Genomic DNA, 72089 nt, shown 5'->3' with positions numbered 1-72089 from the left:
GTTGATAACGTCGAAATCAAGCTTTATGGAGATTGGGACATGCTCTTCTTTAGGTGATACTAGCAACACTCCAACGCCACATCCCTTTTGGTTTGAGGCTCCATCGAAGTATAAGGTCCAAGTATCATCTTCACTAACCATTAGGTCTTCGTTTGGAAATTCGTTGTCTTGTATTGGCGTTGAGTCTTCTATTGGAAAATCTGCTAGAAAGTCTGACACCACGGATCGTTTGATAGCTTTCTGTGGCATGAACCTTACATCAAACTTGGCTAGATTGACTATCCATCTTGATATGCGTCCGTTGAGTGTAGATTTCTCGAATAGATACTTGAGTGGATCTAATCGGGAGACTACGAAGACGGTATGCACTAGCATGTAATGTCTTAATTTGGTTGTGGCCCACACCAAGGCGAGGCACAACTTCTCGAGTGGTGTATAGCGTGCTTCGTACTCGAGCATCTTCTTGCTTAGGTAGTAGATTGCATTCTCTATGCCTTCTACTTCTTGTGCTAGCATAGCTCCCATTGTCTCTTTGGTAACCGTCGAATATAACCTAAGAGGTATCCCAGGAAGTGCTGGTGCTAATACGGGAGGATTTGCGAGATAGGCTTTGATCTTTTCAAAGGATTTTTGACACTCGTCATCCCATATTACTGGTACATTCTTCTTGAGCTTTTTGAAGATTGGTTCACATATTGTGGTCAATTTTGATATGAACCTACTTATGTATTGCAACCGGCCAATAAATCCTCGAATCTGTTTCTCAGTCTTGGGCAGTGGCATTGACATGATTGCTTTGATCTTGGTTGGGTCTACCTCTACTCCTCTAGAGCTTATGACGTAACCCAAAAGCTTGCCTGAGGTGACTCCAAAAGCGCACTTAGATGGATTCAACCTCATATTGTATTTCCTTAGCCTTTCGAAAAACTTCCTTAAGGCTACTTGATGACCTGGACGGTCTTTTGATTCTACAATCATATCGTCAACATATACCTCGACTTCTTTATGCATCATGTCATGGAGTAAGGCAGTCGCTGCACGTTGGTAAGTAGCACCCGCGTTTTTTAACCCAAATGGCATTACCGTGTAGCAGTAAGTGCCCCATGGTGTTATAAAAGATGTTTTATCCACGTCTTCTTCTGCCATGAGAATCTGGTTGTAACCTGCGTACCCATCCATGAACGAGAAGAGTGCGTGGTTTGCCGTGTTATCTACCAGAATATCGATGTGTGGCAAAGGGAAGTCGTCCTTTGGACTTGCCTTATTTAGATCTCGATAGCCGACACACATTCTTACCCTTCCGTCTTTCTTCGGAACTGGGACGACGTTGGTGACCCATTCGGGGTATTTGGATACCTTGATGAAACCTGCAGTTTTTTGTTTTTGAACTTCTTCTTTTATTTTAAGAGCTACGTCGGGTTTCATTCGACGTAACTTTTGTTTTACGGGTTTCATTCCTGGAATTAGTGGTATAGTGTGTTGAGCTATTTCTCTATTAATGCCTGGCATATCTTCGTATGACCAAGCAAATACATCGATGAATTCTTTAAGTAAGTTAATTAAATCGTTTCTTTCTTGTTTATTCAGTGTTAATCCGATTTTAACTTCTCTTTTATGGGTTGAATCATTTGAGATATCAACCGTTTCAGTTTCTTCGATTACCGGTGTTTTCTTTTCGAGTGTTTCCATTGCTTTATTAATTTCTTTGTCTTTTTCATTGTTAGTTAAGCAATGCTTGTCACCTTGGGTTAGAGAAGAACACGAGAAATAAGGAGAAGGAGAAATATTATTATACTCTGAGATCATTACATCAAAGAGTGATACGTCCTCAGGGACTTGATTACTAACTATTCTAGGAGAAGAAATAGGAGGGGGAGGTGCTACTAATAAAGACTTAGAAGACTCTAGGAGGAAAGACTCTGACTCTAACTCAGACGACTCTTCAAACATCGTCCTTGCCCTGTCATGATGTATATCTTCCTTCCACTTTGAGTAGTCACTTTGATAGTCTTGCGCCATCCCTATAGTGATCCTTCAGCTGGAGTGATTAGCTTCGAGGGATCGAAGCTTTCGCTTTGTAGGACTGTTTGAATGAGCGAGGAGTTATCCTCTTTATAAGTTGGCTCATTCTTTTCTCGCCCAAATAGAAATCCCATGACGTTAAAGTCAAAGCATGGGGGTGCTTTCTCCTTATGGACAGGAGTTAGGATTTCATCAATGAAGTAGCAATCCGAGAAGATCTCGAATCCCGGTTGTCTTATGCCATTTACAACAAATGGATCGGGAAATTCATGGCATAGATAGTCCTCTCCTTCTTTTATAAATTGATCATTAAGTGTAAGAGGGTACTGATCCATTGGGATTGCTTTCTTTTGAATACGAGCGTCCCTAAGTGCCTTTGACTTTTCCGTGGCTCGCTTGAGATCTTTCCGAGTCGGTTCAAAACCAAGTCCAAAAGTGTCTAACTTAGGGAGGCCAAGTGACTCTAGCGATTTCTCCATTCCTTTCTTCTTTCCTAGGGTCATCCCAGGAAAATGTCCTTGTTTCTTCAGCATGGCATTTACAATCATGTTGGAATGGGGGTCATGGCAAAGAGGGGTCCTTTCATCCTCCTAGATTAAGGAGACTTCTTCGTTAAAGCCCCATAAATCTTCATCATCCTCGTCGTGCTCCACATTAATGATTGGATTCTCTATAGATTTGATCCTCATAGGCGAAGCATCGATGGTGATAGGAATTCCGCCAACTACAGCTTTTACTTGTTGGTGGAGAGATGAAGGGACGGCCTTTAGGTCATGAAGCCAAGGGCGTCCCAACAACAAATTGAACGAAGCCTTAATGTCTACTACTTGGAAAGTAGTAGCATGTTCTATTGCTCCTGCCGTTACATTCAGGGTAATTTTGTCGAGAGCTTGACGACGAGTGTTGTCATAGGCCCTTATTCCTTGTGTAGACGGAGTTAAATCTTCGTCCCTTATGCCTAGCATCCTCGCAGTTCTAAGTGGACAGACGTTGATGGCCGATCCATTGTCTACAAGAGTCATAGGAACGTTCATCCTCTTGCAAACTACTGTGAGGTTTAATGCCTTGTAATGTTTGTCACCTTCTGGGGGTAAATCCTTGTCATAAAAGGTGATCAAATTAATTGGACTAGGAAGATCACTGGTGAGGAAGTTGGCTAATCCCTCGGGAGTAGTTTCAGAATCTATCCCAATTTGTCCAAGGCATTCATTACAGCCAACCTATGTTCTCGAGATGTTGCCAAGAGTTTCCATACATTCATCTCAACTTTTATCTTCTTAAACTGCTTAACAATATCATTGTCTTCAATGATAGGTATGGGAACTTGTTGTGTGGTTGGCATAGGTTGTGTTGAAATGGGAGGTTCCATTCTCCCGGATCTTGTGAGGACGTCTATCGATGAGTCTTTTTCAGCCCAAAAGTCATCTGTGGTGTATGACACAGAAGGTGGAGATCCTATTATGTCTTTTAAGTAGAAATCTTCTTCATCACTGTCCCAAACTCCATTGATGGTTGCATCGTCTTCTTGTTGCATTTGGACTAGTTTCTTTTCATCAATCATTTTCTGAACCAAATCCTTGAATTTGAAACAGTTTTCTATAGTGTGACCCCCTGATTGATGATACTGACAGTAATATCTACCCGTCCTTTTCAATGATTCGAATGGTCTTGGTTCGAGAGGTTTGATCTCGCCACTCTCGGAGAGCATTTTGAACATTTGTGCATATGGGATCCCAATTGGAGTGTAGATTCTATTACTCTTCTTGGGTTTTTCAGTGACTTGTAAGGGAAAACTCTTTGCCTCATAAGTCGTTCTCGCTGGTGTGAATTCTCTCTTGGGTTCATCTTTCATAAGTGGAACCTCGTCATGTTTCTTTAGGGGTTCCTTTATAGCTTTGAGAGCTTCACGTAGTAAATGCGATACCTCCATCATAGACAATGTGAGCAATTGTATATCTTCTTTACTAGTCGGTTCTGGAAGGTTATCCTTAACATCAAAGAAGGTTTCCTCTTCCTTTTCTGTGGCATAGATTTCTTTGACAGGTCTAATGAGAGACGAGGGGTCAACCTCGTTTTTCTCAACAATGATGGTCAGGGCAACGGCAGCTTGTTGTTGTCGATTAAGTCTTGGATAGCTTCCATAAGCTTCCAACAGTTTTCGGTGAGATGGCCCCTACCTTGGTGGTACTTACAGTGTGCATTGGGGTTCCAATTAGCCGACCTCTTTTCGACTGGTGGGTCCCCAAATGGTCCAATAGCAGTTATAAGACCTTTTGCATTTAATCGATCAAATGCGGTGTCATAACTCATGCCAATATGAGTAAATTTCCTCCTAAATGGTTTCTTTTGTCCTTGATTGTTCATAGCAAGGAATTCTCCTAAATTAAAAGTGCTAACATTGTTTAAGTGGGTGGTTTTGGAAGAATAAGGATCGTCGTTCTTCTTTCCTTTCCAGCCACTGTTGGAGTTATTGTTGGTAGCTTTTAACTTAGCCAGGTTGTCTTCAATATTGATCCCAATGTCATAGGCGGCCTTGAAGGTATGGAGATTATTTTGATACTTGAGATGCTTGGAATATTTTTCTTGAAGGTTCTTGATGAACAACCTCACAGACTCTTTTTCACTTGGCACCTCAATCATCTTGGCTGAGGTTTCTCTCCATTTGTTAAAGAAAGAGGTGAAGCCTTCGTTCTCTTTCTGTTTGAGGATTTCAAGTTCCCTATGGTCAGTCTCAACTTGAATGTTGCACTTGTACCTATCAACGAAAGCGTTTGCTATGGACTCCCAAGTAGAGGTCTTTTCTTTCTCGAGAGAAAAGAACCATTGTTGGCAAACGGTCTCGAGAGATAGTGAGAACAGAGAGGGGAAAACCTTCTTATCGATACCCTTGATACTCATTATTGTTTCAAATTCTCTTAAGTGAAAATAAGGGTTATCAGTTACTCTGAATTTTGGGATGTCGTTGGCATTGAACTTCTGCGGAAGAAGATATTTGTCCACCGAGACCCCTTGTGATGTAAGACCTTGAAACTTGTAGTTGCTAGATAGCTTGCTTAGACTCTCTTGCATGAGTTCCATCTGTTGTTGCTTCACGGGATCATCGATCTTGAGTGCTAGGAGCTTCAGTGTCTCAGTCACGGTAACCAGTTGGTTCCTAAGCTCGTTGACTTCTTCTTGTGTTGCCATTATAGTCTTAGCTTTCCTCTTACAAGCTATGGGTTTGTCAAAAAGTTGGACTTGTACGAAAAGGTTGTCATTGATTAACCGTCCTTCCTTTCTTGACCACGCGCTGTAATTTAAACCATTTTGCGTTTTAATTACTTGACTCGAATCAACTTGACTTACGGTTTATTTTAAAGAGGAAAGAATAAAAAATAAAAAAAATGGGTGCATATTTCAAAAATAATGTACATATTTTTATGGAACTAAGTATAGTTTTTTAAATTGGAGGATTAATATCCGACTTACCCCCCTAAAAAAATGACGAAAAAAACGCGCACACAAGACCCTCTTAGACATGGTCAAAGTATGTGTATTGGTGTGTGCGTTGAGTATAAGTGACATGCTTGGACTCTTGTGTAAGACCATGGGACTTAGTACTAAACTCGATTAACGACTCAACCAAGTACTATTGACAGTAAAAATTAACCGAATTAATTAGCAAACTGATTAATTATATACTAGGTGATGACTAGACCAATAATCCGAACTGTCGGCCAAATGACAGAACTGGCGTCACACTGTGCAGCTTGGCGCCAGACGACAAAGTTGTCGCCAGGAGCCACACTCCACAGTGTGGCGCTACAGCTCTGACTTTGGCGCCAATATTGGAGCTTCGGTCAGGGACTGTTTTCGGTGTTATTAATCAACTAGGGTATGCCTAAAGTCGTACTAGGTCAATTCCGATTAAAATATTAAACTTTATTGACTCTAATTAATTAATTAGGAAAAGTTATTTAAGTCATTAATTTATTTAATTTTAACACAAGTTAAACAAACGGTTAAGAGTTCATAAAATATATGCACAACAAATAATGCACAATTAGGCAAGTAGGCACAATATGATGCAATGAGTTTGCAACCTAACCATGGCTCTAGTTCTCCTAAAGTTCGGGATATGGTTTAGTCAAAGAGGGTCCATGGTTAATTGTCCGGATGCACCGCGCGGAAGCCTAACCGTGAAGGTTTGGCGCGAGTGGATGGGACACCGCGAGCTTTAGAAAAAACTCGCTTCCATGGTTTGGTGAATTCAACATCTCGGATGTACCCTTTGTTGCACGGAGCGTTCAATCGGGTAGATGGAGCATGAATTCCCAGAAGGTTATGTCCATATGTAGAACACATATGGGTTTCAGAAAAGTGAGAAAAGATTCAATCAGGAAGTAGGATCGAGCAAACAATACGAAAAACCGGTCGAAATTAGAACGCATATTTCTGGCTCGGTATTGGGGGAGGTTGGCGCCAGCAATCAGAGACTGGCGCCCGTTTTTAACTGTAGTGCCTGGTGCCAATGCTGGCATCTGGCGCTACGGATAAAAGTCTGGCGCCAAGCTCTGGCCTCTGGCGCTACTTCCCACATGCCTCAGCAGCTTTCTGTGCTCGATAAAATTTTCCAGTTTCGCGCGGTGTTATTTCGGTCCTAGTTGTGAAAGATATTTCTCAAATTTCCTACGTGTAAAATCCTATGTTTTTAACTTATTACGGATGGTCTTTTCAATGAGATCTTTTTTATGCATATGACAATAATGTTAATCAAAATTATGCACATGAAATACTTAGAACGTTTCGAGTCTCATCCACTCATTCTAAATCATTGCCGAAACAAATTCAGGAATTAAAATAGAAATCCTCCCTAGTGGAGTTGCCAAAAACTGTAGGGAATAAATTTCAAGTGTTAACCCCTAGCTTGCATATTCGAAGGGTGAAAGGTGATATGATGTGGATACAAGGGGTGCCTCAAATCATTGGTATACCTTGTGCTTAGTTCGACATGGATTTTTTTTTTATGCAATGCAATGCGATAATCATATGCGAGAAAATAAATGCTCATTTATTAAAAGGTAAAGAGGAAAAAACCTATAAATAAGATCTAATAAAAGTTTCCTATTCTAGACTTATTGGGGAAAGGGAAAAAAAGATAGCAAAAGAGGTCACGAAATCTTGTCGTTAAAGCTCGCCTCGTGTCTTTATTTTATCATCACCTAGTCTTCTAGCCATTTAGAGGTGTGGGAAGCTTTTTATTATCAATTAGATATTGGATGACCTCTTTTAGCTTCCAACAGCTCTCAGTAGTATGACCCTTACCTTGATGGTACTTGTAGTGTACGTTTGGGTCCCAACTAGGCAGTCTCTTCTCAGGTGGGGGATCTTGAATAGGTCCAATGGGAGTGATGAGTCCCTTGGCATGGAGTCGATCGAAAGCGGTATCATATCTAATCCCAATAGGAGCAAAATTCTTTTTTAGTTGCTTTTTAAGTCCTTGATTATCCATGGCTAAGACTTCATTAAGGTCAAAGGTAGCATCATTGTTACTAGAGCAGGTGTTTTCGGAAGAGGAAGGATGGTCATTCCTCTTTCCTTTCCAGTCACTTTTGTTATTGCTACTAATCTTGGCCTTCTTGTTGCTCGGAGGAACATGAAGGAGATTTGAATCAATGAGGTCTTGAACGCAATCCTTGAGGGATAAACATTCTTCGTTGGTGTGACCATGGCCTTTATGATATTGGCAATAGGATTTTGGGTCCCAATTGGAAGATCGTCTCTTAGGTACTGGATCTGAAATTGGACCAATAGGGTGAATGAGACCTTGGCCCTAGAGGTAGTTGAAAGCTTTGCTGTAAGTCAAACCTATTGGTGTGTGCTCATCAATGGAGCATTTTGCCCGCAACTTAGGAGCATTGAGTTTTTGACGGGAGGAAGAGGAAAAATAGTGATCCTCCTTTTTGTCCTTTCGGTCTTGACAATGAGAACCTTGTTCGATAACCATTATCCGGTTTGCTAGTCCTTCTATTACACCCATAAGCATGACAACAGTGTTGCGTAGTTCATGAACTTCCTCTCCCAAACTTGACGAGTTTTACTCGGTATTACTTAAGAAAACTTCTTCTTCACTGGCCATTATTACGACCCTTTTTCTTCTATCAAAGAGTGATACAAAAAAGTATTATCTTCGTTAAACACTCTTCTCTTCTCAATCAAGCACTGCGGAAAGGGAAGTTAGGGGTAAATTTTTTTATTTTTGACTCAAGCTTTATTCAACATGCAAATAGATGGGAAGAGATCATGGAAGAAAAGGGAGAATGATAGGTATGGAAAAAGTATGTAGAGAGTGAAAAAATGATATAGATGGGAATATATAGAAGAATTTAGGAATAAAGTGGACCCCCAACTCAAATAACGGAAAGGACGACTCATGCATGAACTTAAGACATGGTCATGGCGACATATACACAAAGTGTGTGCTAAGACTAGTGAGTGTAGGTGACATGTTTGACTCGTGTCATGACCATATGACTAGACGAAATTAAGGACTGAACATGATTACTTTCATTAATAATCGATTAAACTGTTTTAGCAAATCGATTAGTCAGACTCGTCATGAAGACTCGAGCAAAAATACAGGTTGTCGTCAGACGACAAGACTGTCGCCAAACGTTAAGGGTCGGCTAGGGGTGAAAGTAGTTTGGACAATAACCGAAAACCGATCCAAACCGAACCGAATTAGAAATTTGGTTCGGTTTTTTCGGTTTTCAGTTTGGATTCGGTTCCAAAAAACTGAAACCGAAATATTTCGGTTTGGATTCGGTTTGGGGTCCCAAAAAACCGAAAACCGAAATCCAAACCGAAATGTTTAAGCCCATAGATTTGTAGCCCAATTCCCCTACATATAAATAGCAAAACCCTAACATTCCTCCTTCATCTAATCTGACTTGCACCTTCCGCCCAACATCTCTACCTTCATTTCTTAGTTCCTCACCAAAACCCTTATTCTCCCTCATCACCTCACTCCAGCCACCGTACCTCGTATCTCACCACCACCTTCCTTTAGTTCCAACACTCCCTCGGATCCGGTGTTCGTACTCTCTCAAATCCGCGACGCGCCACCACCTGCTATCGCCACCACCTTTCTCAGTCACTCAAAGGTTGTCGTTGTTTCCTCCTGTTCTTCCCACGGGTATTCCGATGAAGATCTTGCCGCAGTTGCTGCCGAGACGATAGGCTCCAGTAAATGAAATCTCACTATTCAACTACTACATTTTAATTTCTTGATTTTTGAATCAATTACTATAAATTTCTAACAGATTAGATAAGCTTGCTACAGTAAATGAAATCTCACTATTCCACTAGTGCATGTTAATTTCTTGATTTTTGAATCAGTTACTATAAAGTTGTAACAGATTAAATTTTGCTCAATTCTCCAACTATTTCAATTGGGTTTTTGTTCTTTCGTAGATTTGTGTTCGTCAAATTACCAATAGTACTCAGAAACTTTTGATTTTGTGTACACCCTTTGTAATTTATGTGCTGAATTTAAGCCTAGAATTTAAGTGCCCAAAAAAATTCGGTTTGGATTGGATTCATTTCTCAAAACCGAATTATTTCTGTTTAGATTGGATTGAATTGAATCCAAATTCGGTTTGGATTCAGTTTCAAAAATCCGAAACCGAAATAATTCAGTTTGGATTCGGTTTGGGGTATAATCCAAACCGAATATCGAACTTTCACCCCTAGGGTCAGCGCCAGATTACAAGATCATCGCCTGGCACTAATCTCTAGCGCATGGCGCCACAGTCCAAATCTCTGCGCCATTACTGGAACATCGATATGGGACTGTTTCCAGTATTTTGCTCTAAAGAAACAAGCCTAAAAGTCGCACTAAGTCAAGTTCAATCAATTTATTTAGACTTTAATCCTTTATTAATTAATTAATTAAATTAGCAAAGTCCCTTTAGTTATTGTAGGGAATATTTCAAGCATTATCCCTAGATGAACCCCACTGTGATCATACACTTAAGTACGGTGGCGTCCAAAGGGAAAGAAGATAGAGTAAAAGAGTCGCCAACAAGTTTTAGGAACTTGTAAACCGTTCATGCAATCAATAGGTTAACCCTAAACCTGTTTAATCTATGTTGGTTGAATATTAATGCACAAATAACATGCAATCAATAGGTTAACCCTAAACCTGTTTAATCTATGTTGGTTGAATATTAATGCACAAATAAAACTATAATTGGCGATCACTTGAATTATAATAATATTAGCCTAAACAAGATCATTAATTATCTTATTAAGCGTGATTACAAGTACAAATTCCCTTTAAACATGCATAAAAGGCGTGATCAAGCAATAACAATAATAAACATCAAGCAACATATTAACAATCATCATAATAATAATGTTAACAATACAACATAATAATATTAACAAGACCCCAGGCATGATACTAACAAGATTAATAACAAATCCTAACATGTCACTAAACATTAAAGATCAAGTAGCCCTAACATGATACTAACATGTTATTAGGAAAGGAATAGGAAGCATCATAATAAACATACTTGATATTAGAAATTTTAGTTATTACCCTAAACATGATACTAGGAAGCAATATAACATCCTAACATGATACTAGGAATCAATAAAAAAATCTAAGCATGATTTCTATATCAAAAGAATAATAATAAAAGTACTTACTTCGATGTCTCGTACCTCTTTCTAATAACAAAATACACACGTTAGTAACTTCAAGGAAAATAACAAACAATTAAATTAAATAATTGAAATAGATATTTGGGACCAAACTCTCAGAAATATCAAACCTTTCACGTCTAGGGCGAAGGCAACTTCGAACTTGGCTAGGTGTGTCTAGGACTAATGAGTGAGGAATTTTGAGAGAGGTGAGGTTTAGAAAAAGAAAAGAGAGAAAGAAAGCTTCTAGCTTTTAGAGAGAGAGAGATGATGGTTGTGAATGATGAAAAACGGGGAAATACGGCCCCTATTTATAGGAAAAATAGCACAGGATCAAAGAAAATCATATCCGGAATAAAATACCTCATGTAGCCAACGACAGGAGTCAGCGCCAGACGACAAGCTCGTCGCCCGACGACAACTGTCAGCGCCAGGCGACGACTCTGTCGTCTCGCACTGATTCACAAGTACAACGCGCTTCCGTACGCGGAATCCTCTTATAAATGGGTTAACAGGTAATTCAAATCTGCATCTAAGCAGATTTAAAATCAGATTTGTGATAAATAATATATTTTATTCAAAATAAAACATCTTTAAAAATAATTATCAATCCTAACCTTATTAGAATTAAAAAGTAACCTTCTAGATATTCCTAGAAGATTAAAAACAATCCTAATTACTTTAGGAATAATAATTACTAGGCCCTCCTCTAGATCATTGGGCCACATTTAAAATCATTGGGCCTAATTTAATTTAATCCATAACTTCCTCATAATTCATCGAAATTGGGCTTATAATATATCGTTGGAAAGCTATTTTCAAGCCCAATCCAACTAAACTATTATTGGAGCCTTATTGTGGACCAAACCAAATTTGACTGGCTATTTTTTATAAATAGGGGAAGAAAAGAAATATTTGTAAAAACAGAAAAAGAAATATTTTGATAAAAATAAAAACATCATCATCACCAGACTTTTCACACTTTCATTTTGTTCGATAATCAAATGACATGAAAGGTATTTATCACTGGGTTGGTTTTGGGGAGACACATTTTTGGTCTAAAAAATCCCCTACTTTGACTGAGTTTGGAGAAACGCAAGTTTCGAAAACAAAAGTCAAAGTAGCGATAGGGACGGAGAATGATTCTGAACGTTCTGCGATCCTAAATTATTCTTGTAATGTCGATACCTGCAAACTAGCGTTAGTTAAAACAAATAAAAGAGTTAAGAAACGCGTACCTTGCACCGTTGAGCACACATCTCTAGAGTAACCGGTTTTTGTTTGACGATCTTCCTCAAGCTAGGGGATACCCCCTGAAGACTACCACGCTTGCAGCTACCTTCAATTTGCGTTGTTTTATGACCTTCTTCCACATCCTAGGGAACATGATCGGAGATAACTTCTCTTGAAACCATCCTCAGTTTTAACCTTCTACATCCTAGGGAACGCCGTCGAAGATAACTCCGCTTGAAACCATCCTTAGTTGTTGTGATAATATTCTGAAGAAAATTACCAAAGACAAACGCTTGTTGATCCTCAAAGCTCACTTGAACTTTGCTGCTGTGATATTTGCTAAAATTACCGCGGTGCCAGTACGTCAGCGCATTTTGCTGCTTGTGAACCATTACGTCGGTGCTTGCGATGAGCCAATGTTTAGGCGCTTTAAGCTAAGTGAGACGATCTTTTATCAGGCCGATCACCTACTGTGATTGTAATCGAGCCGATTACTTAATCATGTCAAATTGCTTATAAGGGCTAACTGCGCACCAAGGAACCCGAAATTGTTGTTTAAGGTCCGAATAGTCATCTATGGGGGCCACACATCCTGTCGCCGCACCAGCACACGCCGGAACACGCTGTCGCCAGGATTTCGCTCTGTTGCCAACCAACAAAGACCAACGCCAAACGACAATCTTGTCGCTTGGTAAAATAGTCAAGTTTTTGAACAAAAACACTCCTTTCTTCGCCATTTTTGTTGATGATGTTGTTCGTTGCTTGGTTTTGCTCTGAACATTCAACTTGGTCGTTTCCTTTCAACCAAATATGCTCAAATATTTTGCAAATTAAAGCTCTTCGTCTCTAATTTACCAATCCATGTAAGTTTTGCTCAAACTCCTCTTGTCTTAGAAGAATTTCATGTGTTTATATTCGCAGTTTTTTTTTCGAAAAATCCGGGAATGTTCTTACTCGCTTGTCCTTTGGAAGTGATAGCTTCCTATGCCTTGAAACTCTGTTGAAAACCTTATCTATCAGGATTTTACCGAGTCTGAGGTGCTTGATCAAAATCCGGATGTGCTCGATCGATTAGGCTGATCGTCAATCTAACTGCGATCAGGCCGACTCTAGTTGATTTTCTAAGCCATTTACGTCCTTTTGCTTCAAATATTTTGTAAAGGTTGCTCGTACCTGCATTTGTATTTTGGGCTACAGGACTTTGCTCATGTTTTTTTCTAATTCTAGGGTTAACCTAAGGCTTAGTGTTGCTTGACTCATATAATACTTAATGTGTTTTAAACACATATGACTTGTCATGACTCGACTCAAAGCGTTTTGACATACAGGGCTTAAACTTGACTTAATGATGACTCACTTTGTGTGACTCATGTGTGCAAAGTGTTGACTCATGAAACTCGATGTGTACATGACTTATATGTGCATTCGACTCGAAAACAAAAATTTCCATCATTTGTGGGGAATATCGACTTTCTCTCGAAAAAGAAAGACGCAAAAAAGAAGGAAGCGAAGTTTTTTTTTAAGGTGCATGTTGAATGAGCTTAATCAAGTATAGGCGCCGACGTTGTATCTCATAGTGCAAGGATTGTAACATCCTAGACTATACTAGTTGACTCGATAGTGAAAGTATTTTGGTAACATAGGCACGGAGGCTAAGTACTTCATACTCAATGAAATGATGAGTGATTTTGATATGACAAGGCATGCTTCAACTTTATGCTAAGATTTCATGACAAAAGGTTCCTAAAGGTAGGATTATTTGGTCATGTATTTGAGATGTGTGTGAAAGTGATACTAAAGTTAGGCTGCAAAGGCTAACGGTATGGAAAAGAATATTATTTGAAGAAGAGTCAAATGATAGTGACTCTTAGGCTAGGTAAGCTAAAAATGTAATAATCAAGCCCCCAAGTCTAGCTCTAAATGGAAAGGGATGAGCAATGGAAATTCCTTGATATGATCAATTATGAACGTAAATATGAACGCATTTTTATTACGGCTGCACCTCAATGTGAGGTTGCCTACGTATCCGTTAGGAATCAGGCCGAACGTAGCTCTAGCCGAACCTCACACAAGTATGTGTATACCTCAAAGAGTTCTTTTAAGGGTTGTAACGTGGTTAGGCTAAAGGTTGAATAAGAAGGGGAATGAAGGCTCAAGACCTTAGATAAGCCCCCAAGGTGTACAATCTTGCATTTGAAATCTTTATATTTTTATGCTTGAGGTTTCTTCATTTTTTAACTCTCTCTTTTTTTGTTTATTATTGTAGGGAATAATTTCAAGCGTTAACCCCCTAGCTTGAACCCCACTGTGATCATACACTAAGGTACGGTGGCGTCCAAAAGGGAAGAAGATAGAGCAAAAGAGTCGCCAACAAGTTTTAGGAACTTGTAAACCGTTCACAGGGTGAAGGTTACACCCCTTAACGATCCAGGAGATCGTCAAATCCAATAGGTCTTGAACCATGATTGGTAGTTCGGGGATGAAGATACAAATCCAACCTAAAAGAGATTGAACCTGCCCTAATAATAGGCCTCTACTTTATTCTGATCATATTCATGTGCACTTTTTGACTAACATGCAATCATTAGGATTAACCCTAAACCTGTTTAATCTATGTTAGTTTAATATTAATGCACAAACAAAACTATTATTGGCGATCACTTGAATTATAATCAAATTAACCCTAAACAAGATTATTAATTATCTTATTAAGCGTGATTACAAGTACGAATTCCCTTTAAACATGCATAAAAGGTGTGATCAAGCAATAACAATAAAATAATCAAGCAACATAATAATAATCATAATAATAATCATAATAATAATAATCATAATTATAAAATTATAATCATAATCAAAACAATTATAAAAATCATGATAATAAATTATAATTAAGATAATCATGTTAAATCATAATAATAGCAAGATCCTAGGCATGATACTAACAAGATTAATAACAAACCCTAGCCTGTCACTAAATAATAAAAAACAAATCTTTAGCCCTAACCTATACTATCAATCATAAATAATAGGAAGAACATAAAAGGCATCATAACAATCATATTTAATATTAAAATTACCCTAGACATGATACTAGGAATCATAATAACAATTTAAACATGATTTCTACATCATAACATCAATAAAAACCATTAAAGTACTTACTTTGATGCCTCGTACCTCTTTCTAATAACAAAATACACACGTTAGTAACTTCAAGGAAAATAATAAACAAAACAATTAAATTAAATAATTGAAAGAGAGATTTGGGACCAAACCCTCAGAAATTAAACCTTTCACGTCTACGGCGAAAGCAACTTTGAATATGGCTAGGTGTTTCTAGATCCAATGAATGCGAAATTTTGTATTGAAAAGCAAGTTTAGAAAGGAGAGAAGGAAAGATGGTGAATGATTAAAGAGAATGAGATGATTGATTGTAGGTGAATGAATAAGAATTTATGAGAATTGGTGAATGAAAACGGAGTTTTTAATACTATATTTATAGAGAAAATCATCCAAAAAGATAAAATTAACAAAACAGAGTCCTAGCGCATAGAAAAAGAACCAGCGCCAATGCTGGCGTCAGGCGCCAAGTGTAGCGCCAGGCGCTACAACTGGCGTTTGACACTGATTTCAAAAATTTACGCGTTTTCTAAAATCAGATAAATTTTGCCGTACAGGAGGATAAAATCGTATTTTCCTCAAAAATGCTCTTTGATTTTAATTAAAACTCTGAAAAGTCAACAAAAGTCAATTTATCAATGCTTATTGAATTAGGAATGAAAAGAACCTTCTAGAAGAATCTAGAAGACTAAAACCATTCCTAATTGCATTAGGAATGATAAATCATATTAGCCCTCCCCAAGATCATTGGGTCGTCCATAAGGCTCAAACCGGGCCCAGTTTAGTAAATTGGTCATAACTTCCTCAATATTCATCGGAGTTGGGCTTATAATATGTCGTTGGAAAAGTCTTTGCAAGCCCCATCCAACTACACTACTATTGGACCCATATCATGGACCAAACAAACTGGATTGGCTGTTTTCTTAAAATAATTTTTCAAAAACACAGAGAAGAGAAAAGAAACTAAAATTATCCGCAACAATAGACTTTCCACACTTTCGCTTCATTCGATTATGATTCGACGTGAAAGGTACTCATCACTAGGTTTGGTTTTTAGGGAGACACAAATGGGTGTCTACAATTATTTTTTGCTTTCTTTTTTCTTTTTTGATTTTGCATATTTTTTCTTATTTTGATAAGTTTAGGCAATCCCAATCATGCGGTCTATCACTCACTTGGCATTCATGTTTCTTAGGCACGGTACCGAGCACTCGATAAAAGACGCAATATGAGACGTGTTCTTATCAAAGACATGGTCATATCAATAACATTGGAACACTTGCCTTTTTGTACACTTTTATAATTTTTTTGCTTATTTTAATTTGTTTAAATTATTCAAGCTTTTATTCTTTGAAAATTGCATAAATTGCACACCATTCCATCCCAAGGTTAGGTAGATATGGGTCGAAGAAAGAAAGGTCTATCGTTAGACGAGACTCAAAGTGGTTTATCAAGAAATATTCACAGGGTGAAGGTTGCACCCCTTAACGATCCAGGAGATCGTCAAATCCAATAGGTCTTGAACCATGATTGGTAGTTCGGGGATGAAGGTACAAATCCAACCTAAAAGAGATTGAACCTGCCCTAATAATAGGCCTCTACTTTATTCTGATCGTATTCATGTGCGTTTTTTGACTAACATGCAATCATTAGGATTAACCCTAAACCTGTTTAATCTATGTTGGTTGAATATTAATGCACAGACAAAACTATTATTGGAGATCACTTGAATTATAATCTTAACCCTAAACAAGATTATTAATTATCTTATTAAGCGTGATTACAAGTACGAATTCCCTTTAAACATGCATAAAAGGTGTGATTAAGCAATAACAATAAAAATCAAGCAACATAATAAATAATCATCATAATAATAATTATAACAATCATAAAATTATAATCATAATCAAAACAATTATAAAAATAATCATGAATCATGTTAAAGCATAAAAATAGCAAGATCCTAGGTATGATACTAACAATATTAATAACAAACCCTAGCATGTCACTAAACAATAAAGATCAAAACTTTAGCCCTAACATGATACTAACATGATATTAGGAAGAAAATAGGAAGCATCACAGGAATCATAATTGATATAAGCTAATCACCCTAAATATCATACTAAGAAAAGCATCCTAACATGATACTAGGTATCAAAATAACATCCTAAACATGATTTCTATATCATAATATCAATGAAAACAATTAAAGCACTTACTTGGATGCCTCGTACCTCTTTCTAATAACAAAATACACACGTTAGTAATTTCAAGGAAAATAATAAAATCAAAGAATTAAATTAAATAATTGAAATAGAGATTTGGGACCAAACCCTCAGAAATTAAAACCTTTCACGTCTAGGGCGAAGGAAACTTCGAACAATGCTAGGTGTATCTAGTACTAATGTATGAGGAATTGTGTTTGTAAAATGGGTTGGCTAGAAAGAGAGAGAAAAAGTAATCAAGAGATTCTTGATGAGAGTTGGTGAAAGAGAGAATTAGAGAATTGATGATTGAAAAAGGGGAGATATGACCTCTATTTATAGAGAAAAAAAAGAGGGTCGAAGAGTAAGAAGAGAATCCGAATTCGAATCGAAATAGAACTCGATGGACAGCAGTTTTTGCGGATTTTGTTTTTATCATATCTTTTGATCTAGAAATCCAAATAAGGCATATAATATATAGTTGAAAATATCTTTAAGTCTACTTTCCAACCCAGTTAAAATCAGATTAAAATATTTTGTAGATAAAAAGATATATCCGAAATAGTGGGATGGTGTCAGTTTTGGATAGAGTTTTGTATCTAATTCATATCTTTTTCGTTATAGCTCGGATTTAATGTTATAATATATCATTGGAAAGATAATTTCAAGATCTATCCAACCATATAAAATTTGGATAAATATTATGAGGCACGAAAATTATATCTGATTATCTTTGAATGTCTTTAAATTCAAATAGAATTAGGATTTAAGAAAAGAAAAGTTTTTAAAAAGGAAAGTTTTTATTTAACTCAAATTCTTTAATCTTATCTTTTCAAAAACGATAATTAAGATCTTTTAGAAATTTATGGAAGCTTCTAATTAATCCTAATTAGTTTAGGAATAGGATTAAACCTTTGGACCCTTCACATGATCATTAGGTCGTAGGTAAAATCCGGTTTGGGCCCAGTTTAGTATTTTGGCCATAACTTCCTCATTATTCATCGGAATTGGGCTTATAATATATCGTTGGAAAGGTCTTCCCAAGCCCCATCCAACTACACCATTATTGGACCCATATAATGGACCAAAAAAACTGGATTGGCTGTTTTCTTAAAATAGGTTTTCAAAAAAACAGAGAGAAGAGAAAAGAAATTAAAACTATCCGCAACACTAAAATTTCCACAATTTCACTTCATTTGATTATGATTCGACGTGAAAAGTACTCATCACCGGGTTTGGTTTTAGGGAGACAGAAATGGGTGTCTACGGTTATTAATTAATTTATTCAACTCATTCACAAGTCAAACAAACGATTAGGGAAAAACATATATATAAAATATGCACAACGAATAATGCATAAGCTAGTAGTCATATAGTACAATATGATGCAATGAGTTTGCGACCTAACCATGGCTCTAGTTCTCTAAAGTTTAGGATATGGGTTAGTCAAAGAGGGTCCATGGTTATGAGTCTGGATGCACCGCGCAGAAGCCTTATCTCTGGAAGGGTTGGCGCGAGTGGATGGGACCCCGCGAGTTAAACTCGCTTCCACGATTTGGTGAATTCACAAACTCGGATGTACCCTTCGTTGCCAGGAGCGTTCGATTAGGTAGATGGAGCGTAAATTCCCAGAGGGTTATGGCCATATGTAGAACACATATGGGTTTCAAAAAAAGGAAAAAACTCAATCAGGAAGTAAAACCGAGCAAACAGTACTAGAAAACTAGTCGAAACAAGAAGGTAGATTTCTGGCTCGGTATTGGAAGAGGTCGGTGCGAGAAAATAGCGTCTTCACTAGACGCTGGCATTGTCGCCAGACGACAAGACTGTTGCCAAGCGACGACGCCATCGTTAAGCGCTGACGCTGTTTTCTCAGCGCTAATTCCTACATGCCTTGGCAGCTTTCTGTTCTTGAATTTTCCAACTTTTTTCGTAGCGTTATTTTGACTTTAGTTGTGAAAGATATTTCCCTAGATTCCTACGTGTAAAAATCCTATGTTTTTGACGCATTACGGGTGGTCTTTCCAATGCGAACCTTTTTATGCTTATGCCAATAATGACAATCAAAATTACGCACATGAAATACTTAGAAATTCTCGAGTCTCATCCACTCATTCTAAATTATTGCCAAAATAAATTTCTGGAATTAAAATAAAAATCCTCATATTAAACATCAAAGGAATAGGAAGCATCATAATAAACATACTTGATATTAGAAATTTTACTTATTACCCTAAACATGATATTAGGAAGCAATATAACATCTTAACATGATGCTAGGACTCAATAAAATAATCTAAGCATGATTTCTATATCAAAAGAATAACAATTAAAGTACTTACTTTGATGCCTCGTACCTCTTTCTAATAACAAAATACACACGTTAGTAATTTAAAGGAAAATAATAAACAATTAAATTAAATAATTAAATAGAGATTTGGGACCAAACGCTCATAAATATCAAACCTTTAACCTCTAGGACGAAGGCAACTTCGAACTTGGCTAGGTGTGTCTAAGACTAATGAGTGAGGAATTTTGAGAGAGGGAAGGTTTAGAAAAAGAAGAGAGAGAAAGAAAGCTTCTAGCTTTTAGAGAGAGAGAGAGAGATGATGGTTGTGAATGGTGAAAACGGGGAAATACGACCCCTATTTATAGGAAAAATAGCACGAGATCAAAGAAAATCATATCCGGAATAAAATACCTCATGTTGCCAACGACAGGAGTCAGCGCCAGACGACAAGCTCGTCGCCAGGCGACAGCTGCAGCGCCATAATATTTTAGTATTTGTCACTCCATCACACTATATAGCCATTACCATATGTTTCAACTCTTCTTTAGTCTAAATTCTAAACATATAGGGGGTGTTTGGTAAATGGGAATTGAGGGTGGGAATGAGAATTTTAATCCCAAATAAAACAAAATCTCTTATTTGTTAGATGGGATTGGGATCAAAGAAGAGAATGGGATTGAGAATAAATAGGGTGAATTCCCACCATTTTATTACCTATGGAGGGTATGTAATAAATGGGTGGAAATGGGAATAAGTGCAAAATGACATTTTTTTCCATTAATGAAAAAAATGGAGGAGAAAGATTAGTAAGGGTAATTTTATATTTTTGTTATTTATTCCCCATCTATTTCCATCCACTATCCAAACAAAGTATTGTCATACTTTTTAAATTCCCAATAATCAATTCCCAATCCCATTCCCACATTTTAATCCCCAAACTCCCATTGCCACATTCCAAATGTCCCGATATTCCTATATATACTACCTTCTTCTATCTCCTTGGAACAGCTTGCTTACAGGACTTGGTTCTCCACTTGATCATTGTAAATAATTATCATAAATAAGAGGTATGGCTTGAATCTGAAATTTTTTTAATGTTGATCCAATTATCCTGGTATTCCGTTTCCTCTCAATCTTCGCATCAGATATTTAATGTGCAAATTAAAACAAAAAACATAGCCACTCTAATACTTTGTAGTCTTCCCCGGTCTTCTAATTTCCGTGTTTCACCTAATCAGTTTTCTGTCGCTGCACGCAAGTAGTACCCTTGCAGACGCTAGTCATGCTATCAGGCTTATCAAAGAGACCAATCATAATAATTACTATTATTTTTTTTTTTTGAAAGAAGTCCTAAAGGACACTAAATTTTATTAATAAAAGTCATACGACATCTACAATTGACAATGAATGATAATAAAAAATGAATTTAACAAAATCAAACAAGAATTAATCGGGGAAGGGCTAAGAATCCAAATACATAAATATAAAAATTCGGTACATTCTCGATTCGTTGTCTCATACAACTTTTTGAGTGGATCCGTCGTCGCTTCGTAATTAATTTTTTGAGAAAGTAAATTCTTGTGCTGATTCCATAACCCGAATCCGAGCCATAATCAATATAGTCCCGCACAACCATAGACCAAATTAAACACAAATAAAACTTTGTCTTACGAAGGAGTACGAAAAACCTTGTCTTTCGAAGGAGATCGAAAAAACCTTGTCTTTTGAAGGAGATCAACCCTTTTTTCGAGGGAGACATTATTTTAACCTAAAACAAAAGGTTTAAAAGAAAATAAAGACTAGGCTTTCCACCGGTGAAATTCGGTGGAAGCCCCCTTCAAAATTAAGAACGAAGACTAGAGTTTAGTAGAGAAAAGAGAGAATAGGAGGACAGGGTTTTTTTGAGAGGCAATAATTACTATTATTATTTTTTATCACTATTATTATTATTATTATTATTATAATCAATAAATATTATTAATAATTATTATAATAATTAAATATTAATTATTATTATAATAATAATTAAATATTAATTATTAGGAAAAATGGAATCTAAAAATCCAACCTTTAGCCGGTCTGACAATAAAAATCCAACCTTTCAGTAATCTCAAAAAAATTCAACCTTTGCCCCCCACCTTCTCCAACAGATCCATTACCTATTGATGACTGTTTTTTGTAAGTTATGTGTCACGTGTCAGTCGTTAATTGGTCAATTATTTTTTTAATCATTAAAAAACAAAAAAAAAATTAAAAAAAATAAAACAGAAAAAAAACACCACCAGCCACCTCCCCCAGCCCCCGCACCACCCCAGCCACCTCCCCCACTCCCCAACAACTTCCCCCCACCCCAACCAGCCCCACCATCGGGGTCGTCGGATTCCGGCGATCTCCCCCCACCCCCCACCCCTTGTCGCAACCTCCCCAACCACCAAAACCCCCTACGATCTAAACCCTAACCACCACACCAAACACCCTATTCGACCCTCCTAAACTAACCCGACCCCTCCCCAAACCTCCCACCGCTCGCCGACCACAAACCGACAACCCCTAACCCTCCCTGACCCGTTTCCACCCCTCCCCACCCTAAACCCGACCCAAATTAGCCTTTTAGCCGAGTTTCGTGGTTGGGGTTATGGGGTGGTCGGGGTGGTTTAGCCGAGTTTCGTGGTTGGAGGAAGAGGGTTAAGTGGTGGCAGAGGTGGTGGTGGTGTAGAGAGGTGGAGGAGGAGGAAGAGGGTTTGGGTAGGGTGGGGTACGTAAGTGGTGGTGGTGTAGAGAGAAGAGAGAAAGAAGAGAAGTGAGAAGGAAAAAAGAAATTTTAACCGATTTTTAGATTCCATTTTTCCTAATTATCATTATTAAATATTATTTATTTATTATTATCAAATATTATTATAAAATATTAATTATTTATTATTCTTATTAAATATCAATTATTATTATTATTATTATTATTATTATTATTATTATTATTATTCAATATTAAGTACTCGTATTATTATTAATCAGAGCAGAGTAGAGCATAGCAGGACTCAGCAGAGCAGAGTAACTATAAAGAATAAGGCCTTTAAAGCTCGATGGGATAATAATAATATCTTAGAACTTGTTTGTATGAGTCCGTTTCTCCAAAGTATAATTACTTTGGCGGAACTTGATCGAGTAATATACACAACAAGGTACTGAACTTTGCAATTTGTATCAGACAAGGTACTCAACTTCTAATTGTATCAGGCAAGGTACTCTCAGGAAAGGTACTCAACTTTAAACCTACAACAACCGATTTAAGCATAGAAAAAAAAAAGGAAAACTTAATATTCAGACAAAATTAAATGAAGGTATTGAACTTTCGCTAGTTTTCAAAATATAAGTAGCCGTTACAGTTTAAACAAAAACTTGAGATTCTATAAATATTTGGCTCCATTTTTTGCCATTCCACAGCATCAGAATCACATCATTTGCATTGATAAAAAAATTTACAAATTAATAAGTTGAAAAAAATTTGTAATTTAACTATACAAAATTAAGGGATGTCTAGGAGCAGTTCTAAGGTGAGTGCTGGTTCAAAGAGATGCAACTGTGGGTTGTTAGTGTCCAAGAGAAGGGCATGGACAAAGGATAATCCTGGTAGGAGGTTCCTTGCTTGCCCTGATTATGATGCAGACACAAGAAGAAGGGGCTGCAAGTACTTCAAATGGGTGGATCGGGATGATCCAACCACTTAGCAGACAGAGGTAATTCTAGGGTTAATGCAAGAGAAACAGGAGTTGAATTCTTAATTGCTAAGTATGAGAAAGGAACTGAGACAATGTAAGCAGCATGTTAGGAAAATAGAGAGTGACTACCTGCTGTTGAAAATGAGAAGGGCTGCTACACTTAACCTAGGGGTTAACTGTGTTTTGCAGAACGTGGTTGTTTTGTTATTTGTAGGGCTTTGTTGGTATATGTTTAGGATGTAATGTATTACCAATAATCATAATCTATGTAATGTAGATCAGGTTTACCTTACTGCTTGCCTATTCTCTTAGATCTTGCTAGGTCCTGTAATCACATTATGTAATGACTTGCTTGATTAATGAATGGAAATGAAATTGAAGTACTGAAATTAATATGTATTTGCACAACTTGTAATACCTACAGTGCTTGACTAGAAATTACAATTGATTGGTTATGTTGGCTTGACAGTGGGTTGTCTTGACTGAAAGAGTGCACAGTCTGATCTCCCTCATAGTCACTGCAAAATGCTCTCTACACTTGTTGCCTTGGTGGAGCTTGTGTAGAAGGTGGAGGGTGTGCTTGAAAATTTGCAGGCTGTAAAAATAATAGTGTTAATGACCTATTATCAACAAATAGAACAATTTACAAATTAATAGATTAGTGAACTTACGGTAGCAACTCTTTGATATACATTGGGGTAAGTGTAGACCCCAACCCCTCTCATGTGCATTGGAACAGTAGGAGTTGTAGATGGTTCATGTTCTGATGCACTTGGTTGGTTATTACTGTTCTATTGCCTTTCTTGACCAGAGTTTTTGCAACCTCTTTTGTTATGGCCTGTGACACTATAGAAGCTGCATTTCATGGCAGTTCCAGTCTTTCTCAACCTGTCAGTTGCTGTTACTTCTCCCACCTGATACCTCCTGTTTTTCTTGGATCTTCCTTGAATTTTCTTTAATTTTGGTGCTATGACAACACTATCAGCTTCAGGCCACTCTTGGGGCCCATTAAAAGGCTCAAAAAGGTAGTCATAGACCTTGAGATTAGTCTATTTTATGAAGTACTCATTCACATAATGCTCAGGCTCATCCACTTTGTTCCACACAACAACCACAACATGTTTGCAAGGAATTCCACTTATTTGCCAAGCATTGCAACTACAGGTTCTGTGTTATAAGTTGTTGACCACAAATTTATCTTGGGTAGCACCCTGCCTCACCCCATAACAGAAACCCCCATACCAAAAATCATACCACCCCCTTGCCCATATCTTATTTCTCTCAAGAGTCTTTTGGATCCTAGGTGTAGACACCTAAAAATGTCTCCCCAAAACCAAACCCGATGATGAACAACCTTTCACCGCCATTATTGGTCAGGTTGAGTATTTAATTTTTGGAGTGCTTAAATCCATATTTCCATTTCATAAACCAACCCAATTTCTAGCCCATTTCCCCAAACCATAACTTATTTTCCTCTTTTCGTGCCTTTAAACCCAAAATAATTCATTTCGGGTCCTTTAAAATCATTCATTTCGTGTCCTTTTTATAAAAACATTTAATACAGTTTATTTTGGTCCATAATCAGGGTCCAATGATTGAATAGTTGGATGGGTCTTGAAACGAGCTTTCCAACGATATATTAGAAGCCCAAATCCGAGTTATAAAGAATAAGTTATGGTCAAAATATTAAACTGAACCCAAACCGAACCTAAGCCCACCTAACCTACGACCCAATGATCATGTGGAGGGTCCAAATTATTTAATCTCATTCCTAAACCAATTAGGATTAATTAGAAGCTTCTATAAGTTTCTACAAGATCTTAATTATCCTTTTTGAAAAGATAAGATTAAATAGTTTAAAATTGAATAAAACTCCTTTTTTTAAAAGTCCTAATTCTATTCGAATTGAAAGACGTTCAAAGATAGACAGATAATATTTTCGTGCCTCATATTTTTTATCCAAATTTTATATGGTTGGATAGCCCTTGATATTATCTTTCCAATGATATATTATAATATCAATTCCGAGCTATAACGGAAAAGATATGAATAAAATGTCAAACTCTATCCAAAACTGACACCGCATCACTATTTCGGCTATATCTTTTATTCTATAAAATATTTTAATCTGATTCTAATTGGGTTAGAAGTAGACTTCAAGAGCTTTCCAACGATATCTTATTTATCTTATTCCGATTTCTGGATCAAAAGATATGATAAAAATAAAAACCGCAAAAAATGTTGTCTATCGCAAGAGCTTTATCCGATTCGAATTCTTATCTTTTCTTGATTCTTCGACCCTCTTTTTTCCCTATAAATAGAGGTCATATCACCCCTTTTCCAAGGATCAACAAGCTTGATCATTAAATAATTCTCTTCTCCATGCCTAAATACTAGCCACCCTATTCTCTCAAAATACTTCTCCTAAGCACTCCAAGGAGTCTATACTAAACCCGAGGTTCCGTCCTTAAACCAAGGCGTGAAAGATATAAATAACTGAGGGTTTGGACCAAATCAAATCTATATTTATTTAATTTAATTTTCAATTTGATTTATATTTTTATTGAAGTTACTAACAATTTATTCATGATGTAACAATTTAAAGGAACGTGCGGAATGTGAGTAATTAATTATTTAATTACTGTTATTTTATTTTCTTATTGCTAGTATCATGATTAGGTTATTTTATATTTGATTTGACTAACGCTATTATTATTGAATTGCTTCCAATATTAATGTTTATTCTATTATATTTTTATTGATCACTATATTGCATGTTTAAAGGGAATATGTAATTGAAAATCACGCCTAATAAGATATTTTGGACAACTGGTTTAGGTTCCTTTTTAATCTTGTTATTAATTCAAGTGATCACAAATATTTTAGAATTATATGTTGCATTAATATTAAACCAATTTAGCCTAATAATAGTTTGGAGCGAATTGAATATTTGTTTGCATGCCTTTGAGATCTCAAGAATCACTTTTCACCATAAGAATCGAGTAGAGGCCAATACGGGCGAATGTGACTCCATGACACACTTCGTACCATCATCCCCGATCCTCCTTTCATGGTTTCGAACCATATGGAGTTAGTAATCTCATGGATTATGAATGGGGTGTAACCTTCACGGGTCAATCGTTGTTGCATATCGTTGTCCCTTTATCGTGGTTGTCTTTTATGATCCGTGAACGGTTTACAAGTTCCTTATAAACTTGTTGGCGGCTCCCTACTTTCCTTGTCCCTAATCGTATATGTCAATTCCCACTTCCTATGAGTGCCAAGCATATTCACAACATGCTTTTAACGTAGGCGCACTTCGAGCGACGCCTACACTAGGGCATAACAGTATGTCTTTCTTGCATATTTTATCTATTTTTTTTTGTGAAGCCTCTCCATTAATCCCTCTCTAATATCTTCTAACATAGTGATAATGGGCTTATTCCTTGAGGTGAGAATGTAGCCATTGTTTTCCTAGGATCTAAGTAATGCATCTTCACAATGTCATCATGTCCTAAAAACTCAATTATATTCTTCACATAATCTGAATCCACACACTCAACCCTACCCCCACTGTAATACATTTCACCCCTAAGCAACCATTGACCACCATGATTGTAGACACCTAAAAATGTCTCCCCAAAATCAAACCCGATGATGAACAACCTTTCACTGCCATTATCGGTCGGGTTGAGTATTTAATCTTTGGAGTTCTTAAATCAATATTTCCATTTCATAAACCAACTCAATTCCTATCCCATTTCCCCAAACCATAACTTATTTTCATGCCTTTAAACCTAAAATAATTCATTTCGTGTCCCTTAAAATCATTCATTTCGTGTCCTTTTTAAAAAAAACGTTTATACCAGTTTATTTTAATCCATAATTTGGGTCCAATGATTGAATAGTTGGATAGGGCTTGAAAAGATCTTTCCAACAATATATATATTAGAACCCCAAATCCGAGTTATAACGAATAAGTTATGGCCAAACTACTAAACTGAGTCCAAACTGAACCTAAGCCCACCTTACCTACGACCCAATGATCTCGTGGAGGGTCCAAAATCTTTAATCTCATTCCTAAACCAATTAGAATTAATTAGAATCTTCTATAAGTTTCTAAAAGATCTTAATTATCCTTTTTGAAAAGATAAGATTAAAAAGTTTGAAATTGAATAAAACTTTCTTTTAGAAAGTCCTAATTCTATTTGAATTGAAAGACGTTCAAAGATAGACAGATATTGTTTTCGTGCCTCATAGTTTTTATCCAAATATTACAATGTTGGATAGCTATTAAAATTATCTTTTCAATGATATATTATAATATTATTTCCGAGTTATAACGAAAAAGATATGAATGAAATGTCAAACTCTATCCAAAACTGACACCGTCCCACTATTTCGGCCATATCTTTTATTCTAAAAAATATTATAATATGATTCTAATTTGGTTAGAAAGTAGACTTCAACAGCTTTCCAACTCCATATTATTTATCTTATTCCGATTTCTGGATCAAAAGATATGATAAAAACAAAAACCGCAAAAACTGTTGTCTATCACAAGAGTTTTATCCGATTCGAATTCTTATCTTTTCTTGATTCTTCGACCCTTTTTTTCCTTTATAAATAGAGTTCATATCTCCCCTTTTTCAATCATCAACACGCTTGATCATCAAATCATTCTCTCTTCCTCTCTTTTACACCGCAAATCATTCTCTTCTCTCTCTCTCTCTCATATTCTAAGCCTTAAACCTATATTCTTAATTACACCATTCTTCCTTAAGCACTCCAAGGAGTCCATACTTAACCTGAGGTTTCGTCCTTAAACCAAGGCCTGACTGAGGGTTTGGACCAAATTTAATCTAATTTTTATTTAATTTAATTGTTTCAATTTGATTTATATTTTAATTAAAGTTACTAACAGTTTATTCATGATGTAGCAATTCAAGGAAACGCGGAAAGTGAGTAATTAATCACTTAATTACTCTTATTTTATTCTTATTGCTAGTATCATGATTAGGTTTTTTTATATTTGATTTGAATAACGTTATTATTGTTAAATTATTTCCAATATTAATGTTTATTCTATTATATTTATTGATCACCACATTGCATGTTTAAATGGAATATGTGATTGAAAATCACGCCTAATAAGATAATTTGATGACCGGTTTAGGTTCCTTTTTAATCTTGTTATTAAATCAAGTGATCACGATATTTTAGAATTATATGTTGCATTAATATTCAACCAATTTAGCTTAATAATAGTTTGGAGCAAATTGAATATTTTGTTTGTATGCCTTTGAGATCGCAGGAGTCACTTTTCACAATAAGAATCGAGTAGAGGCCACTACGAGCGAATGTGACTCCATGACTCACTTCGTACCATCATCCCCGATCTTCCTTTCGTGGTTCCGAACCATATGGAGTTAGTAATCTCATGGATTATGAATGGGGTGTAACCTTCACGGGTCAATCGTTGTTACCTATCGTTGCCCCTTTATTTGTGGTTGCCTTTTATGATCTGTGAACGGTTTACAAATTCCTTAAAAACTTGTTGGTGGCTCCCTACTTTCCTTGTCCCTAATCATATATGTCAATTCCCACTTCCTATGAGTGCCAAGCATATTCACAACATGCTTTTAACGTAGACGCACTTCGAACGACGCCTACAATGATGAACCACAATGCAAGGGTTCAAAGCCATAATTCTGTCAAAAAGTAATGTAACACAACTTTAGATTAACCAAACCATGATCATCACAATCTATTTTAGTTATGATTACATATGTTTCACAATCTATTTTAGATATGTTTCACAATCTATTTTAGTTATGATTAACACACATAATTCAGTTATTATCACATATGTTTCACTATTTAATTTAGTTATGATTAACACAATATTCAGTTATGATTAACCATGATCATCACACATAAACAACACTTAAATCAAACACAAATAAAAACATTAAAAAGATTGATAAATAAGCATAAACCATTCCAATTTATCATTTATAAACATCCACCACCAAAAACCAGCATTGTTATTTGTTTACAAACCAGACATAATTAAAATGAAACTAAACAATGTCACGGCAGTGACAAAATTACAAAAGGCCCTACATTTTGTCACTCCAAAAGACTACCGTCCCATGACATTGAACAAGCAACTAAAACACCATAATTAGCTTAACTAAGCAGCATCATGACTATACATCCATTCCTAATCAGCTGCTCCAAAAAAAGACCCCCCCTTCCTACCCTACCCACATCCTAGGTTCCCTAATCCTCCTTGAACAGCAGAGGGAATCCGTCGAAGTACACCGTCATGTCTTTGGTCATCCAGGCGTGGAAGTCCCTGCCCCCATGGAAGACGATGTCCTTCAAAATCCACTCCGCCACTTCACCATGTGGGCCATAGAAAGGGAGACGGAGAGCCAAGTGACGGAGGCGCCACCAAATTCCCACTTCTTGCACACCAGCTGGACGTTGACTTCGTCCTCCCAGTTAACTCTGCTGAAGATATGGGTTATGAGGAGGTCTTGTTGGCTGAAGATAGGGTCAGCGTGCCCAAGAGTGTCCATACCTAAGGCCACATCAAGGTACATATCATTTTCCAGCTAGTTCAACTGTTAACCCCTGTTTTACCCACACACCCATTACATTAAAACCCTAACCTAAATTGCAGATTCTCAACCCGGTAACAAAAATTTATATGATCAACTATGTTTTTCATGGTCTTTACACATTAACAACACAAAATCATGCAAATTTGAGAAAAAAAAACTCATAATTCAAATTTTTATACACAACTATCACTATCAAAATTTAACACAAAACAACAAAGAAAAGGAATATACCTTCTTCTGAGTAAAGCTTGGCGTACTTGTAGGAGTTACACTCTAAATCACCAGGCCACATTAATGAACACACACGAATTAATATTACTCTCTGTTTAGGGTTTTTCTGAAAGAAGATGAAAATTATCTTTCTAGCTTCTTTTAGATTCTTTATATAGGAAGAAATGAGTGGTGGAATGACATTTGCCTTTTGAGTTCGCATGCCAAACGAAGCTAATGATGGCCTTTTGTTTTCTCGAGGCGTTTTGCTGACAGATTTTTTTTTAAACACTTAATTTCGAAGTAACCTGGAGTAACAGGTTGAAACCGGAAAAGTAAACTGCACTGATGGTCATAGTACTCCAACTAATACATTTATAAGTTCAATACCTTAAGTGATACAAATTGCAAAGTTTAGTACCTTGTAGTGTATATTACTCGAACTTGATCTGTAATAAATTTTGCCTAACCTTTATTAAAAAAAAAATACAGTAATAATAGAAAAAAAAGGTTCATCTCCTAAACCCAGTCTCCATTGTCAATATTAAAGGGGCTTCCATCGGATTTCACCGGTGGAAAGCCCCAATTTTTATTTTCTTTTAAGGTTTTTGTTTTAGGTTACAATAATGTCTCCCTCGAAAAAAAGGGTTTTTCTCCTTCGAAAGTTAAGGTTTTTTCGAGCTCCTTCGAAAGACAAGGTTTTTTCGATCTCGTTCGAAAGACAAGGTTTTATTTGTGCTTAATTTGATCTCCGGTTGTGCAGGGCTCATTATCGGTCATTGTCAATTGTAGATGCCGTATGACTTATATTAATGAAATTTAGTGTCCTTTAAGATTTAAAAAAAAAAAAAAAAAAAAAAGGTTCCTTTTCAAAATAATAATAAAAAAAAAAAGTTCATACAGCAATAGAGTATACGCAAGTTAGCCCTATAAATAGCAATCTAACCGTTGGATATTCACATCACTTCAAAATTCTGTAAATCCGCCTTTTTTTATGTTTCCTTTCATCTTCCTCTCTCTTTCTCTTCCTTTCTGGGTTTCTTTGTTCATCTTCAAATTCTCTCTCTTAAAAATTAATCCTAAAGTAATACTAGTACTAATTATGGTTTCAACAAGAAATCAGAAGAAGCAATCTCACCCTTCTTCAGATCACCAAAAATGGGAAATTATCTTCAATGCCCTTCAACAAATGCTTCGAAAACAATCTTCCCAAATCGATGTTCTCCTCGAACAACGCCAAAGTCTACAAGAACGCATTCAACTTCAGTATCAGCGTTGGAATTCTGATGTTCGCTTCTTAGAAGATATTATTGCTCAGGTTTCTTTCACCCTTCAATTTCCCCCAATTTTGGTAATTAGGGTTTTTGAATTCATTAACTTTTGTGATTTTGCAGAAGGAGAGACAATTGTCGTTGTCTGAATCTGAGAAAAGGCTTGAAATCTCTAAGGCCGATTTTCTGCTGGCTTCTAAGAAAAGGGAAGCATTGGTTAATAATCGTAAATTAGGTATCTTTCTTTTCGATAATTCTCGCTAGGGTTTTTATTTACTCCGTATTTATTTATTTATTTTTGTAAAAAAAATGTTAACGGTATGATTGTTAGTTGTTATGGTATAATTTATATTTGTCATAGGGTATGATTTTCCCCTTCATCTTACTTTTTAAAGAATTTGGAATTCAGAAATTGTTGAATTTTATTCTGGAATTTCAATTTCTTTGTTGGGGTTATTTTAATGTTTGGAAGCAGTCAAGTTCCATCTCTGCAATAATGCAATTTGTAATACTTAATTTCTGTTTTATATTTATTTATTTATTTATTATGAAAATGTTTAGGGGTTAAAAAAAGAATATAATAAGCGTTGGGAAACACTCACTTTATTTATTTAAATGAGAATTTTTACTTAATTTTGTTCCCACGAATCCTGTACTCATCATTTGTTGAGCTACGTCATTGTAATTGAATGATTGTCCATCCTTATATATAGTTCTATGTCTATGTTGCTTCAAAGTTGTCAAATTTGATCGAATCATTTGCAAATGAAATTCAATTCATATTTTTTTTTATGACTTGCATCTTCTTTTTTCACATTGTACTGGAAAATATGAAGTATTGTTTGTTGTTTAATGTTTAATGTTGATATAATGCAGAAAATGCCCGGAGTGAGTTGGATGATTTTAAAGCCTGGTTTGACATCCTGTCTCATAAATGCCCTGATAAAGAGGTAAGTTATATTGCAATCTGCTATCTGTGAATCTGTGATTGCTGCTGGTAAATTGACTGATATCACCTTGTATCTAACAATACCTTATCTGCCTTGTAGGACATCACTCCCAATAGAATCTATGAAAGTCTGAAAACAAATGGTGGTGGACAATCTGGACATATCAGCTCTAATGGGGCATCAAAGCATCAATCTAAGCTTGAAAAGGAAGTGGCGACTCTAAAACAAGAATATGAGAAGCTTTCTGTGAAACACATGTCTGAAACATCTGCCCTCAAGGATGAAAACAAATTTGTTTGGAATCAATACAAGACGATGGAGGGTAAATACTCTGATCAACTAAAGACTAAGAATGATGAAGTTGCTCAAGCAAATGAGAAGATCACAAACCTCCTCAATAATATGGAACAACTGCAGTCGGCAAATGTAGAGAAGGATGAGACTGTTGCAACTCTAAGGGCCAAGGTCACTAAGTTAGAGGCTGAAGTGAACAAAAAAGATGGAGATATTTCCAGACTCACAAAAGAATTAGAGTTGCTAACATCTAAAAACACTGATGGTGTACCTTTGCTAAATCAGTGCTCTACTGAGTTTTCATCTTCTGGATTGAAAGTTAGAAGAAGCAGCAGACAAAAAGAGATTGCTGATCTAAACGAAGAAGCAACTGCTGTTCAGCTGCGGGCTACCATTTCAAGTTTGAGAGCCAAACTTATTGAGTTGGAAGCAGGGGGAAACCCAAAAAGTGAAGAAAATTTCAAACTGTCAAAGGAATCAAAGTTGCTAAGTTCGAAAACCCCTACTAAAATACCTGTGTTAAAACGCTGCATGAATGAACTATCCTCTTCCAGAGATAGGGGCATGAAAGGTGGAACTGCTGCTGTGGAGGAAGAATCATCTTCTATGCAACTTGAAGCTACAATTGCAACACTAAAAGACAAAATCAGTGAGCTGGAGGCTCAGTCAAACCTAAAAAATGAAGAAATATCTGCACTATCTAAGGAATTAAAGTTAATGAAATCTAAAAGCGCTGCTGATACACCACCTGTTTTAAACCAGAGTCGGCCATCATCTTCCAGGCCGAGAGGCAGAGAAAACAGCAAGAATTGTGAGAGTGCATCTTTGAAGGAACAAGCATCATCTTCACAGCTGGTCACCAAGCAAGTAAGTAGACCTAGACTGTCATTTATCCCCTCTGCCTCCCCTCCCCTCCAAAAATTTGTGCAAAAGTACTTTCCATCTTGCATAAGCTCATTAACTTTTCCATTTTACTTGCACATTTTTTTTTACTTTGTGTTCAATCGGTTGTCTGTTGTTTGTGCTGTCTCTCAAAATCTCATGAGTTTGCGCTTTTAATATTTAAACATTCCTTTGTAGCAATTGTTCAATAATTTGTGGGAAAAGTCTCCTGTTTATGGCTTCTATCCTGAACGATTTTCGGACACCTACGATATTGTTTTTGGCTTGGAACAGTAGGTTAGATGGGAAATTTATTGTTGAAAATCAAAATACCTATCACGAATCTAGGTTAGACAGGAAGTTTATTGGTTATTTATTCTTCCAAAACTTGTTGGAGGGCCATACTTTGTCTATTCTGTTCTTCGTAGGTTCCAAGCAATGAACTAGGGGGTACTTGTTTTGTCATTACTTAAATGGGAATTACATTATGAAATTCACCATACCTACCATGAATCAACTCTGCACGGAGATAGGAACATATGTAAAAGGGACAGGAAACCAAAATTTCACAAATTTATGATGTGAGATCAATGATATGACAAGGAATGACAATAAAATTTTAATATATGAAATTTTTTGATAAAATGTATGTAAGATTCACCTCCATAACATCAAAAGTGCTAACAAATTTACAAATGTGCAAAAATAAAGAAACAAGTAGTTAACTTTGCTTACCAAAAAAAAAAAAATCAATCAGTTGATGAACTTTGAAAGTTAATGAACTAGAATCAAATTAGTTGGATGTAGATAATAATTCAATTTACCAGATTGGTATAAAGAAGCTCTAACCACATTAATCTATCCGGGTCATTTGGGCACATATATTTGTCAAAATGGAGAAATTATGAATTGATTACTTGATAAAGTGATATCTATTTCAGATTTTTTTCTTTAGCTATACAATTATGTTTTCCATTTATCTTCAGATTTTATAAATAAGGAAAAAAAAGGGGATAGTGAAAATAAATAGCATTATAGGCTAGTAGCAATGCCATCAATTTAGGAAGGCTAAGAAGGAAGAAGCAACAATTACTAGCTAGTAGCAACTCCATTAATTTAAGAGGGCTAAGAAGGAAGAAGCAATAGTAATTCTAGCAATAAGTGGCTTGTTTAATTGCCTTGACAGTGTTGATTTTGTTTATGATGAAATTAGAGCATCGGAAGGAATAAAGGATAAAAGGAGAGAGAGAAATAGGATTTTTTCTTAATCAAGGGGATAGGTTAATTAACTAGGTGAAGGAGGAAAAAACAATGGTGATGCTAGAAATAACTTCCTTGCTTGTAGTGAAAATGAGATTTAGTTGTTTGAGGCTTTGATCTCACAAGGAAATTGAAGCATTGGCTATTAAACGGTTAAAAGGAGAGAAAGAGAGAAAATTATTTAGGTGAAAAAGGTGATGCTAGAAATAAGTGCCTTGCTTGTAGTGAAAATGAGATTTAGTTGTTTGAGGCTTTGATCTCCCAAGGAAATTGAAGCATTGGCTAGTAAAAATGGTTGTAAGGAGCAAAAGAGAGAAAATGGGATCAATTAGGGAAAGGAAGAAGCAACAATGATACTAGTGATAAAGGCCCGGCTTGATTTCCTAAGTGTCATTGATTTATGTGGTGAAAATGTGTTTTAGTTGTCTAAGACTTTGAGGGGAATTAGAGCATGAGCTAGTAGAACGATTAAGAGTGAGAGAGAAATTTAGGCTTATGAGGAGGTAGCAATAGCGATACAGGCGATGAGTACCTTGATTTGTCTATGGTGAAAATGAAGTTTAATTGATTTAGGCTTTATAAGATCACAAGGGATTTAGAAAATTTGGGTAGTAGAAAAGTAAAAAAGAAGAGAGAAACTGGAATGTGTCTAAATATAGGGGAAAAAAAGGGGATTGTTACTTTGTCTACGATGAAAATGTGTTCTAGTTGTTTGAGGCTCCGGGCTTTAGAGGGAATTAGAGAATTGGCTAGTAGAATGGTGAAAAAGGGAAGGGAGCGTGAAAGGAAGTAGCAATAGCGATACTGGCAATAAGTCTTGGCATTGTTGATATGTCTATGGGTGAAAATGAAGTTTATTTGATTGAGGCTTTAAGCTCTCAAGGGGGTGAAGAATTTGGGTGGTAGAAAAGTAAAAAAAAAAAAAAAGAGAGAAATTGGAATCTGTCTAAAGGGGAAAAAAGGGGAATTAATTGGCTAGTAGAATGGTGAAAAGGGGAAGGGAGCGTGAAAGGAAGTAGCAATAGCGATACTGGCAATAAGTCTTGGCATTGTTGATATGTCTATGGGTGAAAATGAAGTTTATTTGATTGAGGCTTTAAGCTCTCAAGGGGGTGAAGAATTTGGGTGGTAGAAAAGTAAAAAAAAAAAGAAGAGAGAAATTGGAATCTGTCTAAAGGGGAAAAAAGGGGAATTAATTGGCTAGTAGAATGGTGAAAAGGGGAAGGGAGCGTGAAAGGAAGTAGCAATAGCGATACTGGCAATAAGTCTTGGCATAGTTGATATGTCTATGGGTGAAAATGAAGTTTATTTGATTGAGGCTTTAAGCTCTCAAGGGATTGAAGAATTTGGGTGGTAGAAAAGTAAAAAAAAGAAGAGAGAAATTGGAATCTGTCTAAAGGGGAAAAAAGGGGAATTAATTGGCAAAGGAAGAAGAAGCAATACTATTTATAGCAATAATGGCCTTCTTGATTGCCTAGGCATTGTTACTTTGTCTAAAGTTTTAGGCTTTGAACTGTAAAGGAAATTAGAGAATTGGGTAGTATAACAGTGAAAAGGGGAAGGGAGTGTGATAGGAGTTGGGATCTGTCTTAAAATAGGAGAATTACGGAATTTTTAGTGATATAGTTCCCTGCTTGGTTGCCTTGTCGCTGTTGATTTGTCTATGGAAAAACTGAGTTATAGTTAATTGAGGCTTTGAGCTCACAAGGGACTTAGTGAATTAGGTAGTAGAAAAGTTAATAAGAGCAGAGAAATTGGGATGTGTTTGAATGTTAAACAAATTACAATTATCAGATTCATAGTAAGTAAAGAGACTAAAGACGCGTGCCCAATTTAAATATACGCTCAAATAGCAATTTGTTTTTTTTTTTTATTTTTTTTCTTTTTTTCCCCCACACTTTAGTTGACTACAACAACACAGAATGATTAATTGTTGTCAACGCTCATCACAATCTTAAAACAGCTCACATGGCTTATTAATCAGAAGTTTTGTGTAGTGGTACAAAATGCACGTCCATAGGATGTCTTTAAACTTTCTAGCTGTCCTAAATTTTCTTGATGTATCCTGATCTCCCTCTAGTTCCTCATACCAACATATAAGTGGACTTTCAGGTACTTAAGGCATCTGTTGCCAAAAGGTTAAAAATGAAAATTAGAATTACTGAAGTTAAATTGTAATTTTAGGAATTATTTATAGCCTTTGTTATCTTCAGGCTTATCAATATTGTATAAGCCCAGATTGGTTTTTGTACGTATAGAACATATATATATATATATATATGAATCCTGAGTTGTATCTGTACCTTTATAGCCATGAATTACTCAAGTGGTATCGTAGAATTGAAAATTATTCTTGTCAGAGGTAGTTCAAGGAGAATATTTAGCCTATAACCCCTTCTTTGTTTTGCTTTCTACTTACCATTTTCTGTTCCATTGGGCATCAAACTCATTAAAATATACGAAGTACTTGTATTTCATTGCTAGAAATGAACTGGTGTTGCCTAATTCACTATTTCTTCTGTTAACAATCTAGAATGTGCTAATAGGTACGTGCTACATGATACAGTGTATCTAATTACATCTCTGCACCCATTCCATGTATCAGAAGAGGTACATGCTACATGGTACAGTGTTACATTCTTGTACCCATTCCATGTATCGGAATGCAGGATTCAACCATCCTAGTCAGTCTGTAATTATGCTGCATCAAACCGGTGTACAAAGCCGGTTTTAAACCGGTGCCCATTTGCATTTTTGTACTAGTGCTGTCTTGTGGAATTTTGGCTGATACATTTTTCATAAAGTGTGATGGCTTTTCCATGTAGAAATTAATGTAGGTCTCATTTTTAATTTCGTACTATTTTGTTAGTGGGCTGGACCAATGGAGTTTAAATAGATGCAATTTAGGGTGACTAATTGCAAATTTGCAGACAACAATTGTGAACTAAAGCTCAATCTTTTTTAATCTTGGCTTTCCACATATTCCCTCCATTTTCTTTTGAAGTACTCAATTACAGAAGACTCTTTTTGTAAGCCAGAGATGGATCAAGTAAGAGGCTGAAAAGAAGTGTAACTATTGTATGATAAGGGGATAAGATGGTTAACTTTATTTGTCAAATAAAGACTAAAGCAGAAGTAGGTACATCGTTCATCAAATAAAAATATATTAAAATGGAACGTGGTACATCAATATAAAACAAAGGTAGTACTATACAAGAGCTTTTGGAATTTGGAGATATTCATGAACATCATTTAAGCTTTAACTATTCCCTTGGTATTTGAATACATCAGTTTAACCAGCTTTAATTATAGGAGGGTGATTTGAATGAAACAAAATGTTGCAAGTGAGATTTGTATGGGAATAAAAAATTATAAGAAAGAGAAACAATAGGTAAATACTAAATAGTATATTCAAAATTAAGGGATGTAAAAAACGAGGGGGGGGTACAGAGAGATATTTGTAAAAGAAAAACAATAGTAGATTTACAAAAGAGGAAATGATGCACTTAAATAAATGGCCAATTACAGGAATTGATGCACTTAAAAAGACGACCGATTATTGGAAGTACACTTTTGGAGTATATCTTTGGCATTTGATTCATAACTATACATAGCATATTTTTGAAAGAAGAATACTAAGTGCCATGGTTTAGCATTATTGCCTATGCTACTGAGTGGTTTAGGATTATTACCTATGCTACAGAGTCAATCCTGGATCTGTAAGAAATTAGTCAGCCAAGGCCTATATGAGCATTGCATATATCTAACATGTTCAACATAGATTCTTGCAGTGAAGTCCAAACAAACTATGGTAAAGGGCACTTGAATTAATATACAGTTGACAGAGTTCAGAGAGAGGTGGTCAATCTTGGATGTTATACAGTTGGGCAGTGTCATCTAGGTTCTAGCATTTGTCATCTTACTGCAGTATGATCCCCCTTTGATTCCGAGCAGCGTGTAATATATCTGTGAAATCTTGTGGGTTATGGTTCTATGTCAAATGAGGCCTTGATTGGATGCAACTTATTGTAAAACTTGATGGCATTAGTTTGGTTAAGTAGTTATTGGGGTCTGTTCTGAAATTTCAGATCATTTTTGTTATGCGCTTTGTGTGAAAGCCAATAGTGAAGCACATGAGCCCAAATTAGGAAATTACTTCACATAGCGGGGACTGCAGCTGTCTTTATTCTGATAGAAAAACGTAGGTTTCCAGGAACAAGGTATTGTGACTATATTAAAATCATCTGCATGAAGCCTGTTATACATCTATGAAATAAAAATAAAACCTAAGAAGATAGAATATGCCCATTAGCCCATCTATCAAATCTCACCATAAGACATGTCTCACTATGTTGATGCAAACCATAGTTCTACCACTGAAGTTTGAGTTTTACGTTGCTGTTTTGATATCTTATTGTTTTTTATATTGCTCCAGAATGGAAGACTTTCCGTAGTATCTGTATATGCAAAATATTTTTTAATTTATGTTGAATTAGTTTCAATATAATGCCTAGCAGTCTCGCATACTAGTAGGCTAATAGCTGTAGATGATTTTGATTGGAAGGGAATGGGATAACTATTTTTCTTCCCTTTCTAATAATAGATCAATCCTTCAAATGCTAGAAAGATTTACACTATGTATGATCATAGTGAAGGAAAAGGGAGGAGAAAAGGGAGGGGTGAGGGGAGGGAGAGACTGACGTTTCATTTTCCTCCCAACTCTCTTTAACATTGGTTGGATTTGGTTTATTGAAATGTCTTATCAAAATAAGAGAAAGTATTTCCTTCCTTTTTCCTCCAAAATTTCCTATACAAACATAGTGTTAAAAAAAGATGCAAGCTCACTCTTTCCCTTAACTCCTGGTTTTTCCCTCCCAAACATACTGAAGTTCAAATATCATACTCTCAGTAAAGTTTGGGATCATTGGAGTCAGATATTCTAACTTAGTTTCACTTCAATGATCCTAGTAGGAATTTGGATTCAGGTGCTGGAGAGTTTGCTCATTATATGAAGAGTGTGATTCTGGATAATAGTGAATCGTCAAATACACATATATAAGAACTTTTTCTCTATATCTTGAACACTTAATGAAAATTAAAACCATTTTGGTTAAATCAATTGTGGGTTTTCTATGGAATTATGTCGTTCAGAGGGCAGTAGACCCGAGGGAGGTGAATAACGTTCATCCCTTACATGTATGTTTCATTCTCCAGTATGTAGCAAGTAAACTAGTTTTGAATCAATTACTCTCTGAGAGGAGGATGAGCAGGAGGGAGGTTATACGTTCATGCCTTGCACTCATGTATGTTTTGGTTCTGCAGTTATAGCAGGCTGTCTCATGGTTCTCAATGGGTAGTTATATAGTATAGCTAAAAACAATTTTGTTTCCTGAACCAAACTAGTTTTGAAATTAAGTTCCATGATGTGTGCTCTCTGTATGCATAACCCTTTTATTTTTTATTTTTCCTCAATAACCAGAGTGGTTCACGGTCTAAGAGAAAGCGAGATATCATAAGTATTGAGGAAACACCAAAGTTATTCACATCCCAGTTTAAGATCCCAAAATTGAGGAGCCAATCTCCTCGTGGAAGATGACATTCCTTGCTGCCTCATTTGCTTCTCCAGAAGGGAAAAATTGTACAGATTTCTATCAGGTTCATATTTTTGGTAGTGGATTAGCCGTAATTATGAGTTTTTTTCCACTACGAGTAATGTAATGTTTATACTTCCCATCTGCCCCAAGAAAAATATAGAATAGGGCTGTAGATTTGTACAGATCCCTTCTGATGTACTAATTTAGACAACTAGAACAGCATATGTAAGCTGTAAGCTGATTCTTTTGTGTAGACAAGAATTACTCTGTAAATGCATTATCATATTGAGGAATCAGGTTTTTTTTAACACTTGTGATTTGTGAATGTATGGTGTCCCTTTATTTTTCTTTCTTTTAAAAGCCTGTTGGGTGGCCCGAAAAAAAAAATCACAAGCTAACATGGCGGGATGACTATCTGTGGCGCCAAACCTGTGGCCTCTAAGATGAACTTATAGTTGAGTTTGTGGTACTTCATGCTTATTTTACACATGTTGGTTGTTACTTTTGTTCTTTTTGGCCTTTTGTTTTTATAATTGCATAATTAAAAAATAATACTCCCAGTTTTCTAGAATAATTGTATTACTTTGACTAGTCTACAATCTCTACGTATCAATGTACATCTTTAGCAATCAACTTGTTATATACACTAATCTTGGGTTAGTTAGGTGTGCGGGCACATCCGTGTGTATATAACAAATTCTAAAAATATAATAACTAAACCATATATTTGAAAAGGTTATAAGAAGTTGATATTATGAAATCTAAACAACATTTTACATAACAGTTCAAGCCCTACCAACTACATTTGCTTAGGAGTAGAGAGATTTTCTTATCTTCTTTCCCCCCTTTTGACTCTCAAGCGTTGACCTACGGAGATGAACTGATTTTACATATTAGAAGATAATCACCATATTAAACAAAATTTGTTTATCAAGTACGGAGTATCAAAGAGCATAATCGTAAATAGATCAACAAAATCTCCAATTAAAATAAAATTTTCGTAATTATATAAAAAATTGCCGTCAGCTGACAATCTTGACAAGTTTACCGTCGAATTTGAAAAAATAAGGTTCTAGAAGTATGGTGTAATTAGTCACTAGTAAGTCTTGGAATTAGTCAGCTTCTAAAAAGTAAGTACGAAATATCTTCCACATAATTAATAATTTTTTTTTTTTTTTTGTTTGAGGAATTCCACATAATTAATAATACATCTACTTTTCAATTATCTTGGGCTAATAACAGGACTTCCTCATCTATTTAAGAGCTCAATTATATTGTTACTATTGTCCATACTCAATTACCTAAGTCACGTATCTTAGTGAAATTGTGAGAGTACATAGTGTAAGATTGAGTGAGAGGTCATGAGTTTAATTCCTACACTAACATCCCTAGTTAAGGATGGTAAATTTCAAAATGATTTCATCATGGACGAAGATGAACGTCCTAAGGTTGCATATAACCAATTTAGCAACATAATCCCGGTGATCTCTCTCGATGGAATTGAGGATGACACACCGGGAGGACAAAGGGAGGTTATACGCAACCAAATTGCTAAAGCTTGTGAGGAATGGGGGTTGTTTCAAGTGGTGAATCACGGTGTTGATCTTAAACTTGTGCATGATATGGCTAGCTTGTCTAGGGCATTCTTTGCTTTGCCTGATGAAGAGAAACTTAGGTTTGATATGAGTGGAGGCAAAAAAGGTGGTTTTATTGTATCTAGTCATATACAGGTACCTCCTATCTTACAAAAATGAGATTTTTTTTTTGTTAGGGATATTAAAATTTACATAAACTTATTTAAACGTAAGTTAGCTTTAAATTGAGCATTTTTTATAACCATATTTGCACTTATTTTAAAATATATATATATTTATTTAGATCAAATAAGTTGAGAAAAATAAGTTCTAATAAAAGTAGATAAGAGCCACTTAATTTCAATGTACAACTAAAACAAGTTCAATTTTTGTACTTTCAGGTGAGTTAATTAAGATAAATTAAGGTAAATTTGTATTATATAAATAACTGTTAAGTTAGATTAATCCTTATTTGAACTTGCTTTGTTGAAATAAAGTAGGTTAGTGTTAGTGCTTTGACCCAAATATAAAATTATCAAATGTTGTATTATACACAACTTATCACAATAATATTATTTTGGAGAAATTGTAAGAAATTATCCTAATTTTGCTGTATTTTGTTTCAATAATCTCAACTTTAGATTATTATGGAATAATCCGAATTGGGGGCTATTGATTTTCTTCAAATTAGTGATATACATATTATATATCAAAGTTTATTTTCATTAAATGATATGGAGTACTAGTAATGTTATTATTGTTGACTAAAACGTATTCCATTCATTGATTAAGATTTATTTTTATTGGATAGAATTTTTTATTTTTTTATTTTTCTGAAGAATTTATTGGATAGAACTTATTTATATTTGTATGGAATATTATATATTATTTTAACGTAATAACATGGCTTTATATATGATTTCCCTAAAAAAAAAAACATGGCTTTATAGGATTAAGAATATGACTAGATTAGAGTGGATGTTCTCATGGTAGTCATACTTAAAAAGTTAAAATGACTACCAAAGGATGACTACACCTAATTTCTATTTGCCAGTTTGACTTTTTTTTTTTGTTGGTCAAACTTATTAAAGTTGATCTTTTAAAAAATATTCATTATTTGGAAATTAATTATGAAAAAAAAAATTATTATTTAAAATTAAATTTTTGAAAAAAAAATTCAAAAGAAAATTTCATTTATAATAAGTTTGACCACCAAAAAACTACTCCCTCTATCCCTAAATTACATTCCTATTTCTAACATTTATTCCTCACATAATAGAGAGAAGTATGAATGTAACTTAGGGACGGAGGGAGTAAATCAAAAATTGGTCAATGAAAATTAACTATATAGGTAGTCATTTTAAATGACTACTGTAGAATTTCAAGAGTGGTTAGATTATTTAACTTATTGACTCAGATATATAAGTCCTAATTTGTTATTTATGGGAGGTCAAGTATATTACAAACAACACCCAAAATAGATATTATGCGATTTCAAAGTTTTTATAGTGTTTGAATAAGTACTTTCAAGTCAGAGTGAGAAGATGGAGGGCCCAAACATGTGATCAAGGTTCGATTTCTTACAGTTCCCCATTACTGTGATAGAGTTGGGAGCCCTCTTCCTAGTTTATCATTAAGAGGAAGGTACTTTGACTAGAAAAATTACTTCAGTCAAATATTCAAATATGAAGAAGGTTGTATATTATGCAGTATTTATTTGATAACTATCCTTACCTTTTATAATATACAAAGTATGAAATAACCTTATAAATAATGTTAAGACATTATATCCATTAAAATATTTATATAATTATTTGCCCTTATTAATGTTAATTGTCTTGTTTATAAATTCTTATGAATAGTGTATATATATTTATCCCCCTTATAAACATTTGTTTACATATTTGTCATCATCAATGTTGTCAACAATTAAATTTGCGACATATGGTCAAACTGAATATCTACTCGAACATAGCTAGCTATAGTGCGCATCACACGATGAGGCGCCCTAGTAAAACTAAATGTACTAGGGAGTATTTCATTTGATAGTAATTGCTGTTATGTATTAATACATAACTTATACAATGTATTATTTAATCCATCATGTATGGGTGTTTTAATTTATCAATTTACCTGAACCAAACATATCACATGCAATCGTGCCCTTATGGCACTGAGTACTTTAATATATATGAATTATATTTCATATATTTTTTTAACAAATTTGTTTTCTATTTATCTATTTTAAAAATATAATAATGAATAGTTCTTCTTATTTGGATGTATAAAGTAATCTGAATTTTATATATTTTTTTTTGAACGGGAGTAATCCATAAAATTTAGCAAGTATTATTGAAGATTTCGTAAATCTTCTATTAAGAATATACTTCATACGACGTATTATATAGTATATCGTATTTAATTACCTTTTTTAAACTAGCATATTACATACTCATTTCTTAAAATAAGTTTTAATAATGTCTATTAAAATCTAATAATTTCAGATAAATAAAAATCAAGTTAATAAAATAACCTTTAATTAATTTTATTCAATTTTATTTTATTTATTTATTTAATATTAACTTTTATGATTTAACCTTTACTAGAATGAAATAGTAGCAAATTGGCGGGAAATGGTAGCTTTCGTTCCATACCCAATAAAAGAGAGGGACTACTCAAGGTGGCCCGATAAGCCCAAAGAATGGCGGGCCGTAACGGAACTCTATACAGAGAAGATGATGGGCCTTGCAATCCAACTTTTAGAGGTTTTGTCCGAGGCAATGGGTCTTGAAAGGCAGGCCATGACAAAGGCCTGTAAAGAGATGGCCCAGAGGATGGCAGTGAACTTCTACCCAAAATGCCATGAGCCCAGTCTTGCAATTGGGCTTAAAAGACATACTGATCCAGGTACAATTACTTTGTTGCTACAAGACCATGTTGGTGGGCTTCAAGCTACTAATGATGGTGGTCAGAATTGGATCACAGTCCAGCCCATTGAGGGTGCATTTGTTGTCAACCTTGGTGACCATGCACATGTAAGTTTGATGATTCTTAAACTATTTTTGCTTAATCAAATGCAAATAAGGTGTGTTCTAAATATTTTAAATCTAAAGTCATCAATCAATCAATAACTTAATACTAAAACACACACCGGAAGTGACATGTGTCACATCCTGATGCTGTTTTTTTTTTTTTTTTCTCCATCCAAAACCCCACTTCCCTTTTTAACCATTTTTTCCTATTTTATTACTCCCTCCGTTTCATAATGTTAGTCCCATATAGAATCAATCACATAAAATAAGAAAACAAATATATTTGGAATCTAACATTAAAGTACAATAGAATTCATGATTAGTTTACCTTATTTAACTTTTTTGATTTTTTATTAGGAAAACACAAGTTATAATTGCATAATTTAAGGTAAAAATTTCCTTACTTAGAGTCATGTCATCAATCCACAAGCAATTAGTTCCCAAAAAATCAAGTTATAAATGAAATATATTCAACATGGGTAGATCTTTTTGAAACGCCCAATATAGTATATGGGACTAACATTATGAAACGGAGGGAGTATATTTTTATTTTTTTTTTTATTTTTTTTTGTTGTTGTAAATATTTGATACAATTATAATAATCATTCCAAATCTTTTATAATTGTATTATCTTTATGACGAAAATATTTAATTATCTTTATGTAGGGTAAAATATTGTGTAGTGTAGAACGGACTCATGTGAGTCCGGATATATAAACAAAAAAAAATTTGTCAAAAATTAGATAATAATAGTCAGATATTAGATTATATATATATAAGATATATTAGGTTATAATAAGTGTCAGAAATTAGATAATAATGGTCAAATATTATATTATTCTTATTAGGTACGGAGTATTAGATTATAATTATCATATATTAAGTCTTAGGGTCTGTTCATATTTACTGAATTGAACTGAATTGATTGGAGTTGAACTGAACTGAACTGATTGGAGCTGAATTGAACTGAATGAAAATGAACTAAACTTAACCGAACAGAAATTAAGTAAATGTGAACAAGCTCTTAGTTATCAGAAATTAGATTATAATACTCGGATTAATAAATATCAAAAATTATATTAAATTTATCAGAATTTAGGTTATGTTTCGGGTGAAACAATGGGACCTTGCCGAAGGTCCGCTGAGGTTGATGAAGACTAGTCCGGTCCAAATGATGTTGGGCCGAAGGTTTCCTGCACAGCAAACACACGTAAAACTGGCCTTGGGGGTGGATCCGAGGAAGACCCCCCGATGTCGAAGTCAAATAGTGTTTAGAGAGAGAAAGCTATGCAAGAGAATTAATGCTTGAGGCTTTGTATGTGTATATTTGACAAATGATGTAATTGAAGGCTTTTATACCTTAACATACAAGGAGAGAGGGTAACTGGGCCGCAAATAGTCATGGGCTGACCATAACAATTTGGACCATTTGACTTATGCTGACTTGGCTTGATGGAGGCTTGGGCCTTGACCTTGGATTATTGGATCATTTAATGACTAGGCCCAATTGGCTTAATTGGACCCAAACAACTTGCCCCCCAGACCCGATTCGGAAGGATGACGGGTCGGGTTTGAATCCAATAAGGATGGAGGGAAGTAAATGATTTAATTAAATCAAAAGATTTGAATTTTTAACAGCCATTAACTAAATAACTGTAATTAGGATAATTAATGGGGAAGTTGAATGGATAATGGGTGGTTAATTAAGAGAGAGAGTGTTTAACGGTTACTTAAGGAGGTTTTTAAGAGGAATTAAGCATTTTGGCTTTCTAAATTCCCGTTTTCTGGAAATATAAACCAAATTCGCCATTTCTCTCCTCATTTCTTCACCAACTCACTTTCGAACTCTCTGAAAACCCATTACTTTCGCTTCGAAACTTCGTTCCACACCCGAAATCAAAGCTTGGCGCTCAGCCCGTTACTCTGATCCACTGAATCGGCGAGTCTCGATTCTCATAAAGGTAATTTTCTTCGAATTTCCCTTGATTTTCTTAGTTTTTTCAAAGAATTCCTCTTTTCCCGACGTCCTTTCTCGCGAATTCATCGATGGCTCGCTTAAGAGGTCGCCGGACTGGAAGACGAGGTCAGCTCAGGGACCCTAGGGACCGTGCCGACGTATGGAATGGGGAACGCGTCGAGGAAGACCCGGAGAGGGGGATTCCGGCGGTCCCTTTGAACGCGGCTGGCCCTCAGCAGGGGGCCGAGGCCGGTGCTGCTGAACAAGAGGGTGATCTGCCTCCCGTGCTTTGGGACAATACCCCTTATCATTGGTGGATCAGGCATGCCGAAGCTTATCGGTTTGCCAAACAGATCGAGTTACACTACGGCATCCTTGAAGAAGATGGGTATTGGTGCCGAATGCCCTCGCCTACTGACATAATTCATCGCCCTCCCCCTGGGTATGTGGGGGTGTATACTCGGCAACTGCAGTACGGGATTCGGTTCCCCTTGGATCCCTTCGTCAGGGACATTTTGATAAAGTACAGGATCTCCTGTGCCAGTTGACGCCCGTCAGTATTCGGCGGGTGATGACCTATCTCTGGGTATGCAGGTTCTTTGCTGTTGAACCGAACTTGCACTGTTTCTGAAGGATGCATCAGCTGGTGCAGAATACCCAAAGTGTATACGGTCACCATAGGGATGGCTGGTGGCAAATTGAGAGTCATCCACAATATTTAACCATGTGGCCGAACGACTCTTCGGATAAGGACTGGAGAGGCCAGTGGATCTGGGTAAGGGCTCCTGCTGATCTGGAGCACCCCTACTTCTTCAGGGCCCCCCGTTACCTCTCCAGGCCCGATCCTAACATGCAAGATTTGGGTCCCGGAGACCCTAATGCCGCTAGCCACCCAAGCTATGAGCAGATGAATTTCTTCGGGAAGTAGAAAAACCCTGGGGGGACTGGCCGAATGAAGTTCATCCCCACCCGATGGCTTCTGGACAACCATTACGTCTTCCAAGAGAAGATGTTGGCGGTTGTCGGCCTCAGCCGAAAGCTCAGAGGCGGTAAGTACCTTCGGCTAGGGCCGAGGAATTTATTTCGCTGTTGCTTCATTTGCTTTGTCTATGTCTTAGGGTTAACCTTCAACTTCTCCTTTCAGAGTTGAGCGAGGCTACCTCTGACATCGACTACGATCGGTTAGGAGTGAATACTGAACGGGTCATCTTAGACCGGGCTCCAGCTATCACTGCCCCGAAGGATCGTCCGTTGTACCTACACTCGACGGGCCTTCAGATCGAGGCTGCTGCAGATTATATGCAGCGGAAGTCTTGGTGGGAGAAACGGGATCCTCTGAGGCCTTTGCTAGCCGAAGAAGTACTCGCCGCTCAGGCTGCTGAAGAGGTGACCAGAGCCATCAACTCCCTAGAAAGGGGTGAAGGGACCTCTGGTGCCGCCGAGGCTCGCCCGAGGACTTTGGTAAGGCTTTCAGCACTTGCTTTTTTTTTTTTTTTTTTTTTTTTTTTTTTTTTTTTTTTTTTTACTGATCCCTTCTTGCTCCCCCCTTCTGCAGTCTAAGGAAGAGGGCAGAAGGAGAGAAGAGAAGGGTCCGGCATCGTCAGACGACCTTTCAGAGCTTGAATCTTCGGACTCTGACGATATGGACGATCAGCCTCTGGAGCAGAGGAAGAGGAGAAGGAAGGGCCCAGCTGTTATGGGTCCGGGAGAGTTCACGCTGAGGCCAATGCCCGGCGTTGTAATAAGGGAACCTGCTGCTGGCCGAGGCAGGGTACCAAGAAGCACAGGGGGTCCTCCTCCCCCGACTCAACCACCACCGCCAATCCCGTCGTCGCCGAGGACCCCTCCACCACCTCCAACTGCTGACATGGAGGTGGACCAGCGAACTCCTGATCCAAAGGAGGGGTTTCCTGAAGCGGTTTCCAACAAGGGGAGTGCTGCTAAGCTCCCTGAGGTTGAAGTTGTTGAAGTAGCCGAAGAGGCGGCTACTGATGAAGATAAGGCCCCTAGGGGCTTCACTGCTGAGATTCAGCGGGAGGTTGACGCCTTGACAAGTCAACCTCTCAGCGAGGCTGAAGAAGCCTAGGCTGGAGGGGCAACGACTGAGCCCGAGAGAGCGGACGAAGTTCCATCGACTTCGTTCCCCTCCTTCAAGTCCTTTTAGTCTGGGGACATGGGGTTCTCATCCAAGAAGTGCTCTATCCCAGATGGTGTTAGGGCCGAGATCTGGGGGAGACATAGGGAAAGTGCTGAAGCTTACTTCGGCGGTTGCTCCAAATTATCTGACATGGAGCACGTCCGAGAGTGGTCTATTCGGGCAACCGCTGGAATTGCCGAACCCGGTCCTTTAGTACCAGATCTAGCTAGAGACAACCAGAGGCTGCTGATGCAGGTACGTAATAATATTCTATACCTTCGGCATTTTCAGTTTACTCCATTCACTTGGAATTTTATTTAACTTAATTTCAATCTCGGCTCTGCAGGTTGTCTACAACCATACCATGACCTGTGAGATGATTGACACGCTCCAGGAAAGGGTGGACATCGCTGAGACAGAGGTAAAGCTTGCCCAGCTGAAACAGGAGAAAGCCGAGGACAGGGCCCGGGTTGTCATTGACTCCTTCAACACTTTCTGCGCTGAAATGGAGAGGGACGTCCTGCCTCAGATGGATGAAGGTGAGGCCCTACTTAATGCTTTCGGCACAGTGGATGTTCCCAGCCTCAAAACCAAGATCCAGCACAAAATCGACACTGAGGTTCAATCTCAAGTGCTGGCCCGAGAAGAGATATCTCGGCAAAAGATCAAGATCTTGGAGGCTGACGCCGAACAACACCGCCAAGCATGTGAAGCGAGGGAGAAAGAGCTGGTCGAGGCCGGGATTCAGCTAGAGTCTCAACGACAAAACATCACCAGCCTGGAGGTTTAGCTGACGAACCAGGAAGAGCGTCTCTCCCAGGCCCGAGCCAAGGCTGAGCAGACTGAGCAACGGCTCGCTGATGCCGAGGCTCAGTTGAAGGGACAGCGGGAGTCTTCCCAGAAAGCCTTAGAAGAGGCGCAGAAGAAGCTAGCTGATGCTGAGACTCAGCTAGCCCTTAGGGTTTACACCCATGAGGAGTACTCAACTGCCTACCTCAACGGCTATGGGGTAGCTCGGAGACTGGCTCTTCATTCTGCACCTGATCTGGACTGGTATCAGTGCGAAATCTGGGATGAGGACCCCGGGGTTCCTCATATGCAGCAAGCCAGTCAGGCTGAGGTTGATTTGCAGGCTCGCCTCCAAGCCGAGGATGCTGAGATGAAGGAGGCTGAGCTGAAAGAAGCTGAGATGACGGAATAACCAATAAATTACTTTAAAAACGACCATTGCAAAAAAAAAATAATAAAAAAAAATATATACTACAACTTTTTGTGACACAGAATACAAACTATAACTTTGATACATCCAACTTTGAAATTTTTTCTTTAATCAATTTCTTTCTTGAAATAATTTTCTACTCACTTTTTATAAATCACACAACATATTACACTTACTTAGAGTTGTCACTTACTTAGAGTTGTCAAAAGCTGACTCAACTTGAAATACCAACCCTAACCCGACCTATTAACCAAATCGTCTAAACCCGAAAAAAATGGTGACCCAAACCCGACCTAAAACCAACCCGAATTCAAACCGACCTGTTCCTAACCTGACGCAAATTCAACCCAACCTGTTCCTAACCCGACCCGAATTTAACTCGACCTGCTACAAACCCGACTCGAATTTCAACCCGACCTGTTACAAACCCGACCTAAATCAACCCGACTTGTTATTGACCTGACCCAAATTCAACCCGACTTGTTATTGAATCAATATGTATAGGTCGTTATCAGTATTGAAACGTAAATTGAATCCTAACTCTATTCCTTCAATATTTCACTTTGACTTTTAAGAGGTTAGTTTCACAACATGTTTTTAAGGACGAATTTCAGGGACGAAACAAGTTTTCCACAAATTATTGACTTAAACCGAATCCGACACGAACCCGAGAATGACCCGACTTGAAAATGACCCGACTTGATTATAACCCGCAAATTATTGACTTGAACTGAACCCGACTTGAACCCGAAAATGACCCAACTTGATTATAACCCGTAAATAATTGACTTGAACCGAACCTGACTCGAACCCGAGAACGACCCTAACTCGTTTAATCCGAGTTTAACCCAACCCGAATGTAACCCGACCAAAACCTGACCCAAACTCGATAAGATGTATGACCCGACGTGACCCGACTCAAGCATGACCCAATCCGAACCTGACCCGCATATGTTATGGCATTAACCCGTATTGACCCGACCCGAGATGACCCGACTCACACTAACCCAACTCAAACCCGACCTGTTTACCCGAATTGACAGCTCTAGATATACTTTGTATATACTACCTCTTTTTTTGTTTATATGCAAAATTTGGCCTTAATAGCATGACTTTAAACAAGGTACAATATATCGAGTATGAACTTTGATTAATAGGTATAACAACACAAACTTATTTATTGAATGCGTAAAATATCATAAATAAAATTCGGCATCTAAAATTTTGCTAGATACAAAGAATTTTTAATACTTCGTATATATTTACTTTTTGACAATTTTGACCACAAATTTATCGCGTAATTAAAAATATAATTTAGTCTTAAATTTGTCGTGACATCATCATAAAGTGGCTCCCATTTGTCTTAAGATGAGACTTCATAGGTTTTTGCCTTAATATCAACATAGAGATTGATGTTGGATTTTGTGTACTAATGTTTTGAGAAGAATTAAATTTCATTGACTTTGATGAAATCTTAACAGATAAAAATTACTCGTATTAAATATTTAGTGAAAAGTCTTGAAATAAAACGGGGCCAATTGCTAGTACGATTTTACCGTTTAAATATTTTTTTTCGTGCTTCTTTTTTTGTTTTGAAGTATCTTAGCAACGGAAGATTCAAGAAGGCAGATCATCAAGCAGTTGTGAATTATGACCATAATCGATTGTCGATCGCGACATTCATCAATCCAGATCAAGAAGCAATTGTGTATCCTTTGAAGATCGAGGAGGGAGATAAGCCAATTTTAGAAGAGGCCATTACATTTGCTGAGATGTACAAGAGACATTTTGTTAAACACCTCGAGCGAGGCAAGGCCAAGAAATTAGCTAAGGAAAAAATACTTCGGAAAGAGGAATTAGAGAAGATGCTTCAAAATTCAGGGGAAAATGTTAAATCCATGCAAGAGTTACTTGCATAGTTTCTTTCAAGAGAATTAAGTTACTTGCAAGAGTTACTTGCATGTATAGTTACGTAGTACAAAATACAAATTAATAAATTAAGTTTTGCTAAATTATAGTGAATATTTTCATACAATAAAGATGATGTTTTGTACTCCTACCTATTTGTAACATGATTACATGATATAGTATGAAGTTATTTATAAAATAAGTTTGATTTCAAGTTTCAAATTTGTAATATCTTATAAAATAGAATATAATATAAATTAACAAATATAAATTATTCTCTTTGTTTTCAAATAATTGACACGCTCCCTTGAATACGTATTTTAAATGTCACCAATTACACTCCGTACTTTATCAATTTTTGAACAAAATGCTCTCTCTAATACTTCGTATGACCTTTGAAATAAAAGCTTGCTTTGTGTGCTCTGTACATTGTATGCATAGTAAATTGGTAATGTATATTCTTATCAATTTATGTAAATGTGTGTGTAATTTATGTTTAATGTGAAACGGTAACTAATAATTTCGAAATTACATTGTTTTTTTTTTATATATAATTTTTTTTATTGTTTTTTTTTTGGAGAAAAAAAAAAGGTTTGCAATTAATTATTCATATTCTCTTATGTTTTGTTTTGTTGTATTGGTAGTTGGAAGTCTATATTTGATGGTAGGGACCAGGGAACTAGGGATGATACGGAAAGTACGTGGTTGTTAGAGAGGATTGTTGACTAAAAATTAAAAAACAAAAATGGCAGTTTTTTTTGGGTGTTTAGAAAGCCATAAGGATGGGGGTGAGAATCTCCCAAATCTCCTATATCCGAGAGAGAAACTCTAACATAAAACCTTTACCATTTATAGAAAAAGTTAAGATGTAGAAAGATAAGGATTAGACCATTACAAATTTTACAAATAATAGTTCCTATGTTTTTTTTTGGACAGTTAATTATTCATATACAAATTTGCTAGAATAGTATAGAATACAAAAGTCAAAGTGTTCCAATTATACTACTTTGAGTACCTTCAATTCTGTCCTTTTCGACCACAGAATGCCATACTATTATTATTGTTACTTTGTATTATGTATGGGTGGTCAACGAAATTGGTACAACAATAATACACCTCAAGATACTCATCCAACTGGGAGCAATCTCTAAACAATAAATTAATTGAAATGGATGGCGTTCAATTTTGAATTTTGATGACAGACCTTGAAACGTAAATGAAGAATAAATAATCAATACTCCCTTGTGAATTATTACTGCCTACAAATCCAGCCAGCATTATTTGACAAAAACTTATTATATTTGAGGAGAAGAATACGATTTTTATTTAGACTTGTTTGTTTTGATGAAAAACATTTTTTATAATTTTTTTTTTTTTCAATGGAAAACAAATATGTTTACAATAATAAAAAAAAACCTTATAGTAGAGGAAACAAATATAAGTAATAGGGAGAGGAATGATAGTAGAGAGAAAGTAGTAAAATAAGCTAAAAATCATACTAGTCTTTGTATTATACAAGTATATTTTAGATCTTGACATTATTCACAATTTAAAGGACAAAATTATTTCTAATATATAGTCAAGTACTCAAGTGAGATCTTATTTGGCTCAACAAATACTATATTATAAGAATATAATTATTATTAAAAATAGGAAAATTTGTCAGAAACAACCTTTTAAAGTGTCCACTTTATTTAAAACAACCTTTTAATTTATTTTTTTTTTTGCTATTTCAGACCATATTATAAATTTTTTTTATCAAAAACAACCAAGACCTTGTTTGGCAAATGGCTGTATGCGGTTGGCTGTTGGCTGGTTCACTTGGCTTGTTTGACCAGCTGGAATGTTTGGCTATTTATAAGCTTTTGAAATTGGCTGTTTATAAAAGTGTTTGGTAAATTAATTGTTGGTTGTTGGCTATTTATTAGATAATTTGTGGGCCAACAAGCCAAAAGCCAACAAAAAAGCTACTCAAAGCAGCTTTTTCATTTTGGCTTAAAAGCCAACTTTTTCGCTGACTAAAAAGCCAATTACCAAATACATTTTTTGGCTGTTTGACCACCTAAAAAAGCCAAAAACCAAAAGCTAACCAAAAAGCCATTAAAAAGCCAATTACCAAACATGGCCCAAATGTTACTTTCCGGCGTTGGCTCTTTTTTTGCCAGATGTTGACCACGAGTGTGCGAGTCACGTGACCTCCTATATTGCTTAATACATCCATTTTCCCTACAATGAACTCCTATTAAAACCCCTGCTTCTCTTTCATCCCTCTTTTAGTACGAGTGAATTGGAGGGAAAATTGGTGTATTAAGCAATATACGAGTTCATGTGCATTGCACACTAGTGGTCAACATCGGGAAAAATAAAGTCAACGCCGAAAAGTAGCATTTGGTTGTCTTTGATAAAAAAAAATTTATAATGTGGTCTGAAATTGCAAAAAAAATAATAATTTAAAAGGTTGTTTTAAATAAAGTGGACACTTTAAAAAGTTGTTTCTGACAAATTTTCCTTAAAAATATGAATAAATAATCTAATATATAAGTTATTGACAAAAGAAAACAATGCATTTCTATTGTTTGTTAATTTTATTACATACTACGATATATATTTTGAAACTCAAATAATACAATATGACAAAACTCAATGTAAAAATCAGTGCATCTCCAAAACCACACACTAGATAAATAATATAATTAAAAGAGCACATCTATTTTTTTACACAAACTATTGTGTAAGTCTGGATTGATCAAATGTTTTGCCAGTCTTGCGGATTGTTGATATCCTTTTATTGACGGGATGATATCCTCAAATTGATTAGATGATATTCTGTATATGGCTGGATGATATCCTTTATTGGCAGGATGATATCATCTATTGGTTATATGACATCATGGTTGAATGATATTCTCTGTTCGTTGGCTATATGATATCATTTATAATTGTGTCTATGATATCCTTTATTGATTGGATGATGTCCTCTCTGGACTATATGTTATCATTTATAATTGTGTCTCCTATATCATCTATAGGCTGGACAATATCCTCTATTAGATATATGATGAAATCCTCTAACAAGTTGTAGTATCCTCTATCAAATATAAATTATACATAAACTTTATAAAATATTGCATATCCTATAACAAATAATACATATCCTACAACAAAACTGTACGTATTAAATAACATATATCCTCCAACAAGTTGTACATATCCTATGTACGTAACCTATATTAAATAACATATATTATTGTGAACCTAAGATTTATACACACGTAACTGACATTATATTCAATATAGTGACCCCTAATTTCAATATAGTAACATTATTTTTAATATAGTAACCTTTTTTAAAATTTGTGTGACATTTAATGTTAGGAAAATTTGAATTTTAGTACCTCGAATATGGGGGTAATTGAATTTTAGTACCCATCTAAAATTTTATTTTAAATTAGTACTTCCAAAATGACAAAACTATAGGTTTCAGTACCTCCGTCTAGTTCCGTTAAGTTTTCCGTTAGTGGGGCCCATTATCTAATTATTTAATAATTTAATTTATTAAAAAAAAAGAAAAAACATTTTATAAAAAAAAAAACTTTAAAAAAATAAAAAAATAAAATAAAAACAGCCACTGACACAAGCGCCGGCGCCGGCTTCCAGCTGTTGGTGGCCGAATTCCCTTGGCACCGGCGCCGGCCACCCCTTCCCTTTCCCTCCCTGTTTTCCCCTTCCCCAAAACCCTAGCGCAACCACCACCATCTTTTCTCCCTTCCTCGTTCCTGGCCGCGACACCCCACCCCTCCCCTTCCCTTTCCCTCCCTGTTTTCCCCTTCCCTGAAACCCTAGCGCAACGGTGGCCACCACTACCGTACCATGGCCGTCACCTTAACCCAGCCCATCGTTGTCTCCCCGACCCGAAGCCGTCGCCGAACTACCCAGACCTCAACCCAATCTAGCCCGGCGAGAAGCCCCCATCGTCATCTCCCGACTCCAAACCAGCGTCGAACCACCTAAACCAGCCCAGCGAGAAGCCGATAGCAGCAAATCAACCTACCACCGCCGCAGAACTCCTCTCCCTTACCCAAAACCGTCGCCGAACTGACGAAATTCCAACCCACACCCATACCAAACCCACAAAGCGTTGTGGTTGTTAGGGTACAGTTGGGCTCGTTTCGAAGGTTGATCGAGGGTGGTCGGACGGTTAGTTTCATGGTTCGAGGAAGGTCGGCCGGCTGACTTCGTGGGTCGAGAGTGGTCAATTGGGATGGGTGACGGCGGTGGGGGTTGGCGCCGGTGGTGGCTGGTCATTTTTTTTATTTTTTAATTATTTTTTTTATTTTTTTAAGTTTTTTTTTTATAAAATGTTTTTTTCTTTTTTTTTTAATAAATTAAATTATTAAATAATTAGAAACGGGCCCCACTAACGGAAAAATTAACGGAACTAGACGGAGGTACTGAAACCTATAGTTTTGTCATTTTGGAGGTGCTAATTTAAAATAAAATTTTAGATGGGTACTAAAATTCAATTACCCCCATTTTTGAGGTACTAAAATTCAAATTTTCCTAAAAACAATGACATTAAAAAAAATTAAAAAAAAAAAATCATGTTACAAGGATCCTTAAACCAATATATAATAGGGACATCACTTTCACTAAGTAAATAGACATCCATCAAACTTATAATATCAAGAAGTTTATCCACTTAAAAATAATGTAAGTAATTCAAGCCTACAAACTTGTTGAGGGGTGAAAGAAGAAAATTAGAAAGAAACATGCAACAACAAATAAAAAGTTATACTAGTTTTTCAAGCAATTAGAAGATAGAGTACATGAAACATCCAATTAGGGAAATCTAATCAAGCCTACACAATTGAAATAAGTATATGACATACACTAATCAAGCCAAAAATCTTCGAAACAAGAAAGTCATATCAAAACATAGTCGAAAAATCCCAAACTAAAACCCTAGAAAACGCCATCAAATTCATCATAAAAACCCATAAAAAAACTTTTTAAAAAAAATACAACAACAACAAGGAAATCTGAAATTTTAAAAAAAAATACCTCTTTTGAGTAGCCTGAAAGTCCTACAAGATGAGAGTCACGCACTTTTCAGTACAGCTCCGCAGGAACTATTGGTTTCTGGGCAAATTAAATTGTTGGATTAGAATGTTAGATCATACATATAGGCTCCTCATGATAATCCACCCCACATATAAAGACTCAAACTTCTTGGTTCAAAATAAGAGCTAAAATATGGGCAATGAAAGAGAACTAGGCCAGGGGAGGTAGTACCGCAGTAGTGAGCGATTTATAATAGTGTCACAAGTTTCATGCATTATCATTTATCAAGCTCTAAATTATACTCTGTAAATGTATTTCAACTTAAATTGATCTTCACATCTGCTAATTATCACAACCTTCATTATCAACTCAACCCAATTCTTCAGCAATATACATATCATCTTAACCAACAAACAAACTTATACATTCTTAACAATAAGACTTGATTCATCAGGTCTTGTTTTACATTTGGTTTTCAGATTTCTCTGCATATCGCACTGTGTTTCTAAACCTGGGTACGTTATTGCTTACACTGGCTTCCACATTCAGTGATTCTTTGATATTTTACTATAGCAGTGCTATGGCTGTTGGGATCATCGTTGTGGTACTACTTGTTCTTTTCCAGGTAATTATTGATTTTCTTGTATGTAACCTGTAGTTTGTAAAACTTCTTTCCGATTTCCGGTGTGTGTTTTACTGAAAGTTCTTGTGGCATATAAACAAATAGATATTTGTTCCAATAAATTCAATACAAGACTATAATAAAAGTAAATAAAGTTTAAAAGACATAAAATGGGATTTTAAGGAACTAGAACACCATAGCCAGCTTAAAAGGCAGACATAAAGCACATAATCTCATACTCGGTCTAAGACTCTAAGACAAAGCAAAATTTACCACTGATGATCACTTGTGTGAAACAAATAAAAACAACCACAAATAAAGATATGATGCAAATCCAAATTTCTTACAAGCTGTACTCTTCAAAATAAATCGGTCGTGAGTATTGGGGTTGCTGTCTAATGATTTATAAGGGAATGAGTATGCTTCTAAGAGCAAAGCATGTGAAGACAAAATGCAATCATCAGCCACCAAATCACCATAGAAAATTCATATCAAAAACCCATAAAATTCAAAAACAAGAAAATTCATATCAAAAACCCATAAAATTCATATCAAAACCCCATAAAATTCAAAGCCTATAAAATTCATATCAAAAACCAGAAAATTCAAAGCCTGTAAAATTCATATCAAAAACCCATAAAATCCCGAACTAAAACCCTAAAAAGTTCCATAAAAATCATAGAAAAGAAAAACCAAAAACTATAAAAAAAAAATTAAAAAAATAAAAATAAAATAAAAATATGGAAACCTTGGATTTGATTACAAAATTCACGAAAAAAAACAATATAACAAGAAATTAAAACATCTAATTAAGGGAAAAAAATTACCTCGCAATAAGAGATCGATTCTTGTTCTACACCAACTCAAAATCGATGACATGCAAAGAATAATTCCCAATTTTAACGAAATTTAGAGAATTGTGAGATATTAGGTACAAAAAAAAATAGATATATACCGAGCAACAATATTGTATAGCAAATTGTAAGTTGATACCTGAAATTTATGAAAGTGACGATCCAAAAACCCCCAAATTCCTTGAAGTTTAGCAAGCAAAACCCAAAAATTAACCAAAAAGGAATGATGTTTTTCTTGTCGCTGATGATGGAGTCCAGGTTTAGAGGAGAGCAGAATAGTGGATGGGCAGTTTAATTGGGAATTTGGGGGATTTGGGAGCCTGATTCGAGTGAGGGAGAAAATACAACCCGCGTGCTAATTAGTTTTTCATTAATTAAAAATTTTAAAATTGCGGCCATCCATACTCACGTGCATAGCACGTGATTTTCTCGACGCTTTTAAGTTTAGAGTCAATCTTCGACTATAAAAAACGTCGAGAAAAGACGGTACCAAAATACATACGGGGACGCCAACCAACAACGTCGAACCAAAAGCGTCCAAAAAGTACTCTTTTTGTAGTACTGTGACTTCTCATGTAGGTGATGATTTCCCGGGCATCAGGAGTAGATTTTTTGTTTCCCTCCGGCTGTTCACCCCGGCGGGTGTTTCTTGTATTCTTCTGGGGTAGAAGAATTTTGGACCAGTCAAGGGTCCCGGTTGCTTGTCCCTGACTGGATTTCTCCTCTCTAGAGAAGTCTTTCTTGCCGACTGACCCTTGCTTGGGCCAACCCTGCTCTTGGTGATCAGATACTTGATTTCACCCTTGAAACTAGTCATGAATTTCATTAGTTCGTCCCGGGTGACTGGGGCGGATCCGGCTGACCAGGGGGTCGGCTTATACCCGCCTGGCTTGCACTTTGTTCCAGAGTGTCTTTGGGACAAATGCACTTGGTAATCAGAGAGCCATCCTTGGCTATGTAGGTTTCGACCTGAGGATCATCATCCTCATGGTAATTAAAGACCTCCGGCTGGTTAACCAATTGGTCAGGAGGTGGTATAGATTCTTGAACCATCCTTGAGGTACTCTCCCCAAAGACGACGCCAAATGTTTTGGGTGTTTTTTTGTCCCTTGGGAGAGTTACGGCTCAGAGACTAGTTGCGCGCGGCTTGTACCTGCAATACAACGGAGACTCCGGGTGGTTGGAGCTTCGCCTCCAACGATCAAGTTAGTGCTTGAAGATAAACGGTAGAAAGTGCGGAAAAAGGTGAAATCTTATCGGATTCCGAGATTAGGTGATTCTCTGATGTAAGAGAATGTAGGGTCTACTGTAATAATTGTAGATGCCCCAAAAATGGGGGAAATCTCCCTATTTAAGGGGTCATTGGGAAATGTGCCCTTGATTAGGTCACTCTGACCTAATCATTTTGGGCTGTGCCGAATTTCGGCTTTCTCGGGGTTTGAGCCATTGAAGGCCGTCTTTTTCTCCCAAGTTCTAGGAAGGACACGTGTAAAATGGAGATTGGCCCAATTCGGACCAACCAGGGTATGAAACATGTCGAGGTATGAGTGGACCATGTGGCATGGGTAAAATTACCCAAAATAGATACTTATTGTTAATTGTTTGACTCAAACTCAATTCAACATATATGCATAGATGGGAATAGATCATGGAAGAATGAGGAGGAATGATATGTATGTGGAAAGCATGTAGGAAGAAGGTGATGTAGGTGGAGAGATGTGGAAGAATTTAGGAATAGAGTAGACCCCCAACTCAAATGACGAAAAGGACGACTCATGCGTGAACCTAAGACATGGTCATGGTGACACATATATACAAAGCATGTTCTAAGATTTGTGGGTGTAAGTGATATGTTCAAGACTCGTGTCATGACCATGTGACTAAACATATGATTAGACTTCAACAAAGACTAAGTGAAGACCTCACGTATGTGCACTAAACTGGACAGGCTGTAGTATTTTAGTCATAACTTTTTATACGTGACTTCGAATTAGATGAAACAAACGCTAAATGAAAGATAAAACTCACGGCTATAGATCCATAAGATATACTACTCGTAATTCTTTCTAGAACTCCGATTATGACTAAAAAAATTTGACGCTTGTGCAGTATACGGAAATCAAAATCAGGGTTGACTCAAAGGAACTATGACTCAATTTTAGGCATATTTATTGGTTCAAATTAACTAATAAATTAATTAAGAAAAATACTTTGGTAATTAATCAGTTTATTTAGACTTATGCACAAGTCAAACAAATGGTTAGCGTAAACACATATAAGCTATGCACATGAAAGAGATGCACAAGTAGTCAATTAAGCCCAATATGATGCAATGAGTTTGCAACCTAACCATGACTCTAGTTCTCTAAAGTTCAAGGATTATGGTTATTCAAAGAGGGTCCATGGTTATGAGTCTGGATGCATCATGCGGAATCCTAACCTTTGGAAGGGTTGGCGCGTATGGATGAGACTCCGCAAGTTAAACTTGCTTTCATGGTTTAGTGAATTCAAAAACTCGGATGTACCCGTCATTGCAATGAGCGTTCGATTGGGTAGATGGAGCGTGAATTTTCAGAGGTTATATCCATATGTAGAACACATATGGGTTTCTAAAAAGAGGGGAAAATACAACCAGTAAGTAAAATCGAGGAAACATTACTGGAATCGGTCAAAGCAAGAAGGCATATTTTTTGCTCGGTATTAGAGGAACATGGCGCGAGACAAGAGGGACCATCGCGAGGAGATGGCCCTTTCGCGTCGCAATATTGTTATCGCATCGTGACAGAGCCATCGCACTACGATGGGAACTGTTTTCTCAGCGCTAGTTCCTACATGCCTCGGCAGCTTCCTGTGTTCTTCGAATTTTCTAGTTTTCGCTGATTTTTTTCGATTTTAGTTGTAAAAGATATTTCCCAAATTTCCTCCGTGTAAAAAGCCTATGTTTTTGAAGCATTATGGATGATCTATCCAATGCTGACCTTTATATGCTTATGCCAATAATGTTAATCATTTTAAATAAATTTCAATCAAAATTACGCACATGAATACTTAGAACGTTTTGAGTCTCATCCACTCATTATAAATTATTGCCAAAATAAATTTCAGGAATTAAAATAGAAATCCTCCTTAGTGGAGTTCTTAAAAACTATAGGGAATTTTCAAGCATCTCACACTTGAGCCCCACTGTGATCATATACTTAAGCATGGTGGCGTCCAAAGGGAAGGAAGCTAAAGCAAAAGAGTTTCCAACAAGTTTTAGGAACTTGTAAACCGTTTACAGGGTGAAGGTTACACCCCTTCACCTTTCATGAGATCGCGAACTCCATAGCGGTCATGAACCATGACTGGATATTTGGGGATAAAGGTAAAAATCCACTCTAAAGGAGATTGAACCTTCCCTAAACCTGTTTAATCTTTGTTGGTTGATTATTAATGCACAAATTGGCGATCACTTGAATTAAAATCACATTAGCCTAAATAAAATTATTAATTATCTTATTAAGCGTGATTTCAAATACAAATCCCCTTTAAACCTGCAAGAGAGGGCGTCATCAAGCAATAACAATAATATACATCAAGTTACATAATAATATTGGTTGACAGACACAATAAACATCATCATCATAATATTAATATCCTCATCAAGGCATAATAATATTAGCTAGATCCTAGGCATGATATAATAACATGATTAATAACAAATCTTAGCATGTCACTAAACAATAAAAATTAAAACTTTAGCCTGAACATGATACTAACATGAAAGAAGAAATAGGAAGCAACCTGAGCATGATACTAGAAAGCAATAAGTAACATCCTAACATTATACTAGAAATTAAAATAATATAAGCATGCTTTCTACAAAATATAGCAATAAAACAACTTACTTTGTTGCCTCGGTTCTCTTTCTATCAAAACAATACACACGTTAGTAACTTTAATAAAAATATTAAATCAAATAATTAATTTTAAACATTGAAATACGGATTAAGGATCAAACTCATAAATTATCAACCCTTCACGTCTAGGGCAAAGACAACTTAGAACTTGGCTATGTGTGTCTAAGTCTCGTGATGGACGAATGGTGATTGAAAAGGCAATGCTTAGAAAGAGTGAGAAAGAAAGAATAAGCTTCTATCTTTTAGAGAGAGAGAATATAAAGATGATAGTTGATAATTGTTGACGATTGAAAACAGGGAAACACGACCCTATTTATAGAGAAAAATTCAATTCTCTTTAATCCTATTCCTTTACCTTCTTCATGGTTAGTTTTCTAAAATACAAATAACCATTTTAAAGTTATAATTTTATATCAAAGTATTATTTTAAAAGAGTTTTATTTATAGCCCATGAACATTAAATTTGAGTTTATGTTGTGATAACCTTATGGTTATGTTATTTGCAAGGTGTATTCATGATTGAACTTTAAAAGTGTGAAGTATTGATTGATATTTGGAATCAAGGTTCTTGAGGTTCTTTTGTGTGGTTTTGCTAGCAAGGATAAAGGTACGTTTAGGTGACTAGATACCTTTGAAAGTGATTGGTTTGAATAAACTTGTTTAACATGATTATAATTGGTAATTGAATTAAATTGATTTGAATTATGATTTTGAAATATATTATGTTTGGAGGTGTTGATTTATATATTTTTTAAATCATGTTTTGAATGGTTTGAAGTACTAATTATGTTGTAGGCGTCGTTCGAAGTGCGCCTACGTAAAGCATGTTGTGAATATGCTTGGCACACATAGGAAGTGGGAATTGACATTATATGATTAGGGACAAGGAAACTAGGGAGCCGCCAACAAGTTTTTAAGGAACTTGTTAATCGTTCACGGATCATAAAAGGTAACCACGAATAAAGAGACAACGATAGGAAACAACGATTGACCCGTGAAGGTTACGCCACATTCATAATCCATGAGATTACTAACTCCATATGGTTCGAAACCACGAAAGGAGGATCGGGGATGATGGTACGAAGTGAGTCATGGAGTCACATTCGCCCGTATTGGCCTCTACTCAATTCTTATAGTGAAAAGTGATTCATGCGATCTCAAAGGCATGCAAACAAAATATTCAACTTGCTCCAAACTATTATTAAGCTAAATTGGTTTAATATTAATGCAACATATAATTCTATTATATCGTGATCACTTGATTAACACAACAAGATTAAAAGGAACCTAAACTAGTTGTCCAAATTATCTTATTAGGCGTGATTTTCAATTACATATTCCCTTTAAACATGCAATATGGTGATCATAAATATGGTGATCATAAATATACGGTCATATTTGTGCTTATTTGAGCTCTACGGAGCTATTTTTATTACTAATATACGTTTTCTAGTGTTTTTGTAGAGTTGATATTATTTTTGTAGGAATTTGCAGATTAATGTCAATTCCCGAGCTTATTGAGCCATTACAAAGTCATTGGAGTTTGATCGTATTTTATGACTGTATATTTAAAGCTCAAGGCCGAGTTAAAGAAATTTGGTTCGGTGAATAAGGGCTCAACTTGTGAAGAGATCCAAATTAATATTTCGAATCAAGTAATGAGCAAGCAAGTTAAGGATCTTGGGCCCAAAGCAAAACGAAGCACGAAGCCCAGTCCCCAAAAAAAAGTCAGCTGGGCGAAAGTTAATTTGTGGGCTCCTGATTTGCTTATGTCGGCTTTGATGGAGTGTTTTATAGTTAGTGGGATTTGTGGACTTTCCTTATAAAAGGAGTAGTAGTACGTAGGTTAAGGGGTAGATTTTAGATTAATTAGTTTTAGTTTTCTTTTTTTCTTTAGTTTAGTTTTAGTTTTTTTTTCTCTCTCCTCTTAACTAATCTCTTAGTATTACTTTCTCTCGTGTTTCTCTCTCTACAACTGTTGGTTTAATTCCATCCTTTATTTAATCTCTTTCCTTTATTATGTCTTGTTTAATTGTTTTGTTTAGTTTATATTTAATTATGTGTGAGTAGTTTTCTTTCTAGGGTTTGTGGGATCCATAAATAATATGAAGGGGTAATTTATTGTTGTTAATTGTCAATGTTAGATTAATTTCCTATTGATTGATTTAATGCTCTGTGACTAGATTTGCGCAGATCTTTTAAGCATGAGTTTGACAATATTGATTCGAGATTCGACAGATGAGAATCGATGTTTAGGTCTAATTTCAATAGGCAGGTTAATTTATAAATGGTTAACTCGAGATTCGAAACATGAGATTTAATACCGGTAAATTAATTGTGTGATAGTAATACGTAGCGAAAGCCCTTTATGATCTGATTAATGTATGCATTGATGATTGATTATTATGTTTTACCCTGGAACATTATTTATTGGTGAACCTATGCCCTAGATCCTTTTATTCATTGTTTTCTCCTTATTCTTAATCTTCGTAGTTTAGTTCCTTTTGATTATAATATATTGGTTACTTTATAATCTAGATTATATTAGTTAATTAGGAATAGAAAGACTCGTTTCTCTGTGGATTCGACCCTACTTCCCTATCTACATTAGTTATAGGATTACTTTTAATTAGGGGATACGACTTTACCTTATCATAGAGCATAGAAGAGAGCAGAGAGAATTAATTGATGCCCCGAACATCATAAATGGGGGGTATTTATAGGGAAAATAAGTAGAGGGAACACACGGAACCCTAAAAAGGATAAAAACCCTAAAAACACTGTCGTGACACGGGGGAACCTGGAGTGACGCGGGATAGAAAATAGGCTACAATAAGTAAAACGCGTTTAGGGATTACGCGGAGAAAACACAAATCAGTCCTGTGTCACGATATAGGCACCGTGTCACGGGAGAATATGCCGTGGCGCGACAACATTTCCTGTGACGCGGCACAGTTTGCCGTGACGCGACAGACTCTACTTCCTTTTTCCATCCAAATACATTTTAACCCTAATTACGATTAGCATTTTTAATTGTCGCTTCATAATTTTGGGCTATTTTAGGTTTATTATTCATTAATTGGGCTAAAATAATAAATAATGTGAAATGAATAAAAAGGTTTGGGCCAAAATAAAAATTGGACTATGCTTTGACTAAACATTAGGATTGATCCATTAACCATTTTATCAACTGAATTTGATTGAATATGAATTTTAAGCACTCTCGGGATTAAATACTAAACTTGACCAATAATGGCAGTGAAAAGTTGTTTATCATCGGGTTTGGTTTCAGGGAGACATTTTTAAGTGTCTACACATGTTTAAATAACGGATTTGATTTTAAAATGTTTGTTGAATTAAATAAAAAAAATTTCAAGGATGAGTTATTGATTTTGAAAAGTTATTAATATGAGGTTTTATTCTAAAGTATTTATTTAAAAGGTTTTGATTTTGAAAGTATGTGGAATTATTAAAAAGGAGTTTGAATTATATTGGAGTTATTGGATATTAAAAGGATTTATTGAACTATTGAATTATTATTATTAATGCTTTATAAGCATGTTGGTAATTCCACTATGCAGATTTGGTTTATTGATAAGGGGTTGGACTTTGTATGACCGAATTTTTCCTCAAGAATATCCTTGTAACATAAGGAGACTAGCTTGGGGGTGTGCACACTTGGGTGAGGAATTGGATTAAAAGAAATTGGTTCTTAATAAAGGAAATGGTTTTATTAACTATTATTTTGAATATTGAATCATTGGAATCGGTTTTGGAATAATGAGTTTGAAATTATTGAATTAATTATTGGAATTGATTTTAAAAACATATTTGCAAATAAATTGAGTTTACATTATCTTGCACTTATCGTACTTAGCATATTTTGCTAATCCGTATTTTCTTTTTGCTTTAGTTTGCCTTGTTAACCGTAAAGGTAAGTAGTGTTGACTATTTTCAGGTGGAGTCATGAATTAGCATATGGGAGTCCCGATATTTGCTTCACCTAGTTTAGGAATGTAGGTCTTGTCTTCATTTTGAGTACTCATAACAATGTCACAATTCGGCGGTAACACGCTCAATTCTATCTCTACAGTATAATTATACATATTATACTGGTAGTTCTGTAGAGGGAGATTTAGGGGTGTTACAATTAATCCATCTCTTTAGAAATTCAAATAACCTTCTAGATTATTCTAGAAAATTAAAGTGATTCCTAATGACTTTAGAAGTGATAATTAATGGACCCTCCACTTGATCATTGAGTAACTCATAAAACTCATTTAATATCCACTTTATTATTTGGGCCATAAATTCCACATTATTCATCGGAATTGGCTTATAATAAATCATCGGAGGGCTCTTTTCGAGCCCCATCCAACTATACTATTATTGGACCCATATCATAGACTAATTTAAATTGGATTGGACAATTTTTATAAATAAGGTATGAAAAGAAATATTTTGGAAAACAAAAAAAAAGATTTTTTTATTAAAACGAGTGCATCACGAGGCTCTTTCACATTTCACCTCGTTTGATAATCAATGAAGTGAAAGATATTCATCACTGTGTTTGGTTTTTGAGGGAGACACAATCAGGTGTCTACACCACCTTGAAAACTAACCCATGGTGGTTTCAAGTGTGTTTTGAGGTGGGTCAACACCATAAAATTAGGTTAATGGTAGAAATTTGGCCAAAGGTAATATATTACTCCCTCCGTTTTTAAATACTTGATCCATTTCTCCATGTGTAGAGTTTTAGGAGAAATTGGAGAAAGTAATAAAAAATAGAGGTAATTGGGTTGGTGAGAGAATAAAAAATTGTAAAGAGCAAAAGTAGTGGAGAGAATTAGAGGAGAAAGAATATAAGATGAATAAAATATGATTTTTGTTGGGTCCGCTAGTTGAGAGAAATGAATTAAATATTGTACAAGTTTTCCCAATAAGAAAATGGAGTAAATATTTAAAAACGGCCGAAAATAATGAAAAGTGGAGCAAGTATTTAAATACGGATGGAGTAAAACATTTTATCTTTTGTTAGGTAATTTCTTACAACATTTTTTTTATTAGGTAGTTTATCACAAAATTTAGGTTTTATTAGGTAGTTTCTAACAAAAAAACCCTAAATACTAGTATAGAGTATCACTTTAATTGGGTTTGCCGATTTAAAAAGTCATATTATTTGACTTCAATTTACAAAATTAGTCACTTAGTTCACTACTTATAATAATGATTGGTGTGAAACACTTATGCTTGAAATGGTGACTCAACATGGACCATAACAAAGTACTTGCCACGTTAGTCAAGTGGTACAATTCGTGTTATTAGTGCTCGTCATCCAAGTGGTACAATTTGTGTTATTAGTAGCACTGTCAAACGGTTTGACAGTTCGAGTTTGGTTCGGTTTGAAATCGGTTCGGTATTAAATCGGGTCGGTATTAAATCGGTTTAAGTGTCTCGCGGGTCAGTTTTAGTTCGGTTTAAATATTTATCGGTTCGATTCGGTTTCGGTTTAATCTTGATCGGTTTTAATTCGGTTCGGGTTGTAAACAGTCCGGGTAGTAAACGGTTCGATGCAAACGGGTTGCGGTTTGTTAATGTTTTGGTGTAAACAGTTTTTATCCCGGTTCAAACAGTTTCGGGTTGAAAGCGGTTACGGGTTGGAAACAGTTCGGTTCTTTTTTGGTTCGGTTTATAACTGGTTCGGTTTTTTTCGGTTCAGTTTATAATTGATCCGGTTCTTTTTTGGTTCAATTTATAACTAGTTCGGTTCTTCTGCGGTTTAACGTTATTCGGATCGGTTCCATTCCGAGTTTACTAAATTACGATTCGGGTCGGTTTTCGGTTTCAAAAAATCAATTGTTTATCGAGTCGTTTGGATTTGGGCAGTTAAATGGTTTTGGTTTGAAATTTGATAGTATTTGCTGGTTAACAAGTTTTATATAAAGTAAAGATTTCATCATTTCATATTTAGGCATCATATTATAAACAAATTCACATTGATTTTATAAATATATATCATGTTCTGTTTCAAGTTTAGTCATATTGATCTTACTAGTGTATTACGAAGTAGATTATAAAAGTTAGTGAATTAATGTATTATTGTTTTACAACTAGGTTGTTATATGTTTCTTATTTAATCATTTAAATACTAGTGTCAAAGTCATGATTTGATGAGTTCTTATTAAATGGAAATTTGCAATTTGGTAATTCGATACTTGATTAATCAACAAGACTGATAATTATGGCTCGTTTATCTTTATATATTTTCATGAAATTATGAAGATATTACAAAGTAGTTTGATTTGTGTAATGAAAGAAAACATTAATGATTTATTAACAAGGTAATATTGATTAGTTCAATCGATCGTATGTACACATTAACGCATAGCATCTAACCATCTCATAGTTAAATACTTCGTATGTATTAGTACAAAGTTATAAATTAGTGAACATTATTTTGATTGGATCAATAACTTGAGCTGTTGTTTTAAATTAAATTAGGATCATTGTTCGTGTAGTTTAAGTATAATGATCTACACCATCTCTAACTATTATTTTAATACTCCATCCGTCCCTTTATTTTGTCCCTTTGTCATTTTTGGGGTCAAACTTTGAAAATATTGACCATAAATTACCACTAATCTATAAAACAGTAAAACTTAATTTTGTCACGAGACTCATGAGTCATGACTCATGACTTCATGAGTGATCTTTTTAAATTTGTATCATTATATATTTTTATTAATATAACGTTTTTATAATTTTTACTTGTATGAAAATAAAGATATACTACGTAGATGTTTTAATACGCGTCTTGGAGACTGATCCCGATCAAATGAATACACAACACACAAAACATCATCTAATCAGTCTCAACCATAGATCAAAAACAATCTACGGTTAATTTTTTTCTCCCACAACACACACGGATCACCACTCTCAACCATATATTAAAAACAATCTACGGTTAGCTTTTTTTCCCCACAACACACACGGAAAACCATTCTCAACCATAGATTAAAAAATCAATGGTTAGATTTACATCTCAACCATTTTGATACCCTAATTCCACTTTCACTTTCACGCCTCCTAGTTCTTTCTCTCTCTCATCTCCTCTCAGATCTCACTCATTCATTCACGGCGCCTCTTCGTTTGTCGTCTCTCTCATTCATTTTCAATTCTCCCTAATTCATTCACGGCGCCTTTCGTTCGTTGTTGCTGCTCATCGGTGTTGTTGCTGCTCTAATCCTCGCTTATCAGTGTTGTTGCTGCTCTAAACCTCTCTTTTTTTGTCCAGGTATGATATCTCTCTTCCTCGTACTTCTTGCAACTGATTTAATCTGATTTATGAAGTAGAAGAATTAAAGTTGTAGTTGATTTAATGAGTATATAATTGTATAATTGTAATTTAGTGGTTTACTGTATAACTCTGATTAGTGGTCTATCTTAAGTTAGTTAGTATTTGACGGTTGTATTTCTTGACTGCTTTGCATTATTGTTTGCATATCAATCAAAATGAATCAAGATTAAAGAATTGAACAGGAAAGAGTGAAAGACCAATAATCAAATTTGACATTAAAATTTAGGTTTTCTAAGCTACCACACTATATAACATAGTTGTCCACTACGTTTTGCATTATTATAGTTATAATTCCCCTTAATGAGTATATAATTGTATAATTGTAAGTTAGTGGTAATAGTATATAATATGGGTTCATCTTATTTAATTTTCTAGTAGTTAAAAATTAATGGGTTGCTACTGAAATTTGATTATATGAGTTTATTAGCGTTTATAGAAAAATAATATGGGATTAATGACTTTTCACTCTCTATTCTATTTGTTGGTTTCACTATTAAGTGTACATCTCAATGTAATGGGTTTTCGACTCTTAACTAGAGTGTAAAAAGTACCTAAATGTATTAGCATTGATAGGGACAATTATTTGTTATAAGGCTGAAATGTGTTGTTTTGATCCTGTTTTTTCAGCAATGGATCAAGGGTATGAAAATTATGATGAGGACAGACAAGATTATTTAGAAACTTCAGATTCTCAAAACACTATTCAGAATCAAGATTCTTCTCAGCAACAAGTCACTACCACTAGTGGTAGTAAGCGTGGACGAACATCAGATGTGTGGAGGCATTACACCTTTTTTGATAAGATTGTTGGTCTTGCTCCGATAAGATATGCGCGATGCAATGTTTGCGGTAATGAATATAAAGCACCAGGTAAGGCTGGTACTTCCACTTGTAAAGCTCATACTAAGGCATGCATGGGTAAAAATATACATCATCCTGCAAATCTTGAAAGTGTTGTTGATCCTACGTTTAATCAAACTCGTCATTTACAATTGCTTGCTAGAGCTATAATTTTGCATTCCTATCCTTTAAATATTGTGGAGCATCATGGCCTTAGGGAAGTTTTTACGAATCTGAATCCTAATGTGAAGCATGTGTGTAGAAACACTATGTTGAAATATTGTATTGCTGAGCATGATAAGTTTAAGTCCTTGTTGTTGCAATCTTTTTCTGGAATTGAAGGTAGAGTTAGCTTCACTTGTGACTTGTGGACAGCATGCACTAATCGAGGTTATCTCACTTTAACTGCACATTATGTTGATAAAAATTGGTGTCTAAGGTCTAAAATTCTGAATTTTAGATATTGTGGTCCTCCTCATACTGGTGTTGAGATAGAAAAATTTGTGTTTAAACTTATTGGGGAGTGGAACCTTCAGGGTAAAGCTTTTGCAATTACTGTTGATAATGCTCGATCTATGGATGTTATGGTTAAACTTTTGAAGAAAGATTTAATGTTGACTTCTCCTCTTCCTTGTAATGGTAAATTTTTTCATATTCGATGTTCAACTCATATCTTGAACATTATTGTTCAAAGAGGTTTGAAAGAAGTTGATAGTAGTGTTCAAAAATTGCGTGAGGTTTGTATATATATTGATTCTTCGGACTCTAGACTTACTCAATTTGAGCATGCTCTTTCTGAGGTTAACTGTCTATTTAACGGTAAGTTACGTCTTGATGTTGTGACTCGTTGGAATGCCACCTATACGATGCTCCAAAAAGCTTTAGAAGCAAAGGAAACCTTGAAAGTGGTTATCGATAAGTATATGGGTTATGAATTCAAACTTTCGGATGATAAATGGGATACCCTTGCAAAAATATGTCATTTCCTAAAGCCATTTTATGAAATCACTATGTTACTTTTCTGGTTCTGAATATCCTACCGCAAATTTGTATTTTGCTAGTGTTTTGAAAATTGAGAACACAATAACTAAAGCCCATATAGACCCTAAACTTGCACCCATGGCAAAAGTTATGCTTGAAAAGTTTGAGGGCTATTGGGATGACTATAGTTTGATCCTTTCAATAGCTATTGTTCTTGATCCTCGCTATAAGCTTTTTCGATTGACGAATATGTTGAAAGTGCTTTATGTTGAG

General features: G+C 35.8%; 3 protein-coding genes and 1 long non-coding RNA gene across 9 annotated transcripts; 3 read left to right on the top strand and 1 right to left on the bottom strand.

Annotated features, from left to right (window-relative positions):
* Positions 1-29257: 29257 nt before the first annotated feature.
* Positions 29258-59097, bottom strand: LOC110733508. Of its 5 annotated transcripts, none has more exons than XR_002513647.1 (4): positions 58876-59097; positions 58710-58735; positions 57261-57338; positions 29258-29921 (listed from the first exon to the last, which is right to left on the bottom strand). It is a non-coding gene; the product is annotated as an uncharacterized LOC110733508 (long non-coding RNA). The 5 variants fall into 5 exon arrangements; XR_002513642.1 differs by having other exon boundaries at positions 29258-29868; XR_002513641.1 differs by lacking the exon at positions 29258-29921 and adding an exon at positions 40762-41252.
* Positions 30802-40682, top strand: LOC110733474 (paramyosin-like). 2 transcript variants are annotated; one of them, XM_021913538.1, is made up of 5 exons: positions 30802-31439; positions 31516-31627; positions 32269-32342; positions 32442-33503; positions 40258-40682. In XM_021913538.1, the coding sequence occupies exons 1-5, from the start codon at positions 31116-31118 to the stop codon at positions 40372-40374; spliced, it is 1689 nt and encodes a 562-aa protein (XP_021769230.1). In that variant the 5' UTR covers positions 30802-31115; the 3' UTR covers positions 40375-40682. The 2 variants fall into 2 exon arrangements, with proteins under 2 accessions (XP_021769230.1, XP_021769222.1); XM_021913530.1 differs by lacking the exon at positions 40258-40682 and having other exon boundaries at positions 32442-38213.
* On the top strand, positions 41537-52421 carry LOC110733489 (naringenin,2-oxoglutarate 3-dioxygenase-like). The gene is made up of 3 exons (XM_021913548.1): positions 41537-42102; positions 44553-44981; positions 51890-52421. Exons 1-3 carry the CDS (start codon positions 41734-41736, stop codon positions 52208-52210), a joined length of 1119 nt encoding a protein of 372 aa, XP_021769240.1. The 5' UTR covers positions 41537-41733; the 3' UTR covers positions 52211-52421.
* LOC110733497 lies at positions 49099-50313 on the top strand. The gene is made up of 2 exons (XM_021913558.1): positions 49099-49327; positions 49419-50313. Exons 1-2 carry the CDS (start codon positions 49109-49111, stop codon positions 49860-49862), a joined length of 663 nt encoding a protein of 220 aa, XP_021769250.1. The 5' UTR covers positions 49099-49108; the 3' UTR covers positions 49863-50313.
* Positions 59098-72089: the final 12992 nt, after the last annotated feature.

Source organism: Chenopodium quinoa, unplaced genomic scaffold (genome assembly GCF_001683475.1).
Source record: "Chenopodium quinoa cultivar QQ74 unplaced genomic scaffold, ASM168347v1, whole genome shotgun sequence".
NCBI classification, from domain to species: Eukaryota; Viridiplantae; Streptophyta; class Magnoliopsida; order Caryophyllales; family Amaranthaceae; genus Chenopodium; species Chenopodium quinoa.
The sequence above is the reverse complement of the archived record's forward strand: the minus strand, read 5'-3'. Positions and strand labels throughout refer to the sequence as shown.

Bases quoted from the DNA above. Each gene is read 5' to 3' on its own strand.
- LOC110733474 (XM_021913530.1), top strand. From the start codon at position 31,116: ATGTTTCCTTTCATCTTCCTCTCTCTTTCTCTTCCTTTCTGGGTTTCT. The intron at 31,628-32,268 runs GTATCTTTCTTT...GATATAATGCAG, and splicing joins GGTTAATAATCGTAAATTAG to AAAATGCCCGGAGTGAGTTG. The intron at 32,343-32,441 runs GTAAGTTATATT...TCTGCCTTGTAG, and splicing joins ATAAATGCCCTGATAAAGAG to GACATCACTCCCAATAGAAT.
- LOC110733497 (XM_021913558.1), top strand. From the start codon at position 49,109: ATGGGGTTCTCATCCAAGAAGTGCTCTATCCCAGATGGTGTTAGGGCC. The intron at 49,328-49,418 runs GTACGTAATAAT...TCGGCTCTGCAG, and splicing joins ACCAGAGGCTGCTGATGCAG to GTTGTCTACAACCATACCAT.
- LOC110733489 (XM_021913548.1), top strand. From the start codon at position 41,734: ATGAGTTTAATTCCTACACTAACATCCCTAGTTAAGGATGGTAAATTT. The intron at 42,103-44,552 runs GTACCTCCTATC...AACCTTTACTAG, and splicing joins TTGTATCTAGTCATATACAG to AATGAAATAGTAGCAAATTG. The intron at 44,982-51,889 runs GTAAGTTTGATG...TTTGTTTTGAAG, and splicing joins ACCTTGGTGACCATGCACAT to TATCTTAGCAACGGAAGATT.